The following is a 72089-nucleotide window of genomic DNA, read 5'->3' as shown; positions in this document are numbered from 1 at the left end:
ACACACCTTTTGTGTGAAAAGTTATCCCTCGGATTCCTATTAAATCTTTCCCTCTTCGCCTTGAAACTATGCCCTCTGGTCCTCAATTCCCCTACTCTGGGCAAAAGACTCTGTGCATCTACCCAATCTATTCCTCTCATGATTTTGTACACCTCTATAAGATCTCCCCCCATCTTCCTGCGCTTCATGGAACAGAGACCCAGCCTATTCAACCTCTCCCTATAGCTCACACCCTCTTATAGAAACATATAAAATTCTTTGGACAGGATTGGACTAGGTAGATGCAGGAAAAATGTTCCCGATGTTGGGGGAGTCCAAAACCAAGGCTCACAGTTTAAGAATAAGGGGCAGGCCATTTAGGACTGAGATGAGAAAACACTTTTTCACCCAGAGAGTATTGAATCTGTGGCACAGAGGGCAGTGGAGGCCAATTCACTGGATGTTTTCAAGAGAGTTGGATTTAGCTCTTAGGAATCAAGGGATATGGGAAAATGGGAAGCCAGAACAGGGACTGATTTTGGATGATCAACCATGATCATCATATTGAATGGCATTGCTGGCTCGAAGGGCCGAATGGCCTACTCCTGCACCTATTTTCTATGTTTCTCCGGGTGCTCCAGATTTCTCCCACATTCCTAAGACTTGCAGGTTTATAGGTTAATTGGCTTCTGTAAATTTTTCTCTAGTGTGTAGGTTAGTGCAAGTGTAAGGGGTGATCACTGCTGGACACGGGCGCTGTGGGCCGAACGGCTTGTTTCCACGCTGTCCTCTAAAGTCTAAAGACTAATATCAATCCAACAGTGATTCGTTCATGAAGATATCAAAATTAGAATATCTTCACAAATTCTTCAACATCACTGAATGATCATGAAAAGACTTGTTTGACCCGTGATTTCTGGTCATATAATTGTAACTTTCTATTATCCCTAGGCTTGCTAGATTAAAGTGATTCACATTTGCTTGACCACCTCATTAAGATCTTCGAGCAACTGATCTGCTGTAGTCCCATCCATACCTGAGCTCATCTCGAGTAATAAGATTGTGTTCTCACATTCTTTTAAAGTGAGGACCATTTCATCCTTGCCTCAATATCAATGACATGATTCACCTTGAAGAGTAGCTCCATTAATTCTACATAAGAAGTAAAGGGCATTATTATAAACTCTAAAGCCACTAACAAAGCTGACCTGGGCCTGTATTTGAACTCTAAAATCAGTATTACAGAGATTACTGATCTTTCACATTTTTATGAGAAAGGAAACTGGAATCAGAAATAACTAGAATGTTTCCCTTTAACTTCATTCTCCTAGACATCAAAGTGATTACTCTAGCATCAGGCGGAGAGATTCGCTGCCTCTCAGTGAAATAAAAGCGCCTTCACAGTGAGTAAAATTGATCTATTGGTCTCCTCAGAGTTAAAATTCCACTGATAATATTGCTAACATGTTCACATAAAACCCTTAAATGTTCAGGCCAAACAAAGTTCCATATTCTTTCATTTCCATCAGCATCCAGAAATCAAGTAGTATAGCCCTGAAGTATAGTTCATAACCAGCATGGAAGGTCGTGCCTCACATATCTGATTGAATTTTTTGAAGATGTGACCTAATAGGTTGATGAGGGCAGAGCTGTAGATGTATATATGGACTTCAACAATGCATTCGACAAAAGTTCCACATTGTAGGTTCCTCTGGAAGGTTAGATCACATGGGATCCAAGGAGAGATAGCTGAATGGATAGAAAATTGGCTTCATGGAAGGAAGCAGAGGGTGATGGTGGAAGTTTACTTCTCAGACTGGAGGCCAGTGACTACTGGTGTGCCTCAGTGTTGGGTGCTGGACTGTGACTGTTGGGCATCTATATCAATGATTTGGAGGAGAATGTACATGGCAAGATCAGCATGTTAGCAGATGATACAAAAGTGGGTGGTATCGCAGATTGTTAAGATGGTTGTGCAAAATTGCAGCAGAATATTGATCGTTTGGTCAGGTGGGCTGAGGAACAGCTGATGTAATTTATTAGAGGGAAATGTGAGGCATTTTGGAAAGTTTAACGTGGGCATGACCTACACAGTTATAGGATCAAAAAGGCCTTTGCTACATTATCCTTCATCAGTCAGAGTATTGAGTATAGAAGTTGGGAGGTCATGTTGCAGTTGTATAAGACATTGGTGTGGTTGCATTTAGAGTATAGGGTCTGAGCTGTAGGGAGAGGTTGAGCAGACTGGGACAATTTCTTGGAACACAGGAGGATGAGGGGTGATCTTGTAGAGATGCATAAAATCATGAGAGGAATAGATCAGTATCACACAATCTCTTGCCAGAATAGGGGAATCGAGAACCAGAGGACATAGGTTTAAGGCAAAGGAGAAAATATTTAATCTGAGGATCTGAAGGATATCTTTCGCACAAATAGGGTGGTAGGTGTATGAAACAAGCTGCTAGAGGAGCTGGTTGAGGAAGGGACTATCGTTTAAGAAACAATTAGACAGGCACATAGATAGGATTGGTTTAGATGGATATGGGCCAAATGTAGGCAGGTGGAATAAGTGCAAATGAGACATGTTAGTCGATGTGGGCAAATTGGGCCTGATTCCATGCTGTATGACTCAATGGCTCTAAGTAAATATACTCCACAACCTGAGCTTTGTGGCCATGAATTCTAAAGATTCAGTACTTCTGGCTGAAGACATTTCTTCTCATCTCTGTCGTGAATGGTGGACTATTTATTTTGTGACACTGACCATTGGTCTAAAACCTCAGCCAGTGGAAACAACAACTCCTCATTTACCCACAGTGGTTGGATCATGAAGATATCAAAATTACGATATCTGCACAAATTCTTCAACATCACTGAATGGTCATGAAAAGACTCGTTTGACCCGTGATTTCTGGTCCTGAAATTGTAACTTGGGTGTGATTGTCCTTAGCTGTGCCAGATTAAAGTGATTCACATTTGCTTGATCACCTCATTAAGTTCTTTGAGCAACTGATCTGCTGAAGTCCCATCCATATCTGAGCCCAGCTCGAGTAATAAGATTGTGTTCTCACATTCTTTTAAAGTGAGGACCATTTCGTCCTTGCCTCAATATTAATGATATGATTCACCTTGATACGTAGCTCCATTCATTCTACATAAAAAGTAAAGGGCATTATTATGACCACTAAAGCCACTAACATAGTAGCACTGGGCCTTCATTTGAATTCTAAAAGCAGAATTATAGAGATTACTGATCCATCACATTTTTATGTAAAAGGAAACTAAAATCTATAATAACTAGAATGTTTTCCTTTAACTTCATTCTCCCAGATTTCAAAGTGACTACAGGCGGAAAGATTTGCTGCCTCTCAGTGCCTCTAGTCCTTCACAGTGAGTAAATACAATCTATTAATCTCCCTGGTGTTTAAATTCCATTGATAATATTACTAATATGTTCATGTAAAACCCTCAAATGTTCTAGCCATATTTTTTAGTTCTATCAATCTGTACTGATGGTCTTTCCATAGAAGTGTTTTATCATTAACTGTGGTTTCCCCTCGATTATATTTGATGGAACTCTCAATTGTATATTCTGTGTACACTAATGCATGGCCCAACTGCATATCAGAATGATGTGGAGAATACTTCAGTGCAAGGAGGTAGGCGTAGGGAGGAAGGATAGGGGAAGAAGCTGGGGAGACAGAGCGAGGGGAAGGAGGCAGAGGTTCAATATGACAAAAGTAATGAGACGAAGTTGCAACTTTTGAAACAAGTTCAATTCAAGATACAAGCTAAGAAAAATCTAGAGACAATCAGTGATTAGGAAAGATAGAATCATATACTATGGGTGGACACAAAATGCTGGAGTAACTCAGCGGGACAGGCAGCATCTCTGGAGAGACGGAGTGGGTGATGTTTTGGGTCGAGACCCTTCTTCAGACTACTTCAGATATTGTGCATAGCTCAGAAAGTCAGCATATGTTCTTCATCAAGCCCAGAGGAGGGAAGAGAGGGCTAACTAGAGAATGCTTGAACATTATAGTGGCCAAAGGGGGTGGTACGGGTGGGGATAACTGCCGTATACAGTCATAGAAACATCGAAAATAGGTGCAGGGGTAGGCCATTCAGCCCTTCGAGCCACCACCGCCATTCAATATGATCATGGCTAATCATCCAAAATCAGTACCCCGTTCCTGCTGCCTCCCCGTATCCCTTGATTCCCTGAGCCCCAAGAGCTAAATCAACTCAAGATGGCGTCTGTCTGTGGCGACATATTGCCACCAGCACAGCAGAAAAGCATCAAATATAGTAGTTCTCAGTTTCCATGTATAAAAGAAACAGCAGGAACCAGCGCTGTAACTGACAAACTGCTAATGCATTTAAATGTTTAAGAAGGAACTGCAGATGCTGGAAAATCGAAGGTAGACAAAAATGCTGGAGAAACTAAACGGGTGAGGCAGCATATATGGAGCGAAGGAAATAGGCAACGTTTCGGATCGAAACCCTTCTTCAGACTCATGCATTTAAATGCATTAGCACTACCAGAGCTGCTGACTGTAAGGGAATTCCCGATCGCAGGGGAATCCCCAACCTGGCGGAGGATCGCAGGAACAGTAATTACTGTACCTGGAAACACCACCATGAGGCCTCCATGGTGTCGGGAAACGTGGCCGGTGGGCAGGACTACAAGTCAGACTGAAACGCAGGGGACTGCGACCCCCTCTCCCTACCATCCTACCAATGTACAGTCCCTTGAAAATAAAGTGGAGCACTTAAGGTCAAGGCTGTTTTATCAAAGGGAGCTGAGGGAATGCTCTAGAAACATAGAAAATAGGTGCAGGAGGAGGCCATTTGGCCCATTGAGCCAGCACCGCCATTCATTGTGATCATGGCTGATCATCCCCAATCGGTAACCCGTGACTGCCTTCTCCCCATATCCCTTGATTCCACTTGCCCCTAGAGCTCTATCTAACTCTCTCTTAAATCCATCCAGTGATTTGGCCTCCACTGCCCTCTGTGGCGGGGAATTCCACAAATTCCTCTGTTTCACAGAGTCATGGCTCACCCCCAGCTCCGCAGGCTCAGTCGTCCAGCCTGAAGGTTTCTCCATCCATCATATGGACCGTACACTGGCATCTGGGAAAGGGAGAGGAGGGGGCGTCTGCCTCATGGTCAACTCTGTGTGGTCCAACTCCTGCTCTCCACACCTGGAACACCTGCCGGTGAAGTGCCGCCCCTTCTATCTCCTGAGGGAATTCACCTCCATCATCCTGACCGCGGTCTACATCCCACCCCAGGCAGACGTCCGTCTAGCACTGGAGGAGCTGTATGCCATGGTCAACATGCACCAGACAGCGTATCTCGAAGCCTTTACCACCATAGCCGGGGTCTTCAACAAAGCCAACCTGAAAAAATCACTCCCAAAACTACCACCAACATGTCGCCTGCAGCACCAGAGGATTAAACACCCTTGACCACTGCTATACGACCATCAAGGATGCTTATCGCTCTATCCCTCGCCCTCACTTTGGGAAATCTGACCATTCAGTGGTGCTGCTTCTTCCTGCATAGAGGCAGCAACTGAAGAGCGCACTCCTAGAGCTGAGGTCTGTACAGAGCTGGTCTGGTTGGGGGGCGGGGGGGGGGGGGGGCAGAGGAACAACTAGGGGACTTAGACTGGGTAATGTCCAAGGTTCTGCAACGGACCTAAATGAATACGTCACAGTCGTTACAGACTTCATAAGGAAACGTGTAGAGGACTGTGTTCCAACAAAAACCTTCCAAGTGTTTCCTAACCAGAAGCCTTGGATGAACCGGGAGATCCGCATTCTTCTTGGGACCAGATCCCAGGCATTTAGGTCTGGCGAGGCAGAGGTCTAGAAGAAGTCCAGATACGACCTTGACAAGGCCATCAAAGAGTGAGTGCAATTATAAATAAAGCACATCAACGCCTCTACTTCCTGAGAAGATTACGGAGATTCGGTTTGTCAGAGAGGATTCTCTTGAACTTCTACAATTCAGTAGAGAGCATACTGACTGGTTGCATCATGGCCTGGAGCAAAAAAGACTGCAAAAAGTTGTGAGTCCATCACCGGCTCTGACCTCCCCACCATCAAAGGGATTTATCAGAGTCGTATACACACTGAACATTTTTTTTCTTGTTAATTATATTGTTTAATGTACTATGTTTACATATTCTGTTGTGCTGCAGCAAGTAAGAATTTCATTGTTCCATCTGGCACATACGACAATAAAATACTCTTGACTCTCTTGACTCTTAAAGGGCCTGTCCCACTGTACGAGGTAATTCAAGAGTTCTCCCGAGTTCTTCTCTGATTCAAACTTGTGTAATGTACGTAGCGGGTACGTAGGAGCTCGTGGATGTCTCATGGGGGCTCGTACGAGTAACGGTAGGTACTCGGGAAATCCGGTAAACTCGTGAAGTTTTTTCAACACTGTGAAAAATGTCCACGAATTTAAAAAATACTTGCGATGAAAAAATGTTTACTTTTTACTCGTACGAGCCGCTACGTACCCGTTACGTACATTACACGAGTTTGAATCAGGGGAGAACTCGGGAGAACTCTTGAATTACCTCGTACAGTGGGACAGGCCCATTGCTCTCTCTTGAAAACATCCAGTGAATTGGCCTCCACTGCCTTCTGTGGCAGAGAATTCCACAGATTCATAACTCTCTGGGTGAAAAAGTTTCTCCTCATCGCAGTCCTAAATGGCCGACCCCTTATACTTAAACTGTGACCCCTGGTTCTGGATTCCCCCAACATCAGGAACATTTTCCTGCATCTAGCCTGTCCATTCCTTTGAATTTGATATGTTTCTATTATATCCCCTCTCACCCTTCTAAATTCCAGTGAATACAAGCCCTGTTGATCCATTCTTTCATCATATGTCAGTCCCGCCATCCCGGGAATTAACCTGGTGAATCTAAGCTACACTCCCTCAATAGCAAGAATGTCCTTCCGCAAATTAGGAGACCAAAACTGCACACAATACTCCAGGTTGGCAGACAGGAAGCAAAGAATTAATGGGTCATTTTCAGAATGGCAGGCTGTGACTAATGGGGTGCTGCAAGGCTCAGTGCTGGATCCCAATTATTTACAATATATATTAACGATTTAGACATCTGCATTACTGCAGAAGGACCTCCTTGCTCGTATACTCAAACCTTCTTGCTTTGAAGGCCTTGCTCCTATACTCTTGTTATAAAGGCCAACATGCCATTTGCTTTCTTCACTGCCTGCTGTACCTGCATGCTTACTTTCAGTGACTGATGTACAAGGACACCCAGGTCTCGTTGTACTTCCCCTTTTCCGAATCTGACACCATTCAGATAATAATCTGCCTTCTTGTTCTTGCCACCAAAGTGGATAACCTCACATTTATCCACATTATGCTGCATCTGCCATGCATCTGCCCACTCACCTAACCTATCCAAGTCACCCTGCAGCCTCATAGATCTTCCTCACAGCTCACACTGCCACCCAGCTTTGTGTCATTCGCAAACTTGGAGATGTTACATTTAATTCCCTTGTCTAAATCGTTAATATATATTGTAAATAATTGGGATCCAGCACTGAGCCTTGCAGCACCCCATTAGTCACAGCCTGCCATTCTGAAAATGACCCATTAATTCTTTGCTTCCTGTCTGCCAACCAGTCCTGTATCCTTGTCAATACCCTACCCCTAATACCACGTGTGGGATCTTGTCAAAGGCTTTCTGAAAGTCCAGATACACCACATCCACTGGCTCTCCCTTATCCATTCTGCTTGTTACATCCTCAAAAAATTCCAGAAGATTAGCCAAGCATAATTTCCCCTTCAAAAATCCACACTGACTTTGACCGATCCCATCACTGCTTTCCAAATGCTATTACATCTTTAGTAATCGACTCAAGCATCTTCCCCACTTCTGAAGTAAGGCTAACTTGTCTATAATTCCCCTTTTTCTCTCTCCCTTTTTCTTAAAAAGTGGGGTTACATTAGCTACCCTTCAGTCCACAGGAACTAATCCAGAGTCTATAGAACATTGGAAAATGATCACCAATGCATTCACGATTTCTAGAGTCACCTTCTTGAGTACACTGGGATGCAGGCCCTGGGGATTTACCTGCCTTCAGTCCCAACAGTTTACTTAACACCATTTCCTGACTAATGAGGATTCCCTTCAGTTCCTCCCTCCCATTAGATCCTCGGTCCCCTAGTATTTCTGGGAGATTGTGTCTTCCTGCGTGAAGACAGAGCCAAAGTACTTGTTTAACTGGTCTGCCCTTTCCTTGTTTCCCATTATAAATTCATCTGTTTCTGACTGTAAGGGACCTATATTTTTCTTCACTAGTCATTTCCTCTTCACATACCAAAGAAGCTTTTACAGTCATTTTTTATATTCCCCGCTGGCTTTCTTTTATGCTCTATTTCCCCCCCTCTTAATTAACCCCTGGTCTTCCTCTGTTGAATTATAAATTTCATCCAATCCTCCAGTTTGCTGCTTCCTCTGGCCAATTTATATGCCTCTTCCTTGGATTTAACACTATCCCTAATTTCCCTTGTTAGCCACGTTTGAGCTGCCTTTCCCATTTTATTTTTATGCCTGTCAAATGTTACCAGGTGAATAATTGGACTGAAATAATATTTTCAGTAGTCTAACTAACAGTAAAAGTAGGCTACACATCTCTACCATGACTAGCCACCTACCTTGGTCTTCCATAACCCAAACTGCCTCAAATAAAAGATCAAACCCACTATTTTGCAAAATCAGGCAAATTTCTGATCAACAGCATAATTCATCTGCACGACCCATAAAATAAAATGTCCACACTAACTTATTAATCTTGCTTTGTTGTGTAGGTCTGGCAGAGAGAGGAAATCAAGCCTGAAAAGTGTACCAGAGATGAATACATCAAACATTTCTGAAATGTAAGTAGAAAGAAGCTGGCATCCCAACAACCATAGCAGATTTAGCAGTGAAAGAGTTGCCCACACAAAGCATCAAGCACAAATTGACTTTTGTTTTAGTAGTGCTCAACTCTCATTGAATGTTTGTGAATGTCAAATATTGACAAATGTTCAGCCTCAGTGCAGGCTCTGACAGCTGGGCAACATGCCAGTCCGTGGAAAAGCTAGCTCGTATCAGATGCATTGCTTGGTTAAATACACAGAGGTTCTACAAAAAATTGATTGTACACTCTAACATTGGGAAGAGTTAACCCTTAGATTTGACCATAACTTTGAGTGAAATTAAAACATATGTTCTATTTTGTTCAAAATAGAAAACATATTTGGGTGGTGTGCATCAGGGGTGACACCAGTTCAGTAACGACCACACTGGCACTCATCAGAGGGTGAAGTCATACAATAGGCCATATTTCCAATGACAAAATATCTAGAAGGTCCCAACTTGCACAGGGAACTGTCCCCTGTCATCAGTGGGGCGGCACAGACAAACTTGGATTCATCCCACCCGCTGCCTCACTTCTCCCCTCAGGCTGGGGCTCCTGAGTTTAGAAGGAGCAAGGCTAGCGTGGTTCAGGTGAATTGATCCAATAACCACTGATTGACTTGTTTACCTGTGGCTTCAGTTTCCTCCAGAGTGCCGATGTTTTCCAGCAGCTCGTCAATGTTTGTGGTGCTGATCATAGATTTCCTCTGGCCTGTCTGATGGCGATGGTGTTGGTGATGGTGTTGGTGATGGTGTTGGTGATGGTGATGGTGATGGTGTTGGTGATGGTGGAGGTGATGGTGTTGGTGGAGGTGATGGTGTTAGTGGAGGTGGAGGTGATGGTGTTGGTGATGGTGTTGGTGATGGTGTTGGTGATGGTGTTGGTGATGGTGATGGTCTTGGTGTTGGTGTTGGTGATGGTGATGGTGTTGGTGATGGTGTTGGTGTTGGTGATGGTGATGGTGATGGTGATGGTGTTGGTGATGGTGATGGTGTTGGTGATGGTGTTGGTGTTGGTGATGGTGATGGTGATGGTGTTGGTGATGGTGTTGGTGTTGGTGATGGTGATGGTGTTGGTGATGGTGTTGGTGATGGTGATGGTGGAGGTGATGGTGTTGGTGATGGTGTTGGTGGAGGTGATGGTGATGGTGATGGTGATGGTGATGGTGATGGTGTTGGTGGAGGTGGAGGTGTTGGTGGAGGTGATGGTGTTGGTTACGGTGATGGTGGAGGTGATGGTATGGTGATGATGATGGTGATGGTGATGGTAAAAATGAGCAAGCTATGAGGGCTGATTCCATGGCTAAGAAGCTGCTAAGTAACAATGCTACAGATTTTTGGAAGGAAGTGAGAGCTCTTAGCAGTTGCAAAACATCTCTACCATGTACTGTAGATGGAATCTCCGGAACAGCTAATATCGCGGAGTTATGGCGACAACATTATAGCACTTTATTCAACTGTGCCCAAGGTGACTTGTATAGAGTGGACAATATTGAGAGTAATGACTCGATGGTGATTATGTCACATGAGGTGTATCATGCCATGAACAAGCTGTCCAACAACAAAGCAAGTGGCTTGGATCATATCTCTGCTGAACATCTTAAGTATGCGAGTATGAGGATAGCTCCTCTCCTAGCTATTTGTTTTACTGGCTTTAAGATTCATGGCTTGTTACCAGACTCAATGTTGTCTGTCCTGTTAGTGCCGGTCATTAAGGACAAAGCTGGTAAAGTAGGCAGCCTAAATAATTACAGGCCCATAGCTTTAGCCAGCATATTGTCAAAAGTTTTAGAAAGAGTTCTGCTGGATAGAATAAATGAGTTTGTTAACTCCACAGATAACCAGTTTGGCTTTAAAGCTAAACATGGCACTGACTTATGCATATATGCCCTAAAGGAGATTGTAAACAAATATAGAGGCAAAAACTCTTCAATCCTGATGTGCTTTATTGATGCCTCCAAAGCCTTTGACCGTGTTAATCACAGAAAGCTGTTTGGTAAAATGAGTCAAAGAGGGGTGCCTGAATACATTGTTAGAATTCTGGCCTACTGGTATGCCCACCAGACTATGCAAATAAAATGGGGCAATAGGGTCTCAGCCCCATTTGGGGTTAGCAATGGTGTTAGACAAGGTGGAATTTTGTCCCCAGTCCTTTTTAATCTATATATTGATGATCTGTCTAAACAACTGAAAGCCTGTAACACTGGGTGCGTGATTGGTAATATTTTAGTGAACCATATTATGTATGCAGATGATCTTGTGGTCTTTAGTCCATCTAGCGCTGGTCTCCAGCAGCTCCTTACTATATGTTCTGTGTATGGTGTGGAACATGACATTAAATATAATGCTAGTAAGAGTGCTGTTATGATCTGTAGAACCAAAGAGGATAAATGCCTAAAATATCCTGATTTTAAATTGTCTGACAACAATCTTAGTGTCTGTAATAAGATAAAATATCTAGGGCATATTATTACAGAACAAATGACAGATGATGAGGATATTTATAGACAACGACGCATGCTGTATGTACAGGCGAATATCCTCTTGCGTAAATTTGGTGCGTGTGCAGATGTGGTGAAGATGTCGCTATTTAGAGCATACTGCACACCACTCTACACTGCGCACCTGTGGTCGAACTATTTAAAGACAAGTATGCAGAGACTAAAGGTGGCATATAAAGATGCCATGAGAACACTGCTGAGGCAACCTAGATGGTGTAGTGCCAGTAATATGTTTGTGGCTGCAGGACTTTAGAAGCTATCCTAAGACACCACATGTATAAATTCATTTGCAGGATGTGGCCTTGACAAACATAAGGGTTAGCACTACATGCTACGAATCCCAGCTGTGGAGACATTGGTATCGTTGTCTCGTTGTAGGACATTGATCATCTTTTAATCTGGATTTTTAACTTAAGTATTGTGTTTAAAAAATATATAAATTATGATGTTTTTATAAGTGATATACCAAGATTTTATATATATTTATGATATTTGATATGCAATGCTTTTTTAATGTAATGTTGCCCCTTGTCTGGACCTTGAGTCCGTAATAAAGTTTAAGTTAAGTTTAGGTATGGTGATGATGATGGTATGGTGATGGTGATGGTGGAGGTGATGGTATGGTGATGGTGATGATGATGGTGATGGTATGGTGATGGTATGGTGATGGTATGGTGATAGACAACAGACAATAGACAATAGGTGCAGGAGTAGGCCATTTGGCCCTTTGAGCCAGCACCGCCATTCAATGTGATAATGCCTGATCATCCCCAATCAGTACCCCGTTCCTGCCTTCTCCCCATATCCCCTGACTCCGCTATTTTTAAGAGCCCCATCTAGCTCTCTCTTGAAAGTATCGAGTGAACCTACCTCCACTGCCCTCTGAGGCAGAGAATTCCACAGCCTCGCCACTCTCTGTGAGAAAAAGTGTTTCCTCGTTTCCGTTCTAAATGGCTTACTCCTTATTCTTAAACTGTGGCCCCTGGTTCTGGACTCCCCCAACATCGGGAACATGTTTCCTGCCTCTAGTGTGTCCAAGCCCTTAACAATCTTATGTTTCAATGAGATACCCTCTCATCCTTCTAAACTCCAGAGTGTACAAGCCCAGCTGCTCCATTCTCTCAGCATATGAGTCCCGCCATCCCGGGAATTAACCTTATAAACCTACGCTGCACTCCCTCAATAGCAAGAATGTCCTTCCTCAAATTAGGGGACCAAAACTGCACACAATACTCCAGGTGTGATCTCACTAGGGCTCTGTACAACTGCAGAAGGACCTCTTTGCTCCTATATTCGATTCCTCTTGTTATAAAGGCCAACATGCCATTCGCTTTCTTCACTGCCTGCTGTACCTACATGCTTACTTTCATAGACTGATGTACAAGGACCCCCAAATCCAGTTTTACTTCCCCTTTTCCCAACTTGACGCCACTTAGATAGTAATCTGCCTTTCTGTTTTTGCTACCAAAGTGGATAACCACACATTTATCCGCATTAAACATCATCTGCCATGCATATGCCCACTCCCCCAACCTGTCCAAGTCACCCTGCATTCTCATAGCATCCTCCTCACCGTTCACACTGCCACCCAGCTTTGTGTCATCTACAAATTTGCTAATGTTACTTTGAATCCCTTCATCCAAATCATTGATGTATATTGTAAATAGCTGCGATCACAGCACCGAGCCTTGCGGTACCCCACCAGTCACAGCCTGCCATTCTGAAAGGGACCCGTTAATCCCTACTCTTTGTTTCCTAACTGCCAACCACTTCTCTATCCATGTCAGCACTCTACCCCCAATACCATGTGCCCTAATTTTGCCCACTAATCTCCTATGTGGGACCTTATCAAATGCTTTCTGAAAGTCCAGGTACACTACATCCACTGGCTCTCCCTTGTCCATTTTCCTAGTTACATCTTCGAAAAATTCCAGAAGATTAGTCAAGCATGATTTCCCCTTCGTAAATCCATGCTGACTCGGACCGATCCTGTTACTGCTATCCAAATGTGCGGCTATCTCATCTTTTATAATTGACTCCAGCATCTTCCCCACCACCGATGTCAGGCTAACTGGTCAATAATTCCCCGTTTTCTCTCTCCCGCCTTTCTTAAGATGATGATGGTGATGGTATGGTGATGATGATGGTAATGGTGATGGTGGAGGTGATGGTGATGGTATGATGATGATGTGATGGTGATGGTAATGGTGATGGTGGAGGTGATGGTGATGGTGATGGTGATGGTGGAGTGGTGATGGTGATGGCGGAGGTGATGGTAATGGTGGAGGTGATGGTGATGGTAATGGTGATGGTATGGTGATGGTGGGGGTGATGGTGATGGTAATGGTAATGGTGATGGTATAGTGGGGGTGATGGTGGGGGTGGGGGTGATGGTGATGGTGATTAGAGTGGCCCTAAGGGAGGACGTGTAGTCGCAGTAGTTAACAAGCTTATACAAACTGTGAAATTATGCAATATTTCATTTGTTCTTCATTTAAATATAGGGTTACGGCCCCAGAAGATTTTGAAGAAACTTATGTTGAAGAAAGTGTTGATGAATTCTTTACTGCAACATCGTGAGTCCAAACCATCAATTTGTTGTTCTCAACTGAAAATGCTGTGGGTTCATCCAATTAAATTTTAATTTATAAACAAAATAATACAGGAAAGATCAAAATTTCAAAGATATGGGAAATCAAATAGCAGTGACAAGACACAGGAGAAAGGTATTAATTTAGGAAATTAAAACAAGACGAATGTTACTGAGTAAACAGGACTGTGGAAGTGGGGTTACAATCCGATCAGCATTTATTTTATTAAATGGTACAACAAGCTGGAGTTACAGAATGGTCATTTTCTGCTCCTCATTCATGTATTTATATGATGGCTAGAGTAACTCAGCGGGTCAGGTAGCATCCCAGGAGAAAAGGAATGGGAGATGTTTCAGATCATATTATATATATTCATGTATTAGAAAATACATACAAAATGCTGGAGTAACTTAGCGGGACAGGCAGCATCTCTGAAGAGAAGGAATGGGTGACGTTTCAAGTCGAGGCCCTTCTTCAGACTTCAGATTCATATATCAGCTTCAGGATTTGACATGCACAGTATATTGGAGCTACTGCAGAGAGAATTAGTGGTGCCTAGGTGAAAGGCAGTTTAATTCAATGATGAGGAACTCTCCTATGTATCTGGAATGCACTGCCAGGGGTGGTGGTGGAAACAGGTACGATTACGAGGTTTGAATATACATGAATGTACATGGAATGGAGAGATATGTGGCACGTGCAAGCAGAACGGATTAATTTAAGTAGACATCATGTTCGGCACAGATATCATGGGTTCCTGTGCTGCACTGTTCTATGTAGCAACAAGGAACTGCAGATGCTGGTTTGTAAAATAAGACACAAAGTGCTGGAGTAAATCAGTGGGTCAACCAGCATCTCTTTTGTGTACCTTCGATTTTCCAGCATCTGCAGTTCCTTCTTAAACATCTCTTGAGAACATGGATAGGTTACGTTTTGGCTCAGGACCCTTCTTCATATTGGTGGGGTGGGGGGGGGGGGGGAGAGGACAAAGCCCCACAAGTAACAGACGGATACAGTTAAAGAAGTGGGAGGGGGGTGATAGGCAGGTAGTTGGACAAAGGCCAGAGAAAAAAATAGAGGGTGTGAAACAAAAGAGTTGTGAATTGTGAAGCCGGACAAAGGAATTTTGGTGGGAGGAACATTGGATGCAGTAGATGAGGTTTAGAGGAGGTGCATGTGAAATGAACCTCTGTCTCACTTGGAAGGACAGCTGGGATTCATGAATGGAGGTGAGAGAGGAGGTACATGGATAGGTGTTACATCTCCTGTGGTTGCAAGGAAAAGTACCTGGAGAGAGAGTAGTTTGGGTGGGATGAGTGAACCAAGGAGTTTGGAGGGAGCAGTCCCTGCAGAAGGCAGAAAGGGGTGGAGATGGAAAGGTGCGACTGGTGGTGGAATCATGTTGGAGAATGATGTGTTGGATGCGAAGGCTGGTAGGGTGAAAGGCGAGGACTAGGAAAACTTAGCAAGGAATGACATAGAATCAGAAGATTAATGCTTGTGGGTAGTGTTAAGAAACTGCAAGGTGGGAGTTATATATAGGTCTCCAAATAGTAACCAGGGTGCTGGGTTCAAATTACATCAGGAGGTGCAATCGACATGTAAGAAAGGCAATGTTATGGTGGTCATGGATGATTTCAATATGCAGGTAGACTAGAAAAAACAGATTGGTACTGGATCCCAAGAGAAGGAATTTTTAGAGTGCCTACGAGATGGTTTCTTGGAGCAGCTTGTAGTCGAGCCTACTTGGGAAGAGGCAGTTCTGGATTTGGTATTGTGTAATGAACGGTTTTGATTAGAGGGCTCAAGGTAAAGGAACCCGTAGGCAAAGGTAGTGACAATAATATGCAAACCCCGCAGTCTGGGAGGGAGAAGATGAAATCAGATATATTGAGTAAAGGGAACTACAGAGGCATACGGGGGGTGCTGGCTAAAGTTGATTGAAAAATTACCCAAGCAGGAATAACAGTGATGCAGCCATGGCAGGTGTTTCAAGAAACCTTTATAAGATCACCCCTCATCCTCCTGCGCTCCAGGGAATAACGTCCTAGCATGCTCAACCTCTCCTTCATCTCCATCATGGGGAGAAGGCAGGAGGGAAAGATAGATCAGTCATGATTAAATGGTGGAGAAGACGATGGGCCGAATGGCTTAATTCTGCTCCTATACCGTATAAAATTATAAACCTATGAATTTGATCCTTGTTCTGTTTGGGGAAGGGGAAGCAAGAGCAGAATTACTGGACTCTAGGGTCTATGATTGCAGCATTTACTAAAGAAAGAGGAATGTGCTGTCCTACATTCTATCTTCATTTGAGGAGTTTCCATAATATTCATCAGTTTCATGACTTTCTGTCAGCCCAAAACTCATTTGCATAGTTTTCTGAAACCCAATGTAAGCTTGTTCCAGTAAAAATTGTAATTAAGTTTAAAATCCTTATGTTTTTTCTTGTTCCAGGTTCAATGATTTATCTTTAAATTAGAATTTTGCAAAAACGAAGAAGTGAACCTGTTATGTGGTAGACTACAACTGGCAGTGGCAATCTGAGGTTTCAAGCAAAGAATAAATAGTTACATTTCACCTCTGACAACTTGCCTGCGTTTCTATTCTGGTGAAGGCTCATGTCGTTTTTCTTAGATGGGGTTCTTCGCAGATTTTGGAGCTAATTTATAATAATTCCATTTCATTTGTATTTATTTCCAGTCGTCCTCCTATTTCAGTATCTGTATTGTCCCGCACAAATAGATTATCACTTCTGTCATTGGAACTCGAAAGATGCTTGCTTGTGGTTTAACAATGGTGACAAAGATAACAGTGGTTTTAAACTCAGGCTGAGGAATTTCCAGACATTACACTGAGCTCTGGTTGGTGTATCCAAGAGCCTTTTGTGGAAATCGGCATAATTGAATATAGAATGAAAAACATCAGAAAACAACAAAGCATGTGTGGTTACACAAGACTGTAAATAGCGTCTACTATCTGGAACAAAAACAAACTGCAGGAAGTCAGAAATGAGGCAGGTAGTAACAATGGAGGCAGAGGTTGATGTTTCGGATGGAGACGGTGGCTGGTGAGTGATTGGTATAGACAGATAATGAGGGCGCAAAAGAGGAGTCAGATGGGAGGGAATGGTTAGGGGAGATAGAGAGAGAGGCTGGAAGGTGATAGAGAGATAGATGCTGTTAGATAGAGATAGATGGCTGCAGATGCTGCAATCTGATAAGTAACTAGGTGAACCAGATAAGGGAGGGAGGGTGGACAGATGGAACTAGGAGGGGGAGAGGATAGGAGACCCAGTAGGTTAAGCATGTTGGATAATCTGGGTGCTGCCACAGATGGAAATGGTAAAAAGGTGGGGATGGGAAAACCTGCACAGATCAAAGGAATAGTAACAAAAGCAGGAACTGAAGGTTACAGTACGTGAGAAGGGAAAGTTCATTGTTCAGCCATTGATTTGTAGACAACCAATAGCAGAGTGTGAGGTGCTGTTCTTCTAGTTAGCAGTCGGCCTCACACTGGCAGTGGAGGAGGGTGAGGATAGTATGGGAATGAGGAATGGTATATAACCAGGCACTAAAGATGCCCATTGCTGACAGCGCGTAAGTGTTCCACAAAACAGTCGCCTGTTCTATGTTTGGTCTTGCCGAAATAAAGGAGGCTTCATCGAGAGCAACATGAAGAGCAGTAGACAAGGCTGGAGGAAACCTGTGTATCTCTGACTGACCCAGAAGGGCTGTTTTAAAAGTCTGTGTAAATGTTCTCTGGTTTGTTTTATGTGGGGGGAAGGGGAGGGGTCGGGGAAAACTTTTTTTCAGTTTCTTAACTTGCTGGAGATGTGATTTTTTTCTGGATCGTATCTCCAGTCGCTCTGCGGCCTACCATTGATGGAGCTGGAGGCCTCCTCGGACTGACTTTGAGCCCCACCGTGGGGCGTGGACTTAACATCGGAGTGGATCCCTCCAACCGCGGCCTGCGGGCTTTACCAGTGCGAGCTTGCAGTCTCGGGAGATGCCCAGTCGGGAGCACAAACTACGCAGAGGTTCGACCAGCCCCGACCCGGGGAGCCGATCGCCAGCGCAGGGGAGCTGACATCCCCCCTATGCAGGAGCTGATCGCCCCGACGCGAAGGGCCCAAACTCCGCCGGCTACGGGAGTCAAGATCGTCCCGCCACCCCAGCCCTACCCACACTTGCCAGTGCTGTCATACAGATAACATGAAAGGCCGTGCTGTTACAAACTTTGGACTTTCTACAGTTACAATGATTAAGACACTTAACATACAAAGTCTTGAATCCACATCCCAGCTTGTTCCAGCTGGCAGTTTAGTTACATTTTTGGAATGACATTAACCATTAGTTGTCACATAAATGTTGAACAATAGTGCAGTAATAATTCCAGAACAACAGGATAAGGCCCAGTATGAGAAACAACAGAACAGAGAGAATAACCACCATGTTGCAGTGGCCCATGCCCTGTAGAGCCTTGCAACATCCAGAGGCACACTTTGTCACTGGTTTAATTCCTGCAGATGAGATCTGGCCAAAGAACTGTGTAATCCTAGATGGAGAGGGCATACTCCAGGACTGGTTAAACTGACCCAAGCCACTTGTTTCTGCTTCAAAATCAGACCCAGTGCATGTGAAATTCTGTGGAGGTTCCATACAGACAGCTAGGTGTGATGTTCCACAGCAGTTGCAGGGATAAATACAAAGCTCTTGTTTCAGGTGGGCAGACTGCCTTCAGTGGGCTGGCACTGGTCCAACTGGGAGAGTCTATCCAGGATAGAAACAAAAGGAACAGAGGTAAAGAAATAAACCCGAACCAAACCAGAACAGTTTCTCTACATTTCAAACGTTCAGTTTGACAATGTTCCTTATGAAAATGTATTGTCCATATTGGCACCCTTTTGACTGCTCACTTGGCCTATCCATACCAATTCACTCATTGTCTCCATCTCCGCACCTATCTTTGGTCAGCCGTAAAGTTGGATAAATTACAACTTTTCAATGATCAATAACTGAGGCCCTGTCTTGAACCCTGAGGCATCCCGCTAACATTTCATACGTTTTTATTCTGCGTATCCATCGTCTACATTTTCATCTGAACTGTGGAAGGTGGTCAGACAACTCTGAGTTAACAGAGGATCCTAGTCCCAAGACTCACAACCAAAGATAGGGTAGAGTAATTGTGGAGAGGGCAGGAAGGAGAACCATTCTCTTTGGCAAGTATATTAAAACAAACAGAATTCATTTTGTATAATAAACTTTTGTGGGGCATCTCAATTTAAAAACCAGAAACATTGCAACCACTGTTGTAACATCATAGTAACATCAAAAATCTCTTGAAGAGATTACTGGCCAGTGTGTGGCCAACGAGCCAGGCCAGTCCAGTTTCTGTCGCTAACTAAAGTTCTCCATTCCATTCAATCTTTTATGTGGGAAGGAACTGCAGATGCTGGTTTACACCGAAGGTAGACACGAAACGTTGGAGTAACTCAGCGGGTCAGGCAGAATCTCTGGAGAGAAGGAATGGGTGACGTTTCCAGTCGAAACCTTCGTCAGAGATGCTGCTTGACCTGCTGAACTCCTCCAGCATTTTGTGTCTATCCATTCAATATCTTGATGGACTTCCTCTGCACTCTCTCCAACACAACTATTCACATAGTGCAGTCTAACCAGTATTATGTAATGCAACCTAACATCTCAAATTTTATATTTCATACCTACATTCTATACCTTTTATATGAAGGCAAGCATTTACTATGCCGTCTTCATCACATATCTACTTGAGTTGCTGCTTTCAGGGAACCATGGACATGAATCCCAAGTCAATCTGATCAACATTCCATAGTGCCCTACCATATACTGTAGTGCCCTTCCATATACCTACCATAGTGCATAGTGTCCTACTGCTATTTGACTTCCAAAATACATCCCAGACACTTGTTGGTTTTAAGTTCCTTGTGCCATCACTCTGCCCACGTTTGCATTTGATCTATATCCTGCTGCAAGAATCAACAAACTTCCTTGCTGTTCATAATGCCAGCAATTTCCATGTCAACTGCAAACTTCTGAAACATTTCTCCAACATTGGTATTCACGTCGTTAATGTGTAACACAAACAGCAAAGGTCCCAGCATCAATCCCTGATGACACCACCCTCTGCCTCCAATATGTAAGCCAACTATTCAGTAAATTTCATTTATGTTCCCCCTCATCCTTCTAAGCTCCAGCGAGTACAGGCCCAGTGCCATCAAATGCTCATCATATGTTAATCCACTCATTCCTGGGATCATTCTTGTAAACCTCCTCTGGACCCTCTCCAACGCCAGCACATTCTTCCTTGGATATGGAGCTCAAAACTGTTCACAACACGTGAGCAATCACACTCGGAAATTAATTATTCCAGTTGCTCTTGTTAAACCCTCTCCCATTCGCTGTCACATTGACAAACGCCCTTCGGCCCAATTTGCCCACACCGCCCAACATGCCCCGTCAACACTAGGTCCACCTGCCTGCCCATATCCCTCTAAACCTGCCCTATCCATGTTGAGTACAAATGTCTTTTCAATGTTTTTACAGTTCCTGCCTCAACTACCTCTATGCATGATCTATACATCCCCCACCCTCTGTGTGGAAAAAGTTGCCCTTCGGGTTTATTCCCTCCCTCACTTTATGTCCCTCTAAACCCTCTAGTAGATTAAACCCTCTACTGTCACACTCGGATTATTTCGGGCTGAAACACTCGTGTCACATCTTTTTATGAAAGCGGGGCTTTACCTGGTTTTACACGTATTCCGCAGCCCTGTGGTGTGAATGTTTCCGCCGTGTCCAGATCCTTGTTGCTGCTTGTTGCAGCTGCTGCCGTCCCTGGACTCAGAGGCAGGCTCTGACCAAAGGCTCTGACTAGTTTTGCTCCTCGGCAGCTGGCACAGAGCTCTCAATGCCACTGCCGTTCCCTGTCTTGGCTTCACTCCCACCGACCCACCACAGCCTCGTGTCCTCGTTGAAGTGTCAGTTTGATCCGCTTGATAAATGGAGATTGTGACATTACATCTCACACCATCCACCCCACCCCGCCACATATGGAAGGATTATTTTTAAAAAACTAAGCGCTGGAGGAAGACAGCGTCTGGGGAGGGAATGGACAGGTGACGGTTCCAATCGAGATTCTCCAAAGGATTTTAAAAGTTAGGTTGCTGTTTTGTGAAAGGGTAAGGATTTAATAGGAAACTGAATGGTAACTTTTCCATACAGAGGGTGGTGAGTACAGGGAACCAGGGGAAGTAGTTGAGGCAAGTACTGCAACATGTAAAATACATTTTGACAGGTACATGGATAGGACAGATTGAGAGCTATAGGGCAAACGCAGGCAGATGGGACTAGTGTAGATGGGGCATGTTGGTCGGTGTGGATAAGTTTATGACTAAGCCAGTCAATGTTTTCATCACATAACTGCTCGAGACTGAGAGTCACACGACTCTGTGAGGTTTGTTCCTGCCACATGCACCTGATGTCCCAGTATTTTTTGTGAAGCCTATCTCCTTCGCTCCATAGATGTTGCTGCACCCGCTGGGTTTCTCCAGCATTTTTGTGTCCCAGTAATATTGTTTGTTTCATTTTACAGTGTAGTGCTGGGTAGCACGGTGTTGAGTTACATAAGGAAATAGTTTGACTAGTGCTAGAGTGGAGGTGGAAGGGTGTTTTTCTGACTGGTATATGTGACCCCTGGTGGATCTCAGGATTCTTTGTAACACTGTTTAGAGAGGTTGGCTTTCCAGGCTGAGCCAGCCTTTAATCACCCATAGCTGCCTCCTTGAGGTGCGTGTTTATAAACTCGCCATGCGGTCAGGGAAGTAGTTCCTGGATTTGGACCCAGTGATGGTGAAGGAACAGCGACATATTTCTGAGGATCGTCTTCCTTGGAGCACAGGAGGATGAGGGGTGATATAAGTGAACAAAATTGTGAGGAATAGATTGGGTAAACGCAGTGTCTATTGCCCAAAGTAGGGGAATTGAGAACCAGAGAATATGTTTAAATTGAGGGGGGAAAGATTTAATAGGAACCCGAGGGGTAACTTTCTCACAAAAAGGGTGGTGAGTGTTTGGAATGAGCTGCCGGAGGTAGTTGAGGCAGGTACCATCACAACATTTAAGAAACATTTGGACAGGTACATGGACAGAATGGGTTTAGAGGGAAATGGGCCAAACATGGGCAGGTGGGACTAGCGTAGATGAGGCAAGTTGGTCCAAAGGGCCTGTTTTCCATGCTGTGTGACTATGAATCAATATGGTGTGGAGGCAACCTGTAGATGGTGGTGCCCCCGAACTTCTATTGCCCTTGCTCTTCTATCTAGTGGAGGTGCTGTCTGAGGTGTCTTAGTGAGTTGCAGCAGTGAATCCTGTAGATGGTACAAACTGCTGCTGTTGTGTGTCGATGGTGGAGTTAGTGAATGGGTGTGGATGGGGTCTGTATCAAGCATGCTGCTGTGCCCTGTCGAGCCTCTTGAGTGTTGTTGAAGCTGCACCCATCCAGGCAAGTGGAGAATTGGAGACGCATTGGAGACTCGCAGACTATCTTTGATCGGACTTTATCTTACACTAAATGTTATTCACGTTATTCCCTTTATCATGTATCTTTACAATGTGAATGGTTCAATTGTAATCATGTTTCGTCTATCCGCTCACTGGTTAGCATGCAACAAAAGCTTTTCATTGTACCGTGGTACACGTGATTATAAACTAATCTCAAACTTCTGACATGAGCTTGGTAGATGGTGGAGTTACGAGACGATTTATCCACCACTCTCTAGCCTCTGACACCTCTTGTTGCAGTGTTGTGTATATGGTTAGTCCACTTCAGTTTCATTGGTACAACAACCTTGGTTGTTTGTGATATATTAAATTGGTTCAGTGGTTATGTGGGGAATCTGCTGTGGTGGATGTTTATGATAACTATTTTGTAGTTGTGTGTCTTGTTGCTTTTTTCCATGTGGTTGTATGGTAAATCACATATCACTGTAGCTTTGGAGCAAAGGAAATAGGCAACGTTTCGGGTTGAGACCCTTCTTCAGACTTGACCCAAAACGTTACCTATTTCCTTCACTCCATAGATGTTGCCTCACCCGCTGAGTTTCTCCAGCATTTTTGTCTACCTTCAATATTCCAGCATCTGCAGTTCCTTCTTAAACATATCACGGTACCTTAATTGGTACACGTGACAATAAAAGACCTTTGAGATCTTTGAAGCTGAATTCAAAGTCAATCTTTGTCAGGCCCAGGTAAAGTAGTTTGGTCTGTCGGGATCAGGGGTTTTCTATAGGATATTTGTAACCACCTGTATGCCCCTATCTATTTCTATGTTTGTGTACAGCTTTCAATGCTATGATAAATACTATGGTCATAAGTAAAATTAAGTCCTATTCTGCGAGTCATTGTATTCTGTGAAACTGTCAGATTCACGACTGCAGTGAGATACAATGGGCTTCCTGGAGCTATTTCCCCAAAACTATTGAACGTTGAATTCTCCAATTTTCAGTATTTACAACCATCTTTGAGGTAACAAATGTAACACTTAAAGAACTTTTAAAGAATATGCAAAGCCAACTTTTATAGACATGTTTTGATCACTCCAGTCTGCTTCTCTCAGAATACAAGTATCTTGTGTATGAATCTCATTCTCATTCACCAAAGACATCTTTGGGCAGACTTCTATCAGGTTGTGGTTACAACAGAACAGAGGTGAATCCAGGATTCTGGTCTTGATTCTGCAGGCAGATACAGGATTCTACTTCCAAACAAAGCTTCTCACCAGCATCGGTCACAAAGACATTGAATCAGAAGTTGATGAACTGATTCTGTCTGTCTGTTCTGGAAATACCCAAAACGTCGCCAATTCCTTCTCTCCATAGATGCTGCCTCACCCGCTGAGTTTCTCCAGCATTTTGTATCTACCTTAGAGTTCAGAGATTTCTCTTTCAAATAAGAAATCGAGCAGAGCATGCATTTTTCTTTGAAGAGTTGTTTGTGGTTGTGGATTGTGTGCTGAAATAGAAGCAGGCCACGCGTCGATCTCTCTCAACAGTCGACCACAGAAGACCCGAGAATAAAAGAACCTGAGCAGATTGTCTGCCAGCAGTAATGTGTTTAAATATTCCTCCATCATCACTGCTGCCATGAAGGACACAAAACATTCAACACATTGTGAATTTCAACCCAAATATTGATTTTGAAGTCTAAAGATTCTATTTTACACTTTGTTAAGAGATATATCATCTCTAGTTCACATAAGCAGATTTTGAACAGAAATTCGAATAATTGGGCAGCACAGTAAAGCTGCTGCCTCGCAGCACCAGAGACCTGGGCTCAATCCTGACCTTGGCTGCTATCTGTGTGGAGTTTGCACGTTCTCCCATGACATCTGGGTCTTCCAGAATGCTTCCTTATTCCAAACATATGCAAGTTTGTATGTTAATTGGCCTCTGTAAATTGCCCCTAGTGTGTAGGGAGTGGATGAGAGCTAGTGTGAACGGGTGACAATGGTCGGCATGGACTCAGTGGGCCGAAGGGCCTGTTTCCATGATGTATCACTCTGAGTATTTGCCAGTAACTTGTACTTGGACTCAATCTGTTCATTGTCAATCTGCTCAAGCGCTCCAGAGGGCCATTGACAACGCCCAGAGGATTGTCGGCTGCCCTCTCCTTACCTTGGAGGACTTACACAGTTCCCGCTGCATCAAAAAATCCCAGAGTATTATAAAGGACATTTCCCACCCCGGACACTCCCTGTTTGAACTGTTACCGTCAGGCAGACGGTACAGATCTACAAGGACAAGGACAAACAGACTTAAAAACAGTTTTTACCCCACTGCTATAAAGGCACTAAATGTAGCCGCCAAGGAACGCAGGGGCGATACATACAAGAGACTGTGAAATCGACAGAAGGATGTAGGGCTGGGTGTTTATGCGTGCTATTTTTATGATATTTATTTTAGTTGTTTATCTTTTTTAAATATTTACCTTGTATGTATCGTTAGCTTTTAGAAATGTTTGAATGGTGCACTGACTGGCTGACATTTTACAATTTCGTTGTACATGGTTCATGTTACAATGACAATAAAGAAACTATTCTATTCTATTCTATTCTATTCATGTTATTGATCTTTTACAAACATTTTAGTTACCAATGTCAGAATCGACAGCTTTTTACACTTCATGTTCTTCTTGATCTTCCTCTATATCTTTGTCATCGTTCACTAGTTCAGCGTTGGCTAAATTGTTTTGTCTTATGGGAACAATCCTACACCCTGCCTACACCACCTTTAAAGGGCAACCATTGATCAATTACAGCTCTTGGGCAGAAACCAACCCTAACTTGCAGAAACTGATCATCCCTTTTTTACACAACCGATCCAAATGTCGTTATTTTCACCAGACCCCAAGACTTCTCAACTTGACCCAAGCTTTTGTTTAACAGAAATGCTGGAAAAACTCTCGGGTCAGGGCAATGAACTGAAATATGAAATAGACTTCACCAGAGCTACTGAATGTTCCCAGCATTTCCGGTTTGTCTTTCAGTGGATTTCTGCTTCCCTGGAGGTGAAGGACGACAACATCCTCCCCCACCCCTTGTGCTTCAGTGGAGTGAACCGCTCCAAATCACACTCTCTCCTGCCAATGCTCAGTCTGCACCCAGACACAAGTCAATGGTTTGGTTAAGAGATACAGCGTGGAAATGGGCTCTTCACCCCGACTGATGATCACCGTACACCGGCTCTGTGTTATCCCAGTTTCATACCCTACGCAGCAGGGACAATTTACAGAAGACAATTAACCCGCACGTCTCTGGGATGTGGGAGGAAACCAGAGCACCTGAGAGAACTTGCAAACTCCACAGAGACAGCACCCTAGGTCGGGATCAAACCTGATGCTGTGAGCAGCAATTCTACCGCAGCACCACCTTGCCACCCTGTCTTAGACTCTTGACCCCAAATGTCATTCCATGTTCTCCAGAGATGCTGCCTGACCCACTGAGTTACTCCAGCACTTTGACTTTTTTTTGTTGCAGGGTCAACATAGTTAATGATCACTTTAAAACTGGAACAAAAACCTTGCATAATCTTCCCCACAGGGAGGGAAAGAACAAAGTTACCTTTTTGTGTGCACGGCTCGCTCTGTCTCAGCAGTTGGATTTGGGGAGCCGGTAAACGCCAGCAGAATAGACCAGCTGGTGGTCCATCACCTTCTTCTGCAGGAAGGCTTGGAGCTCCTGCATGTCGATCTCCGTCAATACCGGCCCTGTCATCACAAACATCTTCAGCATGGTGTGAATGCGCTCCAGGGGCAAGCTCTCAAGGTTGGTCAGCATACCCTGTATGTATGTCCAGAAAAGCTGAAAAACACACATCACGCCACTGCTTAGACATGGAGACACCACACGATGGTCTCTGCTCTAACTCCTCCAGCCACCAATTCATGCTGGAACCCAGGACCACAACACTCTCATTATCTGTACATTCACGCCTTTCATTCTGTGGGTGTCTAGAGAGGGGCGACCGGTGGTCTCGGGTACAGGCACCGCGCGTTTTGCACGCGTATGATTTATGTATGTTTGAAATAACGCCCTTGTGAGATTTACGTGGTTTATATTTTAGGAATAACGCGCTCACATTCACTTTGTGGTTTTGAATTAGCCGCTGCTTTTCAAGCATGTAAAGCCCGTGTAACACAATGCCCGTCTCAGCTCCATCTTCAAACAGTGGCTCCTCCCGGAGACCACGTCACAGTTTGTCTTTCAGCCTAGTTGGACATTGATGATTTGTGATGCCCAATTTAAAACTCAGGTGGAGAGGCTAACTCTACTGAACGTTTTTCCTTCCATTATTTATTATGTAAAAGAATATGTGTGTTATGATTGTGTTTATAGTTTGTTTGGTTGGTTGTTTGTCTTTTTGCACAAAGTCCGCGAGCATTGCCACTTTCATTTCACTGCACATCTCGTATGTGTATGTGACAAATAAACTTGACTTGACTTGATGGTGACCTGTTCCATATAAATGCAAATCTTTACCACGTAACAAAATACAGTATCAGAAACATTGTCATTGGATAATCAGATGCCAATGCAAATGTAGACAACAAGTCCAAAGGCTTCACTGTGGGTAAGATACTGCGGGCAATATTCTGAGTAACTGAATATCATTGCACTGTAAAGGGAATTATAGTACAGATCAATGTTTATGGGAACAAGCTCCAGATTATTAATGTACGAGGCAAGTAACCGATCTACCTGCAGCTCCTCCTCCTTCTGGTCAGCTTGGGAGGCCATGGCAGAGTCACCCTCCTCATCACTATCGATCAAAACCATTTTCTCCTGTTGGTCCTTCTGTTCTTCCTCAATTACTGTGAACGTGTCAGCAGGATCTTCCTTCAGGACTCCATGTTGTTGCCAAAGAGCTATCTTCCTCCTCAGGGCAATGACTGGCACTTTCAGCACATCACTCAGTTCCTCCAGAGTCCACGTACCTGTGGGAACACACACACCTGACCAACACTGCACATGTACCTGCAGGTACACACACACCTGACCAACACTGCACATGTACACACACGCACCTGACCAACACTGCACATGTACCTGCAGGTACACACACACCTGACCAACACTGCACATGTACACACACACACACACACCTGACCAACACTGCACATGTACCTGCAGGTACACACACACACCTGACCAACACTGCACATGTACCTGCAGGTACACACACACCTGACCAACACTGCACATGTACACACACACACCTGACCAACACTGCACATGTACCTGCAGGTACACACACACCTGACCAACACTGCACACAAGGACACTCAGTGCAGGACCCATCTCAGGTACACAATCTCTTTGCATATGTTTCACTCATAAACTTCGGTATGTCCTCATTCAAAATTTAAAAATGCCCTGAAACTGCTCAAAAGAATACCCAGTGGCACAGAGTTGCTGGCTCACAGCACCACAGGCCCAGGTTCAATCCTGACTACAGGTGCTGTCTGTGCGGAGTTTGCATGTTCTCCCTGTGACTGTGTTGGTTTCATAGAAACATAGACAATAGGTGCAGGAGTAGGCCATTCGGCCCTTCGAGCCTGCACCACCATTCAATATGATCATGGCTGATCATCCAACTCAGTATCCTGTACCTGCCTTCTCTCCACACCCCCTGATTCCCTTAGCCACATCCAACTCCCTCTTAAATATAGCCATTTCCTCCCACATCACAAAGACACGTGGGGATATATCTTCACTGGCCTCTGTAAATTGCCCCATAGAGTATACTGGGATAACGTGTGTGTACGGGTGATCGATGGTCAGCGTGGGCTGGATGGGCCAAAGGGCCTGTTTCCATGCTGTATCTATAAACTAACCAGCAAGGTAGCTGACCATAGGTTTGCACCGGCTGATGCTGCCTAACCCGCTGAGTTCCTCCAGCAGTGTTTGTCTCTTCAGATTCCAGTAGCTGCTGTCTCGTGTCAACCTTCCTATCCAGCCTCTAAAGACCAATGATTACAATTCCTTGCTTTAATCGGGATGTAATACTGAAGTGTTATTTTTGGTTTGTACTTCACTACTGGTACAGGTACTTACTTTGTTCAAGAAGAAACTGCAGATGCTGGAGAATCGAAGGTAGACAAAAGTGCTGGAGGAACTCAGCGGGTGCGGCAGCATCTATGGAGCGAAGGAAATAGGCAAAGTTTCGGATCTAAACCCTTTCGACCCGAAACGTTGCCCATTTCCTTCGCTCCATAGATGCTACCCCACCCGCTGAGTTCCTCCAGAATTTTTGTCTACCTTCAGGTACTTACTTTTCTGTTGGAAGTGCATAATAATGGCAGCGTGCACAGGAGTCACGGATACGGACAGAGTCCGGTCAGCCAGCTCAATCTCCAGGTCTGCGTTCCCCAAGTGAGGCTTCCAGTTCAAAGACCTCATGGCCTAAACATGATGAGACCATTAAAGTGGCATTAATGACACCTCGACTGGTACCTCTAGGCAACTCCACCTCGCAACCCAAAAGGACATTCTTCAATGGTGAATCAAAGTCAAGACACACTGTACTCCCCCCCCCCCCCCCCCCAGAGTATTGCACTGACCATATGCAATGAAACAATTGGGCAGCATCCCCGGTTAAACACGACACAATCTAATAGACAATAGATGCAGGGGTAGGCCATTCGGCCCTTCGAGCCTGCGCCGTCATTCAATGTGATCATGGCTTGCAGCTTAAATCAAATTATTCTCCTGCCGCCAACTTTTCATCACAAGACGTGGGAAATAAGGAAACGTCTATAAAATAACCAGAACCGCTTACAGTTCTGCAAGTCTTAAAAATATCTCAAAAGGACATGTGCTGGAGTAACTCAGCAGGTCAAGCAGCATCTCTGGAGAAGTTCAGTCTGAAGAAGGGTCCCTAACCTTCATCTATCCATGTTCTCCAGACATGTTGCCTGAGCCGCTGAGTTACTCCAGCACTTTGTGTCCTTCAGTGTTACCCACCATCTGCAGATCTTTGTTTCCACCTAAAATGATCTCCCATTTAAAACCACAAACAATGGGGCGTGACATAGAGCACGTGAGCAGATGCAATTCATGAGGAAACATGAAGTGTGATCACAAAAACCTGGACTGAAAATGTAAATTGAGAAGTGTGTATGAAGGAACTGCAGATGCTGGTAAACCTGCTACCTTGTGCAGGTGCTAGTCAACAGGGTTTAGTTTCCAACATCACTTGGTCTCCGTCATGTGGTCTGAGAAAGAAGCATTACAGCAGCAAAGTGCTCCTCCTGCACCACCCTCTACAAGTATGACTGGACAAGCAGTATTACCCCAGCTGATCAACTCTGGCTGGGGGAAGTTGTTACTTCAAAGACTGTTACAATCTTTGTAAACAAGGGAAGCTGAAGATAAGCTGCCGAGGCCATGCCTATAATCAGTGGACCTTAAACCATCCTCGCCAAGCTTGCCCAGTCATTAAAGACAGAAAGACATATGGTAATGAGGAAACACTTTTACACCAGAGAGAGGTGAATCTGTGGAATTCTCTGCCTCAGAAGGCAGTGGAGGCCAATTCTCTGGATGCTTTCAAGAGAGAGTTAGATAGAGCTCTTAAAAATAGCGTAGTCGGGGGATATGGGGAGAAGGCAGGAACGGGGTACTCTTTGAATTGTGTATTGTTGATGTCCCAACTACTTTTTTGTTTCATTTTGTTTATATGTTTGTAATTTGCTTGTTTTAATCTGTAAGGTGTCCTTGAGAGTCCTAAAAGTCGCCCATAAATAAAATGTATTATTATTATTGCTGATTGTGGATGATCAGCCATGATCACATGGTAGTACTGGCTGGAAGAGCCGAATGGCCTCCACCTGCATCTATTGTCCATGATACTTACTTTCAACTTCTCATACTTCTTGGTGTAAGCATCCATTGCTTCTTTCACTTCAGGAGGGAGCTCCAGCTTTTCCTCTTTTAGTGGAGGCCAAAATTCCCCGGAGAGTATCATTGCATTCAGGTGTAGGGGCCCCTCATGTTCCTCTTCATGGATATGGCTGTTTATGCGTCGAGAGTCGGCCACATCCTGGAGAACAAAACACAAAGTCTGTAAAGTCAATTACCGATCAGCCAGATATACGCTGAACCCTCGTTATAACAGACCATGGCGGGAGGGGACTGTCTTGTTGCTGATTGTTCACTGCAACCCAGTAATAGATTCGCTACAAACACCTCGTGTCACTCCGTGAAACTACAAGTTGTTTTCAAATATAAAGTTCTATTTAACAGCTAAAATATATATTTTTGCTATAAAACAAAGACCGTTTATTAAACTAATAGTGGTCAATTGAAGTGGCGATTGAAGCAATTGCTTGTCAATGTTAATGGCCTCTCACAGTGTAATTAGCAGCCTGTGTGCCAAGAGACAGTGGTGCCTGATTCCCTCTGTCCACTATAACCAAATGTTGTAATAACCAGTGTAGACTGGACTACTCCTTGCCTTTTAAACCAGGAGAAGGCATTAATTTGGAGAATTTAGATTTAAATTACATAATGGTTGTTTAAAACAAACAGTTTAAAATGAAAACTAGAAATGGTGGCTGCGCCGGGAGAACCTGACCTTGCTGACGCCACACACAGGTTGCCGGCAAACCGGCTCAGGGCTCGGCACTGTGGCAGCATTGAAATGGTTAAAGTGGTCTCACTGCGTGACTGGGTGTGGAGTGGGCCACTGACACACTGAGCAATGGCTGCCTCGGAGGGCATTGGCTAAGCTGGGAGGGTGGTCAGAGTGAGCAGCCACCCTGGGCTGGGATGGGGCTCAGCATGGTGGGAGGATGGGCTGGGGCTGGGGACTGGAAGCCCTTGCTCCATTCGGCCCACATCCCAGTGTGTCTCTCATTACCTGCTACTGAGCATGAGGGGGCAATGGCTCTCATTCCCCCCTGTGGTTGGGCTGCATAGTTATGCACAATACAGAGTGTCTCTCTGGTAACAAGCCCAATCCTGCTCCGTGGAGCAACTATAGACAGGTTAGGAATACACCAGGATAGATGACCACCTACAACACTACCCAGTCAAGTACCTCTTGTACTCCAGCCTTCAGCTCCTGTTGGCATCTGCAACTGCATCACAACCCACAGAAATCAAGCAGCAATCAGTCATCCTCAATGCCGAGGAACAGAGGAGGAGGTTTCAAGCACCCACCTTTAACATGACTTCACAAAAGTGCATCTGTGCCTCTCCAAAGCGCAGCTTCAGTAACTCCAGGTTCCGTATCTCCCTGCAACAAAGCAGTCTCACATCAACAATCAGCATTCCTGCTGCAATAAATGCTTTGTTGCCTCTAGTGTGCAGGGAGCGGAAAGTGGGATAACATAGAAGCAGAGTGCACTGTGGATTGATGGTCAGCATGTGCTGGATGGGCCGAAGAGCCTGTTTCCCTGCTGCATCTCTGAGTCAGTCAGTAATCCCAGCAAGGGAAAGCAGATTACGTTGGATCAAGAAGACCCATGAAGGCAGAGCTGTAGATGTTGTGTACCTGGACTTTAGTAAGGTGTTCGACAAGGTGCCGCATGGTAGGCTGCTCTGGAAGGTTAGATCGCATGGGATCCAAGGAGAGATAGCTGAATGGATAGCAAATTGGCTCTATGGAAGATTCAAGATTCTAGATTCAAGAGAGTTTATTGTCATGTGTCCCAGCTAGGACAATGAAATTCTTGCTTTGCTTCAGCACAACAGAATAATATAGTAGGCATAAATAAATACAGAACAGATCAGTGTGACCATGTACCATTGAATATATATAAGGAAGCAGAGGGTGATGGTGGAAGGTTGCTTCTCAGAATGGATGCCTGTGACTAGTGGTGCACCTCAGGGTTCGCTGCTGGGCCCGTTACTGTTTGTCATCTACATCAATGATTTGGATGAGAACATACAGGGCAAGATTAGCAAGTTTGCTGATGATACAAAAGTTCGTGGTTTTGCAGATAGTGAAGATGGTTGTAAAAGATTGCAGCAGGATCTGGATCGATTGGCCAGGTGGGTGGAGGAATGGTTGATGGAATTTAATATAGAGAAGTGTGAGATATTGCATTTTGGGACGTCGAACAAGGGCAGGACACAGTGAATGGTAGGCCTCTGGGTAGTGTTGTAGAGCAGAGGGATCTAGGAGTACAGGTGCATGGTTCCATGAAGGTCGAGTCGCAGGTAGATAAGGTGGTCAAAAAGGATTATGGCACTTTGGGCTTCATCAGTCAGAGTATTGAGTATAGAAGTTGGGAGGCCATGTTGCAATTGTATAAGACGTTGGTGAGACCGCATTTAGAATATTGTGTTCAGTTCTGGGCACCATGTTATAGGAAAGATATTGTCAAGCTTGAAAGGGTTCAGAAAAGATTTACGAGGATGTTGCCAGGACAAGAGGGTGCGAGCTATAGGGAGAGGTTGAGTAGACTGGGTCTCTATTCCATGGACTGTAGGAGGATGAGGGGAGCTCTTATAGAGGTATACAAAACATGAGAGGAATAGATCGGGTAGATGCACAGAGTCTTTTGCCCAGAGTAGGGAAATCGAGGACCAGAGGACATAGGTTCAAGGTGAAGGGGAAAATATTTAATTGGAATCCGAGAGGTAACTTTTTCATACAAAGGGTGGTGGGTTAATTGAACGAGCTGCCAGAGGAGGTAGTTGAGGCTGGGACTATCCCATTGTTTAAGAAACAGTTGGACAGGTACATGGATAGGACAGGTTTGGAGGGATATGGACCAAGCGCAAGCAAGTTGGGACTAAGGTGGGACATTGTTGGCCGGTGTGGGCGAGTTGGGCCGAAGGGCCTGTTTCCACACTGTATCACTCTGTGACTCTGTGAGGCTCACACTGCTCATCGTGGCATTCGCATTGTCAAAGCAAACATGATTTGAAGAAACTAAGCATACTGTTGATAAATGTGCTTGACAACACAGAGAGAAGAGGGATAGCAAGCTGTGAGAATGGCACAAGAAGCCTGCCAAGGGATATGGAAAGATCAAGTGAGGAGAAGTTGGCAGATGGTGCACAATGTGAGGAAAGGATGAATTTAAAAAAACAAATTATGATTTAATGGAATGAGATTATGGAATGTTGTTATGAATCAACCTAATCGGGGATAAAACCCACTGTCTATTCTATATCAGTAAGAGGTACAATCATTGAATCCGTAGTGACATAGACCCAAGAACACAAACATCTTGGTACCTGCAGGTGATGTAGCTGAAGTGATGGAGTATGCGGTCAGCCAGCAGTGTACGATATTCATTGATAAAAAGCTCTTTACTGCCATAAATGCTGACCAGCAAGGTGATGATGTCAGAAGACCTTCGCTTTGAACCAGATTTACCTGAAATCAAGTGAAGACGTACTATCATCATTTTTGGTAGTTGCAAGAAAATGGAACTAAGTAAAAATGCAAAAGCCTCCGCATGATGTTTGGTTTAAATTTAAAAGACTGCTTTAAGAAGTTGCATGACATGTCAGAATGATTGAGGCAAGGAAGGATTACTGAGAAATCTTTGTGAGATTCAGGTCCATTAGAACAACTCCCAATCTGAGATAATATACATTTTGATGTAGAGATTGGAAAACTGTGAGGTAGTTACCTTGAAAGTAACGCCTTATACTATTTTGTACATCTTGGCGTCTGTGTTAATATGCTCCATATAGCTGCTTAGTGTGATGGGACATTTGAAGTTACTACAAAGATCTCTGAAGATTGAATTTTTATATTCCCACAAATATCCATCAAACATTCACCTGCTATTTCTCTTGTGCCTCCTTATTCCAGATGCAACCCTTCACTGACATTTTTTGCAGTAAGAACATCTTATGAATGTTAACTTGATGAGTAACTGGTTTAAACTTCACTTTAATGTAAATAGATCTGGCAATTAGGTTTTAGTTATCGATCTGATATTGCTTACATCTTGCACACATTTCCCACTTGGAGGGATTACCTGGATCTGCATCGACAGGATCGGGAAGCCAGTCCTCTGGATCAGACATATCATCATCACTGTCCTGCCCGTGCTCCAGAGTGATGGGGTCTGCCTTGGATAACTCATGGGCCAGATCACTGGAGCCCTCGGAGTCATCAGTCAGACCGGCCACTATCTGCCGCACTGTGTCCTCACGTGTCCTGCACGACAAACAAACAAACTCGTTATAGAGACCAGAGATGCTGCCTGACCCGCTGAGTTACTCCAGCAGTCTGTGAAACATCACCTATCCATGTTCTCCATAGATGCTGCCTGACCCGCTGAGTTACTCCAGCACTCTGTGAAATGTCACCTATCCATGTTCTCTACAGATGCTGCCTGACCCGTTGAGTTACTCCAGCACTCTGTGAAACATCACCTATCCATGTTCTCCACAGATGCTGCCTGACCAGCTGAGTTACTCCAGCACTCTGTGTCTATCCTAGTATCTCACATCTACAGGCCAGCTAGGCTATGGGTCTGAATTCTACGTCATAAAAAGCTCATATGGAGAATGGTGACCAGGAAACCTGATGTCCACGTCCCAGAGTTCTGAAAGGCCTGGATATTAATATAGTTGTTATTAACTTTCAAAATTACAGATTCTAACAAAGAGCCTTCAACCTAAAACAATAGCTCAGATTTTCTTTCCACAGATGTTTATACAACCTGCTGATTGTTTACAGTATTGTCTGTATTTATGATGCTGTTTGTGGAGTGGTTCCTGCTGACAGGAGTGTAGCAGATCTGATTCTTCAAGAAGGGAGGGAAAGAGAAAACATGAACTTTCCACCTGTTGGCCTGACATCAGGGAAAATGCTGGAATCTATTTTTAAGAAAGTCGCAACAGAGCACTTTGAAATTAGTAGTAGTATTGGGAAGATGCAATATGGATTTATGAAAATGTCATAGTGATTGAATCATTTATTGCCGTTCTTTGAGAATGTATCTGAATGTAAAGACTGGATAGACTTGGTTTATACTCTCTAGAATTTAGGAGATTGAGAGGGGATCTTATAGAAACTTACAAAATTCTTAAGGGGTTGGACAGGCTAGATGCAGGAAGATTGCTCCCGATGTTGGGGAAGTCCAGGACAAGGGGTCACAGCTTAAGGATAAGGGGGAAATCCTTTAAAACCGAGATGAGAAGAACATTTTTCACAGAGAGTGGTTAATCTCTGGAACTCTCTGCCACAGAGGGTAGTCGAGGCCAGTTCATTGGCTATATTTAAGAGGGAGTTAGATGTGGCCCTTGTGGCTAAGGGGATCAGAGGGTATGGAGAGAAGGCAGGTACGGGATACTGAGTTGGATGATCAGCCATGATCATATTGAATGGCGGTGCAGGCTCGAAGGGCCGAATGGCCTACTCCTGCACCTAATTTCTATGTTTCTATTTCTATGTATCACATCAAATAGACGAGGGGGAGAAAAACAATCAGTGGATGCGGTGTGTTTGGGTTTCATAATATTTCACACAGGATGCTGGTCAACAAATAAAAGGCACCTGAAATTAGGGGATATTTTCTAGTGTGGATTAAGAGCCAGTTTAAAAACAAAAAACAAAGTAGGAATAAAATGGTCTTCCCAGGTTCACAGTTGATGACTTGTGTGGTAACATAGGAATTGGAGTTGGGATTTAGGTATTCACTATCTGTATCAATTATTTGGCCAAGGAAAACAAATGTCATAATTCAAAAATGTGTAGGAAGGAACTGCAGATGCTAGTTTACACCGAATATAGACCATTCCCTCGACCTGAAACGTCACCTGTTCCTTTTCTCCAATGATGCTGCCTGACCTGCTGAGTTACTCCAGATTTTTGTGTCATATTTCCGTTTGCTGATGAGACTAAACTAAGCAAGAATATAAGGAGTGATGAGGACGCAAAGATGCTTGAATGGTGAAGATGGCAACACAGGTGCAACCTACCTCAGGTACTTGCGGACTGGCTCACACACCACTTGCAGAATCACCATGGATGGGTCCAACTCACGCAGGGCTTTGATTGCAGAAATGTACAGCGTGATCACATCAGCAGTGTTCACTCCTAAATAAAGATAATTCATTATTCATTAATGGCTGAAAATCAAACTGCATGGATTTCTTTTATCAAAGAGCAATATGAAAATGGAAAATTCAGCTGGCAATTACATTTGGAAATTACATCACATGACTGTTTCTCATGATTTTCTCACATCTGAAACATGTTTATTTTCATTATTTTAAGGCTCTTGCCAATTAGACAGATTAGAAACCAAACCACCAGCTCTCTTCCTTGAGTAATGGTACCAATGCTGGCTTCTTCCACTAATACACACATGTAATCTGTTCAACAATCACAAGGGTCAGGAAACAAAATCAAAACTTTCACCTTGAAGGTTGTTTGTTGAAAGTCTCTCATCAGCTCCTCCTTCCACTTTCCATCTACATATATTACTTTCAAAAGGATGTTGCTGGGAAAAGGGCGTGAGTTATAAGGAGCGAGTGGATAGGCTGGGACTGGGCAAACCACAGGTTCCCAGGGTAGGGGAGACTTAAACTAAAGGACATGGGTTTAATTCGAAGGTAGACACAAAATGCTGGAGTAACTCAGCAAGTCAGGCAGCATCTGTGGAGGGAAGGAATGGGTGACGTTTCGGGTCGAGACCCTTCTTCAGACACAGACATAGGTTTAAGATGAGAAGGAAAGATTTAAAAGGGATGCGAGTGGCAACATTTTTCACACCGAGGGCGGTGCATACATGATACGAGCTGCCAGAGGGTGATACCAGTGGCCAGAGGGCGTGGTAGAGAAAGTTATAATAGGCTCTTGGACAGGTACATGGATGGAAAGATTCAGAGTATGGGCCAGGTTCTGGGAAAATTACCTATACTGCTGTATAACATCTAAAATAAAGTGAAATGAATGTGCATTTAGGATATTAATGGGAGTAATGTCCAATAGTTCAGAAGATAAACTTGTCCACCAACACCAAAGTTCAAATGGTGGCAGATTAGAGTTGAGTTTAGTTTAGAGTACTAGACCCGGAGAACAAGCCATGCTTGGTTTCAATATTTACTACAACACACATTTATTTCCAGACGCTGCTCATGTTATTTTGTACACAACAAACAGAGACCTGGGTGCAGAAGCCTGGTCTCTAGTGCCATCTTCAGCGATGACAGCAGCTGCTGTCTCTGGTTTGTCCTCTCAAGACATACTTTCAGGTCCTGCAATGCAGCCTTGGATTCAGGGAAGTCTGCGGTTCAAAGAAAAACAGAGATTAGCAACTTCTAAACAAAACTGTTATTCTCCAAGTCTAATGAATTCTTATACTTTTGAAACAAAGACACCTCACACAACATGGGTAGAATGAAGCAAACAATGTTGTCAGGCCCACACAAGAGTGTCGACCAGAGACACTGATTTAATTTTTATGAACAGGACGTACTTTGAGGAAACGCATAATATTAAAATATGATGGCTGAATCCTGACTATGGTCTGGAGGAGAGGATAAAGCAAATACGATGTGATCTAGTAATCACCACATACACGCTAGTGGCAATGGGTACTTCCACATTGTTGCATTTCATGCCCGTAACAGCCCAGGCTTAAATCCTGTCCCAAACCACAAACATTGCAATTACTGGTAGTTTTTCACATGGGTTAAAATAGCAGTCCCTCTTAAACTAGGAACGACATTGTCTGCTCTTGCCTCGTATGATGCTGAACAGCTCCTCAATCCTCATATTTGCATAAACTTGATAGAGGAAAAACTGCAGGTGTATTCTCCAGCGCTGCAGGGTGCTGCTTGTTTGAGGGGATGCTGATTTAATGCTGGACTTCTGCAGGAACACCATGCTCAGCCAACAGATGACCTTCGATTCCAACCACTGAACAGAAAGAATGAACACCCAATGTCAGTTAAAGATCTTTACTACATAAGACCATAATACAGAGAAGAATTAGGCCATTCAGCCCATTGAGTCTACTCCATCATTCAACCCTGGTTGATCTAATTTTCTCTCTCAACCCGTCTCCTGCCTAGTTCCCATAACTTTTGACGTCCTTCGTAATCAAGAACTTATTAATTTCTGCCATAAATATATCCAATGTCTTGGCCTCCATAGCCATCTGTGGCAATGAATTCCACAGATTCACTCCTCTCTGACCAAAGAAAATCCTCATTCTCATTTTGAAGGTACGTCCTTTTATTCTTAGACTATGCAGTAAACTCTCCCATTACTGGAAAATCCTTTTCATGTCATTTTGGTCAAAACAAAACATCTACATGTAGATAAATATGCTGACAACATTATTGATCTTGATATATTAACTTTCTCCATTACATTTTCCAACTGCAAAACAACATCTGAAATTCGGTTATAACACTATCATCAAAAGTATTCACGACAATTGGCCTCAATTACCTCCTCAAGCTGAGCCAGAAAGGAATTTTCATACTCGCCCCGACACAGTCTAGCCACGTGCTCCTCAATCATCTTGTGCAAGATGGTGGTGATCGCATCCGCACTGATGCGTTCCAAAAGGTTCAGCAAATGCCTAACAAACGCAAATAGACCACATCAAGTTGAGCAAACTTGGTGCTAATGAGAATATTTAGACAGTGTGACAGTACCATATAGAAGTTAGGTCATGTTGCAGTTATATAAGATGTTGGTGAGACCGCATTTAAAGTATTGTCTTCAGTTCTGGGCACCGTGTTATAGGAAAGATTGTCAAACTGGAACAGGTGCAGAGATGATTTACAAGGATGTTGCCAGGATTTAAGCGCATGAGCTATAGGGAGTGGATGCACAAGCTAGGTCTCTATTCCTCAGAGCGCAGGAGGATCAGAGGTGGTCTTATAGAGGTGTACAAAATCATGAGAGGAATAGATTGGGTAGACGCTCAGTCTCTTACCCAGAGTGGAGGAATCAAGAACAAGAAAACATAGGTGTAAGGTGAGGGGGGGAAAGATTTAATAGGAACCTGAAGGGTAACTTTTTCACACAAAGTGTGGTGAGTGTATGGAACGAGTATGGAGGTAGTTGAGACAGGGACTATCGCAATATTTAACAAACATTTAGACAGGCACCTGGGTAGGACAGGTTTAGAGAGATATGGGCCTAGCATAGTGTAGATGGGACATGTTGGTCGGTGTGGGCACGTTGGGCTGAAGGGCCTGTTTCCAAGCTGTGTCACTCTATGACTGCACTGCAGCTTCACCAGACACCCAGGCTCGATCCTGACACAGATGCCGACTCTTTCCACATCTTTCTGGTGACTATGTGAGTTTTCTCAAGGTGATCAGGTTTCTTTCCGTGTTCCAACATAGTGATTGATGGAGTTATGTACCAGATACAGGCCCTTCCACCCAACATGTCGATGCTGATGAGGAAGCCTGTCTGAGCTAATCTCGTTTGTCTACTTACCTACCTACCTACCTACGTAACAGTCTAAATGTTTTCTTAGAAACATTCCAAGTGTACCTCTGGCAACTTATTCTATATAACCTCCTTGTTGAAAACCTGTCCAGTAGACCACGTTTAAACTTTCCCATTGCACCCTCTAGTTTTGGATTCTCATTTCCTTGGGGGGAAAATGAATATTTACCCGATCTGTGGCCCTCCTAATGTTGTAAATCTCTATGTCAGCCTTCAGCCTCTGCCACAGGGAAAGCAGTCCCAGTCTATCCAGTCTCTTCTTAACAAGCCCAACCTCAACTACCTCCTCTGGCAGCTCTTTCACACATATAACTTGTTCAGATTACCCACATCTTCTACATTAGAACAACAATGATTAACATCCACCTATTGTGTAGGTTTGTGTTTACCAAAGGGAACAGCAGACAAACTGTGTTAAAGTGTTGATGGAAGCTACGTTACTGACAGTGTGCGGTTGACTTGTGTAAACTGGTCCATGGCGGTGCCACACCAACACTTCTCCTTCTCTGAACAGCAGCCGGCGCAGGTCATCATGTCCATATCATCCACACCTCCTTCATCTTCTTCACTCAAACTGTCTCTAGTCCGCAGGCTCTTGTCACGATGCACATAGATACTGAATGCACGAGTGTAAAACTCGTGAATAATCTCCTGGAAAGGTTGAACACTTGAGAAGAATAACACAGCTTTAACCATGTTGTAGACTTTGTCCCTCAGCGTCCCAGGTCCCACAGTGTTAATCAGTCCTTCTTCCAGCCATGTCTCCAAATACTTGAGGCTGTGCATATAGGGAGCCAGCCTCTGGTTTAACATGCAAAAGGCATCGTGCAGGAGCTTTGACCGCTGCTGTTCTGTCACCATGTTCTCCCTTTGTGTAATAAAGTCCCAGAACTCTGCTGCAATCTTCCCTTGAAGGTCGACCTGAAACACTTCCATGAACCATTCCACAATCATCGAGTGCAAACTATAGCGCCGCAAAACCTCCAGTGCAGCTCGTAGCTCATCCTCCAGAAACTCGTCACTTTCCAATCCAGGAACCTCCTGAAAAACAAGTTGAAAAAGAATGATTTCACAGAGGAACACAATGATTTCACAGAGGGACATAATGATTTCACGGTTTCAAGGTCAGTTTATTGTCACGCGCACCATTTAACGTACAGTGAAATTCAGATTACCATACAGCCATACTAAAAAAAGCAACAAGACACATAACTACATAACATTAACATAAACATTTCAGTTATAGAATCATAAAATAATGTGTTGCACAGTAGGGAAACAGGTCCTTCAGCTCAACAATCATGCTGACCAAGATGTCCACCTAAACTAGTCCCATTTGCCTGCATGTGGTCCATACCCCTCAAAAACCTTTCCTACACTACAGGGGAAATAAAAGTCCCAGTCTATCTAGTCTCATTTTATAACTCAGGCCCTCCAATTCCAGTAACATCGTCATTCCAGTTTAACAACATTCTTCCTGTAGCTAGGCTATCAGAACTGTACACAATACTCCAGTGTGGTCTCACAAACTACTAGTTGCAACATGACTTCCCAACTCCTGTACTCAATGCCCTAACCGATGAAAGCAACCGTGCCAAATAGGTACTTCACCTTCCGTCTACTGTGTCACTACTTTCAGGCAATGATGTACCTCTACCCCTCTGCCACCTTTTCAAAATAATTCAATCTAATTTGTGAAACTTGATTTCCCATGATCGGTTCCCCAAATCCCACAATCATAACCACAGCAGATGACAGATCATCTTGTTTCTCTAGACATTGGACATGGTGATCAAAATGGAGACACAACCGACAGCAAATGTAGGAATCGGGAGCTATAAAGCAAATTGTTTTGGTTACAAGGACAGAGATGTCCTCATTCTTTAGTGAACGCGTTTTCCCCCTTCAGTCATTATTGGGCGCTTCACACATGTCACTCAGTGTCCTGTAGTTCTGCTCTCTCACTCTCCCCAGATACAACAAGGACAGAGTTCCCCTACTCCTCACCTTTCGCCTCCACATCCAACACATCATCCTCCAACAATTCCATCACCTCCAGTGATCCCACCACTAATCATAGAAACATAGAAAATAGGTGCAGGAGTAGGCCATTCGGCCCTTCGAGCCTGCACCGCCATTCGATATGATCATGGCTGATCATCCAACTCAGTATCCCATCCCTGCCTTCTCTCCATACCCCCTGATCCCTTTAGCCACAAGGGCCACATCTAACTCCCTCTTAAATATAGCCAATGAACTGGCCTCAACTACCTTCTTTGGCAGAGAATTCCACAGATTCACATCTTCCCATCTCCACCTTCCAGAGACCACTGCAACTCTTTGGATCACATCCCTCCCCACTAAACCACCCCCTCCCCAGACACCTTCTGTTGTAACCGCAATATGTTGCCAGGGCTAGTGGGTCTCAACTACAGGGAGATGTTGAGTAGGCTGAGACTGTATTCCTTGGAGGATGGGGAGGTGGTCTTATAGAGGTATATACAATCATGAGAGGAATAGATCGGGTAGATGCACAGAGTCTCTTGCCCAGAGTAGGGGAATTGAGGACCAGAGGACTTATGTTTTCGGCATCTGAGGGGTAACCTTTTCCACACAAAGAGTGGTGGGGGGGATGGAACAAGCTGCCAGAGGAGTAGTTGAGGCTGGGGCTATCCCAATGTTTAAGAACTAGTTAGGTACATGGATAGGACAGGTTTGGAGGGATATGGGCCAAACTCTGTCAGGTGGGACTGATGTTGCTGGGACTTGTTGGCTGGTGTGGGCAAGTTGGGCCGAAGGGGCTGTTTCCACCCTTTATGACTCCACATTTTGTGTCTATCTTTGGTACAAACCAGCATGTGCAGTTCATTTTTAAATACAAACTTCTGGAGGAACTCAGGTCAAGAACAACTACTGTGAAGGGAGAGAATTGTCAACATTTTGGGTCAGGACCCTGCATTAAGACTGGTCCTGATAATTGTAAGAAGGAACTGCAGACATCCCAGTCTGAAGGGTCTCCTTCTCTCCACACTTGCTGCCTGACTCACACTTGCTGAGTTACTCCAGCTTTTTGTGTCTATCTTCTGGTACTGATATTCTTCGCCTTCCCCCGTTTCTCCCTCCTCCACCCCGTATCGCATCCTTCTTTCCCCAATCATCCTTTCCTCCATCATCTCTTTCCCGTCCCTCCCGCCCCCCGGGCAGCGGAGCTCCTCTGTCTGTCAGTCAGTCAGTCAGTCGGCATCTCACCGGTCCCGGTGGGGCGAGGCCGAGGCCCAGGCCGGCGCTCAGGCGGCTCCAGGCGGCCGCCAGCCCGGGCTCCTCCGCAGCCATCGCCGCTCAAACGTTGGAGATCACTCGTCCTCCCGCAGCAAAGGAGCGAAGATTCTAGAACAAGGCCGGTCCCGGCGCCATCCTCAATCAGTCCTCGCACCGTGACGCGGTCGGGGGCGACATTTTGTCGCAGGCTGATGACGCAAGGGATTGGCTGTTGCCGATGGTCGCAGACTGATGATGACAGGGAGGACGGGCTGGTGATTGGTTGTTACTGAGAGACGGCGGGCGCGTACGGATGACGAGTATACGGGCGTACTGGCGGTTGCCGGGTGACGGCGGGCGCGGAATGATGACGGTAGGCCGGGCGGACGCGGGATGATGACGATGGGCCGGCCGGGCAGGCGGTTGCTAGGTGACGGCGGGCGGGAGGAAGGAGGAGGCCGCCATGACACAACAGGGCGCCGCGCTCCAGAGCTACAACAACGAGCTGGTGAAATGTGAGTGTGGAGATGGGGAATAGGAAGCGAGGCCGGTTGTTCGGCCCTTCTACCTACTGCGCGGTTTTACATCTGTGCTGCTTTCCTCCACAGATTCCTCCATGGTTCCCGTCACTAGTTTAGACCAAAGCCTGATATAGGATCTTTGGTTTAGACACCGCGACCTTAGTTATGGAGATACAAGGAATTGCAGATGCTGGAATGTTGAGCAAAACACAAAGTGCAGGAGTAACTCAGCGTTCGGGCAGCGTCTGTGGGGAATGGACAAGGTCGGGTCGGGTGGAGAGTGGGGAGAAAGTTCGAATAAGATGTGCCCTCGTGGACGTTTTCAAGAGAGAATTAGATTTAGCTCTTGGCTAATGGAATCAAGGAATATGAGGGGGAATCAGGAACGGGGTATTGATTGTGGCTGATCTGCCATGATCATATTGAATGGCGGTGCTGGCTCGAAGGGCCGAATGGCCTACTCCTGCACCTATGTTTCTAACGTGGTGCCTCGGTTTAAGAAGGACAGCAAGGAAATGCCTCGTAACTATAGACCAGTGAGCCCAATGTCTGTGGTAGGCAAGTCACTGAAGAGTATTCAGAGGGATAAGATACATATGCATCTGGATAGGGCACAGATTTGTATGTGGGAGATTGGGTCTCACGGACCTGATTGAGTTTTTTTGAGGAAGTAACTAAAAAGGTTAATGAGGGCAAAGTCAGACTATCCATACGGACTTCAGCAAGGCATTTGATAAGGGTCCGCATGGTAGGCTGCTCTGGAGAGTTAGATCGCACGGGGTCCAGGTAGAGGTAGCAGACTGGATAGACAATTGGTTTCATGGAAGGAAGCAGAGGGTGATGGTGGAAGAGTGTTTTTCATGCTGAAGGCCTGTGACTAGTGGTGTGTCTCAGCAATCGGTGCAGTGTCCTTTGCTGTTTGTGGTTTATATCAATGATTTGGATGAGAATGCAAGGCACGATTAGAGAATTTACAGAGGACACAAAAGTGGGTGGCATCGTTGATAGCAAAGATGATTACTATACATTGCAGCAGAATCTTGATCAGTTGGGCAGGTCGGCTGAGGAATGGTTAATGGAGTTTAATACAGATAAGTGGGAAGTCAAACCAGGGCTGGACATTGACAGTGAATGGTCGGGCTCTGGGGAGTGGGATCTTGGGGTGCAGGTACATAGTTCCTTGAAAGTGGAGTCACGGGCAGATAGTGTGGTCAAGAATACTTTTGGCAAATTGGCCTCCATCAGAGTATAGAAGTTGGGAGGTCATGTTATATCTGTACAAGACATTGGTGGGGCCACATTTGGAGTATTGGTCACCCTGTTATAGGAAAGATGTTAAGTTGAAAAGGGCACAGAGAAGATTTTACGAGGATGTTGCCAGGATTTGAGGGCCTGAGCTATAGGGAATGGTTGGGCAGACCAGGACTATATTCCTTGGAGCACAGGATGATGATGGGAGATCCTATAGAGGTGTATAAAATCATGAGAGGAATAGATCGGGTAAATGCACAGTCTTTTACCCAGAGTAGGGTGTAGATGGTTTATGCATGCAACCTATAATGTAGCTACCTCATCACCACTAACCACGCCCCATCATATTAGTATAACTGTGATATCCTCCCTTTGTTTCCTCCCACTTGGTCTCGGTACGTCTGAAGGCTGGATGCAGTCAGTGCTGGGACGTGTGTGCCATGTGCTTTAATAAACACTTAGTAAAGGTTACAGTGTGTCAGGTATCACTCCTTTACATGGTGTCAGCTAGTTAAACGCGCGCCTCCCGTTTACCGGTTTTCTTTTTATTTGTCCCCTGAGTGCCCAGTGTTGGGTTTCCCCTGATATGGCATCCTCATGCCGTAAGCCATCTCCCCTTGTCTTTGACGCTTACATTGCGGAGCGATGGGCTACTTTTGTGATGGACTACACTCACTTAGTTAACATTGTGCACCGGAACGACCCAGCTGCGGTCAAAGCCTCACTCCTGCTTAACCTGGCCGGTCCCGACGCCATGAAGAGAGCTCAGGCTTTCGTCTACGATCCAGCGGTCCTGGATGACAACAAACAGCTCGTCGAGCCAGCTGAATCTGCCGATGACCCGGTATGTCTTTTGCGCAAGTTTGCAGAGATTTGCGACCTGCCCTCCAACCGCATATTGGAGCGGGCTAGGTTTTTCTCACGGAAGCAGCAGCCGGATGAACCTGTCGAGTGTTTCATCGCTGACCTGCGCCACCTTGCTCAGCGGTGCCGTTTTGAGACCATGCGAGACCAGCTCACCAGGGACATTCTCGTCACTGGCATGCTCGACCAGAAACTACGTGCCGATTTGCTGCAACGGCCTGACCTAACCCTGACTCAAGCAATGCATGCGTGCCGCATCGCCGAAGTGGTTAACCCTCCGCATGGGCAGAGGGGATCCAACAGCCGAGCCATAAATCTGACTGGCGTTGCAGGACAACGCCGTATGCAGGACAACTTTCACCCTCCACCGCGGCCCGTTCGTACATCTCGGGTCCCGCGCTCTCAGAAGTGTCCCAACTGTAATTATGTCCACCCCACGCAGTCACAGTGCCCAGCTCTTGGAAAATCTTGCAATTTCTGTAAGAAAATGAACCACTTTGCAGCTGCCTGCAGGTCCCGTGGGAATGTGCTCTCAGCTCCCAGACAATTCCTAAACAACCTTCAGCAAGTTGATAGTGAGATGGATTCTCAGTCCTCTGTCGACACTGCCCCCGACTCTGAGCTCAGCTATTCCATGGGAGATGCAAGTGTTTACACTCTCCTCCACAGCCGATCTCGCCTCCCCGATCCATCTGTGCTCATTACCGTGAACAATAAGTCCTTCTCTGCGAAGCTGGATACTGGAGCAAAAGTGAACGTAATGTCAATATCACTGTTTCACAAGATAAGAAATAATGAGCTGTTGACTGCAGATCGCTCTGTTTTGCGTGCCTATGGGGAAGAGGAGCTAACACCTGTGGGGAGGGCGACCTTCCATTGTGTGCTACAGAAATCATCCCGTGACCTGTCGTTCTTTATTCTGGATTGCGACTGTGTAACTCTACTGAGCAACCAGGCCTGCCAGGATCTTGGTCTGGTGTCCTTCGACCATACGATCCACGAGGTGCAAGCAGTGATGGATCCACTATCCGAGTACCCGGACCTGTTCGACGACAAGTTGGGAAAGCTGCCGCTTGTGTATAAAATCGCAACAGACCCCTCCGTGGTGCCTGTGATCCGCCCACCTCACAGAGTGTCGTTCGCCATGAAGGGTAAGGTGGAGGCTATGCTGAAGGATATGGTTAACATGGGAGTGCTGGAGGCTGTCAGCGATCCCACCGAATGGGTCTCCACCATGGTCGCCACAATGAAGAAAGGGAAGAATGAAATACGGGTATGCATCAACCCTAAGGACTTGAATCTGGCGATTAAACGGCCCCACTACCCTATGAGGACTGTTGAAGATGTTGCCGCCCAGGTCGGACAAGCCACGGTGTTTTCCGTCCTCAATGCCAGGAGTTCATTTTGGCAAATACCCCTGGACAAACGCTCCTCGGACTTGACCACATTCGGTACACCCTTCGGCAGGTTTAAATTTTTGCGGATGCCGTTCGGCATCAACTCCGCCAGTGAGGTATTCCAGCGTTCTATGGAACAATTGTTTGCAGGTCTGCCCTGTGCGATTATTGTGGACGACATTCTGGTCTATGGAAGGGATGTGGCTGAACATGACCGCCACCTCCGACAGATTCTAGACCGCGCACGGCAGATCAATCTAAAGCTGAACCAGTCAAAATGCAGGTTCCGGGTGCCTGAGGTCCCATATGTTGGCCACATTTTCACGGCCCACAGGTTAAAGTCCGACCCGCAAAAGACCAGCGCCATCTCCGAGCTGCCTGCCCCGACTGATGTTACCAGTCTACAGCGCTTCCTGGGTATGGTCAACTATCTGGGCAAGTTTATCCCTGACCTCAGCGAGCTGAGCGCACCCCTGAGCCAACTTACTAAAAAGGACATTGCTTGGTTCCACACCACCAGCAGGCTTTCGACCTACTAAAGAAGAAGCTGATCAGCACACCTACTCTGAAGTTCTTTGATTTACTACGTCCGGTTGTGGTAACGTGCGACGCTTCTCGTTTTGGACTGGGTGCTGCTTGTCTGCAGCCCCATGATGATGGTTCGTTGCAGCCTATCTCCTATGCCTCTAGGACCATGACGGACACAGAGCAGCGCTATGCGCAGATAGAGAAGGAGCTGCTGGCGGTTGTGTTTGCCTGTTCTAAGTTTAAGGACTTCCTCTTTGGCACCAGGTTCACTGTAGAGACGGATCACCAACCCCTGGTGACGATCCTTAACAAGCCTATACACAGCGCTCCAGCCAGGCTACAGCGGATGATGCTGCAGCTACAGCGGTTTGACTTTAAAATCGTCTACAAGAGGGGCACCGAGATGCATGTGGCTGACGCGCTGTCCCGGGCCCCCCGGACCTCCTGCGACCAGCACCCCTTCGAGCAGGCAGACCTACAGGTACTGAACGTGAACTTCGTCCCTTCCAAGCAGCTCCAGTGCCTGGTTGAGCATACCGCTAACGACCCCGACCTGCAACAGCTTGCTGCTGTCATCAAGCGCGGGTGGCCTATCAAACGGACTTCATTGCCTGCTGGCGTTCACCCTTTTTTTCTGGTTCGCGATGAGCTGGTGCTCCGGGACGGCATTATCATCAAGGGACACAAGGTGGTCGTCCCTGCCTCGCTGTACGGTTTGTACTTCAACGCTGCCCATATGGGGCATCCCGAGGCAGATGCCACCATCTCGCATGCCCAGGAACAATATTATTGGCCGGGCATGGCAAAGTACATCAAGGCCAGGGTGGCCTCCTGTCCGGATTGCAACTCTCTTGCCCCGCATCAGCAGCGACAGCCGCTTCTACAACAGCCTGCCCCTGACATGCCCTGGTCTTCGCTGGCTGCTGATATTTTCGAGTGGCGTGGAAAGCAGTACCTTGTGTTGGTCGACTCTTACTCAAATTGGTTCGAGGTGGACCTTCTCCCTGCCATCACCTCGGAGATGGTGATCAGTAAGCTCCGAAGTCATTTCGCCACGTTTGGTTCCCCGGTTCGGTTGCAGACCGACAACGGCCGCCAGTTCACTAGTGCCGAATTTCAAGCTTTCGCTGCAAAGTGGAACTTCAATCATTTCACCAGCAGCCCGGAGTACCCGCAGAGCAATGGACTGGCTGAACGTGCGGTCCGCAGTGCAAAGCACCTGCTTGAACAATCCCGTCTCTCCAACGGTGATTTCTATCAGGGTCTGTTGAACCTTCGAAATATCTCCAAGGACAGTACAATGCGATCCCCTGCCCAACGCCTCATGTCCCGCGTTATTCGCCCTCCGATGCCGATCGCCCAGCAGTCCCTGATGCCCAAAGTCCTGCAGCCTGCTGCTGTCCAGCAACGGATTGCTCAGAAGCACGAAATCCAGCGCTGCTCGCACGACAAGTCCTGCCGCCCCCTATCCCCACTGCTGCCTGGCCAGGTCGTCCGTTTGCAGACGTCTACCAGCTTCTCCCGACTCGCTACCGTAGTCAGGGTCGACAGTTCGCCACGGTCCTACCTGGTGGATTTTGAGGGGACTATCTACCGGCGCAGCCGCCAGCACCTGTTGGCGGTCAACGAGCCCAAACCACCTCCTGCGGTTCCGTATGCCCCTCCATCGCGTGTCGAGCCTTCCTCCACTAACTTACCCTCTGCTCCCTGCATGCCCCGGTCGGTCCGCTTGCCTCGGTCTCCTCCCCCTGCTCTTCCAGGGTTGGCCTCTCCGGCCCTGTCGTCCCTTGTCAGGTCTTCACTCTCCGACTTCTGCTCATTCTACCCCTTCTGCTTCACCTGGTTCACCTGTGCCTCTCGGTTCCCCTTTCAAGCTTGGGTCTCCACCTACCTTCTCTCTCCCTCCTGTTCCTGTTCCTGTCCCTCCTCCTATTCTTTCGGGTGGGGAGGGTGAGGGTGCTGTGCGCACTCGCTCGGGTCGGATTGTCAAACCTCCGGCTCAATACGGAGACTTCGTATAGCTTTGCAGGTACTGTATAACCAACCTGCTATGCCGTAACTTGTTTAATTTGTAAGGGGAAGGATGTAGATGGTTTATGCATGCAACCTATAATGTAGCTACCTCATCACCACTAACCACGCCCCATCATATTAGTATAACTGTGATATCCTCCCTTTGTTTCCTCCCACTTGGTCCCGGGACGCCTGAAGGCTGGATGCAGTCAGTGCTGGGACGTGTGTGCCATGTGCTTTAATAAACACTTAGTAAAGGTTACAGTGTGTCAGGTATCACTCCTTTACATAGGGTGACTAATAACAAGAGAACATAGGTTTACATTTTTTGCACAAAGATAGTGGGTGAATGGAACGAGCTGCCAGATGGAGGTAGTTGAGGCAGGTACAATCAAAATGTTTAAAAGTCATTTGGGCAGGTACATAGATAGGACATGTTTAGAGGGATATGGGCCAAATGCAGGCAGGGACTAGTGTAGATGGTGGCATGTTGGTCAGCATGGGCAAGTTGGGCTGAAGGGCCTGATTCCACACTGTATGACTATGACACTATAAATGGAAGAGGGGAAATGGAGAACAATATAGCTTGTTTCCAGGAAACTCCACACAGTCCAATTATTCACCCAATTATTTCATGAATGAGTTACTCTATATTGATTCCAAATCTCTCAATCTCCTGCACCGATTGTCTAACACTCCTATTGGATGTTTAAATTCCTGTGCTAACTAGAGATTGTTCTACCAGGTATTGAGGAATTGTGTACGAAGAGAGAAGAGCTGAACCAGCAAATTCTCCAGGAAGAGGAGGAGAAGAACAGGCTGCAGAACGACATCCGGCTTTTGACAGAGAAACTTGCAAAGGTGAACGAGAGCCTGGCACGCAAGATGGCCACCCGAAACGAATTTGACAGAACGATCGCAGAGACAGAAGCTGCCTATATGAAGGTGAGTACAATCCCCTTCAGATTCTGTTAATTACAATCATATAAAACACTGTAAATCGTCACAGTCTAAGCATTGAACCCGTACAGGAAAACCAAGTCTTTTGTTAAATGTAGAAACAAAGAACTGCAGATGCTGGTTTATACCAAAGGTAGAGACAAAGTGCTGGAGAAACTCAGCAGATTAGGCAGCATCTCTGGAGAAACGAGATAGGTGACACTTCAGGTTGGGATCCTTCATCAGATGAGAAAAGACCTGGACATATCAGGGCCAGCAACAAATGACCTCAGACAGGGTGGTGCCCTGGTAGGCCAATTGTTGGTTGGAGAAGGAGTGATCTCAAGAGGGATACAATCTTGCAGCTGTGTTGTTCTATCTTTGTGGGGTTGCCTAAACATTTGTGCTTAGGGCAGAATGCTGAAATGGTTATTGGCATTTCCAAGGATATCTCTGGGTATTTCTGATGGTGTCCACTGTTCTTTTAATGTCACCCGTGCAAAATTCCTGTTGTCTGTTCAGGTGCGAAGACACATGTGTGAATCAAAAATCTGTGCTTTGTCCTTGGTTAAAATGCCCAACTTTGCCTGGGATTTGATCAGATAACCTGAGGATAAACTGTTTCCTACATGTTGTTGTAATCTTCAGACCGTTAAAACTTAATTCCTTCTTTTATGCCTTGATTATATTAAAATCCTTCGGTGGAATGTTCTCCGTCTTATGCCTGAACCCACTCTATAACTACAGTAAACTTGCTGTAATGGACCCCTTATAACGGATATTAGTTATAGTGGACGTACCTGCCAATGCCATCCTCTACTGGTACCGTCTCCTCAGCCACCTACTGTCCTGGCTTCCGACACCATCCCTGTCAAGTCTTCTAATGTTTTTGCAGATTCCCCGCTCGCAAGATGTACCAGTGATCCCTTCTTCACCCATCAGCTCACGTTATAGCCTGTTAGGACAGCACTCTGTTCAGGCTGATACCACCAACCGATGTATACAGCAATTCGTTCTTCCCCCGCACAATTAAAGCATGGAATAATCTCCACCCAACTATAGTTACCCAACCAGATGCAACTACATTTTAAGTAGCTCTTTCTTCCCAATAACCCTTTCTGGCTTACCACCTCCAGTTTAAATTCCATTTGGAATATTTTGGAGGACCAAGAAACCAAGAACCAAGAACAGGACGCGCTTGGTCACTGTGGGACTCTCTCCCCCTCACCAGCTGTCGCTTTGTCTGCTCCACTGTCTCCTTCTCCACTGGAGTCGCTGACAGACTCCACCTTGGAAGATGTCGGTGATGGTGAGGGTGGAGGAGGTGGTGGCAGCGGGGAGTGAACAAATGTGATTGCCAGCGGAAGAAGCGGCGGCTGGTGAGGGAAGGGAACCCACAGTGACTGAGTGCGTCCTGTCGATGGCACGGCCTGTAGAAAACGCTGTCCCCAGGGGCTACAACGTGAGCCACAACAACACGCTGTGTCAACCGGATCGTGCAGCGGGTGTTGGTCTCGCTGGTGCAGGCCGGGGGGATACGGTGAAATGACAAAGTACTGGAGTAACTCAATCAGTCTGAAGAAAGGTCTCGATGTCACCTATCCATGTTCTCCAGAGATGCTGCCTGACCCACTGAGTTACTCCAGCATTTTGTGTATTAACCATCATCAGTTCCCATTTCAAGGCAGAAGAATCAATGTCTAACTCTCCCCTCCATGATCCTACATTTTCTTCCTCGGCACCCGTTAACTGCATTGTTGGTGCGCTGTTCCCTTCTGTTTGCACAGATCCTGGAGAGCTCACAGACTTTGCTGACCGTCCTGAAGCGGGAAGCTGGAACCCTGAATCAGGTCAACGACAACAGCTGAGTAGCAGTCCTGGTCTTCTGCAGTCGGCTTCAATCACAACAGTGAGAAATGTGTCATTGGATGCCTCATAAAAGATAACTCTTGTATAGTTTCAAATTACGCCTTTATCAGGGATTCAGGATTACTTAAACACTTGAATTTGTAGTTCTGCTTTATAATAAAGTATACAGATATGAGAAGTTTGGATTATTTAAATATAGTGATTATAATGGATGACTTGAAATCCAATGTTTCCTGTCGTTAATGATAGGAGTGGAGGGATAGTGATTCCTAACCTATAATAATTGTATCATTTGAACTCCTCCGAACAACTCAATGTTGCAAGAAAATGCTACATTTTGAAGAAAATTCATTGCTGGAGAGGTAAAGCTGATGTTCTGGTCGGCACTTGCTAGAAAACTCTTATGCATTGTACTTTGTAACAAACCCCTTGCTGTTCATACGGAAGATGTTGTCAGTGTTCTGGTAGATGCGAAGACCTGGTAACTCCCAGCACCGTGGGTTTATGACTTCTGCAGTCATGTTATTTTGAACAGCAGACAGAACAACTGAGTCCATCCACTTAGTTTTAATAAAAGATTCACACCCTAAGGTTGTTGGAAGTATATGAAAAAGGAACAGACAAAAAGAGGACAAAACATGCAAATTAATGGTTTAAAAACATTAACAAGTTGAACTTGTGTCTGTTCATTTCTGTGGGACGGACAAATGGGTCATGGGGTCCGTTCCTGTGCCATTCTATGTTTAATGCTGTAAACACAAACATCAAGCTGCAAACACTCCAATATCGCAGACTCCCAAACCCTGCATTAAACGCTCCAATCTTGCAGTATCCTCAAGCCCGGCATAAAAAACTCCCCTCTCCCGTGTAGAGCCCTCTACATATTGCCAGAGGAAACTCTCCTCAACACATTGACATCAGTGATTAACAACGGGTAAACGTTGGCAGTGTTGCTACGTATAGTGCAGCTGTTCCACAGCTTCAAACGCCTGTATTCATTTCTAACCTCCATTGCAGTCTGTGTGTAGTAAATTTGCCCTTTTGTGAATTACTTCTGGTGTTAGTGAGGTGACAGGAGAATTAGTAGAGGTATTAATTAATAAATATGACAGAATGGGTTACTGAGAAATACTGGGAAGGAGATAGCTCTGAGCTGCTATAAATTGGATGGCTTGGCTGGCCTCCTTTGGTGTTATATGGAAATATGAACTTAAATGATGTATTCAGTCATATTGATATCGTCACTGAGGATGCGGGCAATTAGATTTATCTCCAAATAAAAATGTTGGACAAATGGCCAGGCAGCAATCTGTGGAAAGAGTTGGTGTCAGCATTTTGGGATAATTTCCATAATTGGAAAAGTTAATAAAGTGCTAGAGTGGGAAAGGGGGGCACAAACTAGAAAGGATTGTGCTGGTTTGAAAAGCTTTAAGGACAATGGTCCGATATAAATGAAGGTTAACAGGAGCAAGTCCTTCACAACCTTGTAGAATGTTTCTACTACCTTGTGGAACCTCGGTAGTAAAGAAAGCAAACGCACTGCTAGCATTTATTTTGAGAGGGCTTATATACATAAACAGGGATGCAACGCTGAGGCTCTATAAGGTGCTGGTCAGGCTGCATTTGGAATATTGTGAGCAATTTTGGGCACCATATCTGAGAAAGGATGTGCTGACTCTGGAGAGAGTCCAGAAGAGGTTTACAAGAATGATCCCAGGAATGAATAGGTTAACATATGATGAGTGTTTGACGGCACTGGACCTGTACTCGCTGAAGTTTAGAAGAATGAGGGGGGGACCTCATTGAAACGTACAGAATAACGAAAGGCTTGGATAGAGTGGATGTGGAGAGGATGTTTCCACTAGTGGGAGAGTCTAGGACTAGAGAATCATAGAATCAGAATTAAAGGACGTTCTTTTAGGAAGGAGATGAGGAGAATTTCTTTAGTCAGAGGGTGGTGAATCTGGAATTCTTTGCCACAGAAGGCTGTGGAGGCTACAAGTCAGTGGATATATTGAAGGCAGAGATAGATAGATTCTTGATTAGTACGGGTGTCAGAAGTTATGGGGAGAAGGTAGGAGAATAGAGTTAAGAGGGAAAGATAGATCACCCATGATTGAACAGCGGGATAGACTTGATGGGCCGAATGGGGACGGCTGTAATGGAAGCGATGGCTGCAATGGGCCTTTGTAGCCAGCTGCAACTGGGACTGTAAAATGGCACCTCTTGCATACAGACTCTTGGCTGTTCTGCACCTTCTGTACAATCTGAGGGATTGTGCCCATGTACGGTGATAGTCTTGCTGAGCCGTATGCAAAAACATATTTCACTGTACCTTGGTATACGTGATAATAAAGAAACCATTGAAGTCCGAGGCAGGAAATTAACAGTACTAAGTACAGGAATAAAACAAGTTAAATGACAGATCAGCCAGAGTTCAATTCAACACAGTACAGGCAGTAAGTCATGTCCTGTTTGTTTCTTCAGTACTTGAAGGTAAATCTATTTTAGACACTTTTCCACACAAAAACTATTGACAGTGTATTTTTTATTTTAAATCAATCACATCTCTGAAAATCATAAATCATAATGAATATTATTACATCTACAACCAAAAAGTACAAATTTTCTATCAAAATAAGCCCTGCGAATCACTGTAAAGAAAGAAACCTGCAGAGGACGTGTCCTTAATTGAGTTTTTTCTTTAAATAATGTGTTTTCTAAGCATTATCATTCCAGGTGAATGTTGGTACAAACAATGCATTTGGCCTTATGACTGGACGGTGGCAACTTTCAGTTCTTCCTATCAGTTCAATCTCTAAGTGCAAAATTCTACAGTGCATATGGAATTTCATGGAATAAAATGTCTTTCACCTGGCTCTCAGACCTATGATGACGGGCCAGCCAATTTCAGAATCTTTTTGTGTTCATCCCTCTTCTGTTAACGGTTTTTATCAAACGTGGTCATTTATGTCAATGGTCACAGAAGACTGTTTTCAAATGTTCTAGCTACTAATAATATGCTTACGACATTACGATTATAAAATCCTCCTATAATAATGCTGTTAGTTGGTTTGAATGTTTTTGGAGTGTGTCATATGTGGTGTTGAGAGAGATGGTGAAGATTCTTGGGAGTGGTCAGATGGTGTGAGCTCCTTGTGCCTATGGAACTGCACCCAGTTCTCACATAAACCTTACTATAGCTAAACCCCAAACACCTCCATTCATAAATAATTAGAATATATTCAAAATAAGTGGTCAGCATCAAAAACATTAAAATAGACACTAGTTTACGTAGAAATCTTTTGCGAAACAAATCTATGATTACAACATAGTCTAACTTAGTTACCTCTCCAGATTTGTTCTAATTTTCCAGTGTGTTTCGTATCACATTACAAAAACATGGGACTAGAGTAAAGCTCAGAGGGAAGGGTGTCGAGAGCAGAGGTGGATGAGGTGCTGGGCGACAATTGCCTGACCTCGTCCATGTCTGGCTCGTGAACGCTGACTCAGTAACTTGCAGTTAGCTCACACACTCGTTCATCCCCAGGCAGACGTAACACATCCAGTGACTGCGACCTCAGTTTACGTGGATGGTTTGGTAGTAAAGTGTAAGTCGGTAGAGAATAATTCCACACATCTCTCAGTGGTTTTCATACAACTATGACACTGGTTCAACACTGGAACAATTTCCATCCCTGACCACTGCAGATTATCTCTGTGTTCAACAACTACCTTTATCACCCTGACGGAGATGAATCCATCATTATGAATAATAATGCAAGTGCTTTTGGACTCCAAGAACCAAGGCAAAAACTACATGACAATAGCTTCAAATGATCGCTAATAACAGGTTTCTTCGTACACCTCAGCCCAAGCATGACTTAAACCCAGAAAATAAGTTGCATTCTGTCCCAGTGCTTTACATTTCAGCGTGAATAAAGAGATAGATATTTCATGGGCCATTAAATTCCCATACAACATCAGGGCCAACTATACTCCAAAGACCACTCCGTGTTCTATTGCCAAGTCCTGATCTAACATTTTAATCTAGTTTTAATCAGAAAATTATAAAAATCTAGTCTCTCGACTAAACATTTCACTTCCACTTGTAACAGCAGATAATTTCCCTTGAGTCACAAGGAATTTCCTGCAGTTTCCCACTCACAGTTCATCGCCCTGAATTGCATTGAATTAACAATGTTTTCTAACTAATCAAAGTGGAAAGTGAGACAGAAGTAATGCAGCCTACAAACCTAATTTTGCACCTTTCCCACTCCACTCAGAGACAATGCCAAATCCAAACTAAATGTCTTTCTACACACATTTAAGCTGCCATCTGGTTCCTTGGGCTGAGATTAAACCGAATCCTTAGTTTTTCTTTCTAATTTTCTTTTAGGAAATCCAGTAGGCACTGCTGCATCAGAATTATTGGCATTGGGTGCTCTCAGCGCTGCAACATTTCAGAAGACAGTGTAGTTGCCAAGACAATAACGATAGCAGCATGTCCCCTGCCCTCTCCCCATCACACAAGTATAATCCTCTCCACCGTCAGGAAACACAATTTCAGATCCATATTTTGCTTGATTGAAGATTTTCTTTGTAGGATCTGAGAGTGCAATGTCATTCCTAGACTACCCAAGAGGAACTAAATCAACAACAGGAAATATGCAGGTGATGGCATTGAGCTACAGAAAGTCTTTCAATTATTTCTGCCTCAAATAAAACACTCCCGCTGTTATTTATTGCATTTTACATCGGTCCATTTGCACGGACCATTCTACACCTTTTTCAGGTGTATTAGGGCTAAATGGATCCAAAAAGAGAAGAGCTTTGTCCCCGAAGACTGATCATTTGAAACCACACAAATATTTGATGCTTCAGTTCGAGGCATCAACAAATGTTCATTCTGGTAGAACAGCAGCAGCACGCATCCATTCTTGCCCTTGTACATGGAGCAACTCTCTCGCACTATCCTAACTACCCAGTGGATACATGGCACTAAAGACTTTCCATAGAAATCCCATCTTCAATGCAAGGAGTGGTTTGGTGTTCTCAGCCTCCACGCCTCACCAGGAGGTGGTCAGATGCCAAGGTGCCGGGATGGTTCATTACATCATTTAAGACACAGGAAATGAGCATTGAAAATGGAAAGAGTTATACCCATCAGTGGCACAATGCAAATTACAAACTAGAGAAATACATTATATACATAATGTTGCAATGTGAAATGCAACTGCAATCGTCAATGCTAGAAACAGGAACCAGGGTCCCAATACTCAAAGACAAATGTGGTCAAAGCCACAAAACACAGGGTGAAAGTAAAGTCTCCGCTGTAAAGTAGTCAGCATCTTCCAGAAAGAGCTTCACCTTGGTGGTCCCGCCTATCCAGGAATGATTTAGAATCAGGTCAGAGCCCTTAGAGAGCAAGTGCAAAAGTAGCAAATTGGGTGCAGGGGGTAAGAGGTCTCTGTGCTTCAAGGCTGCCACATAAATGCAGCAGTGTGCCACCTGTAATCTGGAGACGACTCCTGGAGGCGCAGCAGAAACTCAAAGGAATGTCAGGAAACAAACTGAAGTTCTTTCAAGATTACCCTTGGTCCTGGGACATGCAGTGTGACCTGCATAGCTACAAGGAGACAGGTGAGTTTCTGGAAGGAGTCCTGGCCACACCTCAGATGGCACGTAGCCTGCATGTACCATCCGAACAACTCTTGGCACATTAGTCCCTAAAGAAGCACTGTTACCATCCCGAGATCCACCTGCTTCAGATCAGAAGTACAGCGCTGGTTCACTGCTGTAGTCTGAATGGCGGCTGTTGTCTGTTGGTGTGAGCTGTGGACAAAAGGGAACAAGAGTGAGTGCTGGGGACTAATCAACAACAAGGGTACAGAGAGGAGTTAGTCAAAAGCCATGACATTACTCTGGTTTGATTTCCTTTTACCCTTTTAATCCAGTCCAGATGAAGGGTCCTGACCCAAAACGTCTGTCCGTTTACTTCCACAGATGCTGCCTGACCCACTAGTTCCTTCACTTGTGTGTCGACCCTAACCCTGGTCCTGCATTCATGACATTAAACCCTATTGCCACGTGCTCACCTAGTCCTGTCATTGGTCCATTATACTTTATTGCAGTGGCTGTGCCTCTGCAATAAAGTAATTCATACAAACAGTCTGAAGATGGGTCCCGCCCAAAAACGTCACCCATCCTTTTTCTCCAGAGATGCTGCCGGATCCACTGAGTTACTCCAACACTTCCAGTCTTGTTCTTTAATTCTCTGGACTATTCATCCTTTAAAGCAATTAGACTGTGCAGTGCGGAACGATCTTGAATTATCTCTCCAAATTTAGACAAGCTGATAATGCTCCCTTGGAGGGAGGAGGTCCTTGTGTGTCACCCACCTGATTATAGTTTACAACAGTGCTTTATGTGACACAATAAACACATGCTTCTGGTTTCCTGCTCTCACCCAGGCCGCTCATGTGATCAACCCATGGCTTACACACCTCTGATAACGTAACCATCTTACACCAGTCAGCAGCCGTACTTTGCCACAGAATAAACTCACCATGTTGTCCTCTGTCGTGGATTCTCCACCCTGCATCGAGCTGTCTCGACTGGAAAAGGGTTCATTCAGCTTCTGTTCCTGCCACGTGTCGAAGGGCATCGTGTGTTTAGGCGTGTAACTCGACAGGGCTGCCGAAGGAAACATTATATCAGTAATGGCCACCCAGTGCTAGATTGCTAAGTTTGTCGTAAATGATCCCGTGGAGTGCGAGAGATCAGACCACACCTCCACCGACTGGAAATACGTGAATATTTACAGAGCTCAAATGTGGAATAGCACAGAACTGAATCTGTATAAAAGATTTCTGAAGTCATCAAGAGGGATGGCAGAGAACAGCTAGCCCAAGCAGAATATGAGCAGCTCACACCTCAGCGGTATGAACATTGACTTCTCTAACTGCAAGTAACCCTTGCCTTCCCTCTCTCTCCATCCCTCCCCTTCCCGGTTCTCTGACTTGATCTCCATCCCCTGTGTCTCATTTTCACACCTTACATTTCCTTATCTCTGTATCTCCCTCTCCCCTGATTCAGTCCAAAGAAGGGTCTCGACCTGAAACGACACCCATTCCTTCTCTCCAGAGATGCTGCCTGTCCCGCTGAGTTACTCCAGCATTTTGTGTCCATCTTCGGTTCACCTGCAGTTCCTTCCTACACCAAGATCGCCTAGCTAAGGTCTCGACTTCAACCCTTTGATTCATCTTCACTTCTTGCTTCACTGTTTACTTTTGCTATTGTTTCACTTTCAGGATAATTCCATCTGTGTGTCTACAAACTATCTTGCAGTACCTTGTTACAGCCACGAGGTAGAGCTGTAGCACCAGTTCTGCCCAAAACTAATGGAACACATAGGGCCGAAGGCTCGAAGGGCCGAATGGCCTCCTCCTGCACCTATTTTCTATGTTTCTAACACCAACCCTGGCCTTAAGGACATTCCCCATGAAAATAAATACTCAAAGCTCGCAATTCACAAGAAAAATACATTTGTACCGATACACTTAACAAATAATGAACTGTAGTTTTCTAGTAATCCTTCCATGGGATGTAGATTCTGCTGACAAGGCCCGGACATAGTAGTTTGTGAGAGTCAAGGCACATTGTTGGGCACCCAGAACAGACATGGATGGTATCCAATCATCTTTCCTGGAGGACATCACTGAACCAGCTGGAATTTTACAACAGTCTGATAATATCACAATCACTACTCTTCCTACCAGCTTTATATCACAGATTGATTAACAGAATGTCTTTAGCTGCTGCGACTGGAAGTGAGCCCATCCCTCTGGCTCATATATGCAGCTCTCTGGATTAACACCCAATACAATCACTGCGTTACCATTGCCCAGAATGTTTCAAAGTCCTAAGCAAAATGAAGAGCAACAGTAATCAATGTAACTTGGTGAAATGGTTTCTGTTGCAATTGAACAGTAAATTTCCTCCTACACACCCACTTTCATTCGCAAAACCCCAATTACTTCTCCTCTTCCACGTCTACTTCTAATGAAATAGTATTGCATAAAGCAGTCTAATGTTGTAAGCTATTGACAAAGACCTGCATCATCAGATTACATTCCTTGATGAGGTTACTGTGAGTTCCTGATTTATTCTGTTTGCCCGCTTCATCATTCAGCCTCCCTCCCATGGTTGTGACAGCAGCTTCATCACAGACTCCCAGCTTCCTAATCTAGAATGTTGCTTTTGTAAATGTGTACAGCAGTTGTGTTTGATTCACCCTACCAAGGCCAGAAGGATTGCTGTGTAGCTGTGTAAATGTCCCTCAAATGAAAGGCAGGATTAGCGGCAGGATTGTCAAATCAGTCCGCTCGACTCTTCCTTAATAACTGTGATCCAGGAGCGGCATGGTGGCGCAGCAGTAGAGTTGCTGCCTAACAGCGCCATATACCCAGGTTCCATCCTGACTACAGGTGCTGTCTGTACAGGATTTGTACGTTCTCCCCACTGTGTGGGTTTTCTCCGGGATCTCCGATTTCCTCACACACTCCAAAGACGTGCAGGTTTGTAGATTAATTGGCTTGGTAAAAATTGTAAATTGTCCGTAGTGTGTACAGGGTAGAGTTTTGGTAACGCTGGTCGGCGCGGACATGAAGGGCCAAAGAGCCTGTTTCCGCGCAATGTCTCTGAACTGAACTGAACCGAAGATGAGATGGTGTGAAAAGATATAGAAAAGGAAAAAGCACCCATAGTTAGGATGGAACCTGGGACTGGCGCTGTGAGGCTGTAACTACACCCATAGTCAAGATGGAACCTGGGAACTCTGGCGCTGTGAGGCTGCAACTCTACGCTGTGCCGCCATTGAAGTGCCTGTAATGAGAGAGAGCCTTCCACAGTAATTTGGGTAGAGAGATTTCACCAGTGATGAGTGGCCCCACGCCTCATGTGGTGCTGTTTGGACAAGTACCTGAGGTGACGGTGTTGGAGTGCATGGGGCTGCTGGTGGACGTAGGGGAGCTGGTGTAGCTGGGACGCGGGAAGAAGGTGGTCAAGGGTCGCTCCTCCTCATCGTCCTCACTCCCGTCAGAATCATCCTCTTGAATTAGCGAGCTCTCAGATGGGTACTCGAATGTCGTGTGCAGACTAGAATCATTGAACGAAATCTTCATCTGGCAAAACATTGCAAAAAAGAACATGAATAAACCAGGCACAAACTTCAAACAATGTTCTTCCAAGACAGTTTTAATCAGTTTAAAAACAGTTTTGACCATCACGGCAGCCTCTGAGAGGAAGTGGGAGGCATGGCTGGTGAAAGATGAGGGGGAGAAGAGTTGTAGCTAGAACCAAGAGAAGTAGCAGGGTGGAAAACAGCTGAGGTGGCAGAGCGGAGAGTTAGTGGTGGGGATACAAGGTCACCCCAGAGCAGGCATTCAGCAAATAGGAACAGCTGATGGAACAGCGAGAGCTGAACGTGAGGGGCAAGAGTGAGCCAGGAGCATGAAGAGCAGGGAGCCAGCACAGTGGCCAAATGGCCCAGAGTCGACTAACACAACAAGGTGGATGGCTGGCTACTGAAAGTAGTTTTCTAAACTTAAGTTAGGATAATGGATTAAACAAACAGGAAGGGAGATAGAACTTGATTTATCAAGCAGTTTAAACTGGGCACAATAGCCGTCATGTGATACGGGTGTGAAAGCATCACACAAGAGGAACAAAACAGCTACATGATGTGAGCTGAAGGAAGTCGCCATTGGTGAGTAGATTACAATTGCGTTTCTTCCTTCTTGTTCAGATGAACAACATGTCTTAACATAATTTATGGCAAGATTATTTTAGTCATAGAGTCCCTAGCATACAGTGTGGAAACAGGCCATTCAGCCCAACATGCCCACATCGACCAGCATGCCCCATCTACGCTAGTCCCAGAGTCACGGAAACAGGCCATTCAGGCCATTCAGACCAATTTTCCCACAGCGACCAACATACCCCAGGTGGAAATGTACATGAACTTGAAAGACTCCGACACAAAGCTGATGCTGCAAAGTCCTGTGATAATTCAGAGTGGCCAAAGAGGAAATGAGGCGTTTCCTCACTCAAGGGCAACCATTTCCAGTTCTCGTGAGAGGAAGCTGTGATAACTTTAATGCAAATTTTTTTTTAAAAGAGAGAAAGAGAGAGAGAGAGAGAGAGAGAGAGAGAGAGAGAGAGAGAGAGAGAGAGGAGAGAGAGAGGAGAGAGAGAGAGTGTGTGAGTGTGTGTGAGCATGTGAGTGAGAGAAAGAGACGGACAATAGTTTGGTAGTAACCAAATGGGATTCTTCTGCGCGTGTTATTTTTTAGTGACTACCTGAGATGTGGTGTCAGATATTACGTTTCTCATTTGCTGAGTTATCAGTGATTCTTTCAAGAAAATACAGATAACTATTAGGTTATAGGAAACATATACAGTACATGGTAGGGATTGCAGCTCAGTGGTTATGATCTAAAACTCAAAACAGAGGTTATGAATTGAATGTTTATGAACTGGATTCAATAATATGCTATTTTTGTTAGTTCATACATTATTGCGAAGGCCATCATTTGGTTCACTTACATTACTTCCCCGCCCATCCAGTAAAGCTGGCTTGTGACTCATGTAATGTGGTTGACCTTTAGTGACTTCTGAAGTGACCCAGCAAGTCACTCAATTGTCATTGGAACTGGGGAGGGATGGGCACCAAACCAAAGGCCTGCCACATTATTCACACAGAACAAAACAACAGGCGTGCAATGAGTTACTGTACTTTTCCATGAAAATCCACAATAAATCTTGCAGAACAGTTCAGTTTTCCATGCACACTGACCTTCCTCAACCTGCTTAGAATGGCTCTGTAACAATGGCTCCAGCACAAAATCAAGTATTTGGTTAGGTTAAATGAAGCTTCCTCACAGTGTTCCTGCTCTATGTCACTGAATAAGGAACCATAGAATCACAAAATCTATGACAGAGGTGGCAAACACCCTTAATGTACACGGCAGCCACGAATGCAACCTCCAATGTACTTCCACTCTGTGCACTCCATCAGTGGCTGTCCTGGTACCACTGCACTGTTAGGAAACAATACTCTCTGAGGAATTCACATTCACAGAAACTCAGCCTCATAAAATAAATAAAACCTGCATCTTCAATCATTTGCACGATGTATTGTCACATGCACTGCTCTGCCAGAGAGTTAATCTGTGGTAACACTACCATCTGGCTCAATGCTGCACACACACAGAGCATTTATGCAGTTAAATCTGTTGTCATTTGTTTCTCAAGAATCATATTTTCAGAGCAAAATCATGCTCTAAATTCACCAGAGAGCAATTATGATTCAACTCCATTTGCAGAAGAGTGTAATACTGTGTGTATTAGACATGCATACTCTGCATAAATCACATTACATAATGGGTGAAGACTGTGGAGATTTATCCTCTCTGCATTAACAAGCTCTCTCCAGTATACCCAACACACACGGGGCTGAGCAGATTAACAGAGCACAGTTCCTGCAACAAGCAGACAGACAATATCAAACTACAACTGCCATTGCTCCTTTCTCTCCAAGCACAGCATCAGTTCCAGCTCGATTGTCACATTACCGACATCAGCGTGGTAAAAATAATTGCCGTTCTCATGTCAAAGTAAGTCTAGTTTTATAAAAATGTTATACTTTTCCCTGGATGTTTAACCCATCCCCTTCCCCTGGACTGATTGCAGTCCTGTAGATGGCAGAATGAAATGTGAAGCACTCAGTGTACATCAGTTCCCCACTATCAACCCCTCCCTTAGAGAGCTGGAGTCAATGCTGCAAAATCAAGTCAATCTGGTAGTGCCAGGCCATGCTACTGGGGTGATCTGTAAATGTAATCCAGGCAGCAAAGTTAAGTCACGTTGGCTTCAGCTTTATTGAACAGTTGCAGAGAAACTCCCTGCTTCATACTCAATGCCTCAAGTGGCTCATGGTCTTTGCAGAGATTGAGCAGACTTAAACACATGTACAAAACAGGCCGACTACAATGGTGTTAATCTACCTACGACAAACCCAAACAAATTAAAGATCTGCTTCAACTACCTAAACAATCTGAGTCACACAGCAAGGAAACAGGCATTTTGGCCCAACTTGCCCATGCTGACCAAGATGCCTCATCTACACTTGTCCCATCTGGTCCCATCTGCCTGCGTTTGGCCCCATATCCCTCTAAACATTCCTTATCCATGTAATTGTCCAAATGTATTTTACATTTTGATATAGTCCTTGCCTCAACTACCTCCTCTGACAGCTCGTCCATACATCCACCACCCTTTGTGCGAAAAAGTTGCTCATCAGGTTCCTATTAAATCTTCCCCCCTTTCACCTTAAACCTGTGTTCTCTGTGTTATTGGATCCCCTACTCTGGGTAAAAGGCTCTGTGCATATACCTATCTATTCCCCTTGTGATTTTATACATCTCTATACACTTAATGCAATTAAAATGTAAACACAAAACTGGAGATAGATCAAAATGCTGGAGTAACTCAGCGTGATTCTATCCAGAGATGCTGCATGTCCCCCTGAGTTACTCCAGCATTTTGTGTCTATCGTCGGTGTAAAACAGCATCTGCAGTTCCTTCCTAAACACAAACTAGAATGGTTCCTATTTCACTCACATCAGGAAACTTGCAAAACAGTGTTCAGCACTAAAGTGTTCAATGTTAGTGTACATCCCAGAGTTTTATTTGTTCACACAAACAAAATACTGAAGATGATCACGTTCACGTAAGTTTTAGTAACATATGACTAAAAATTTTCCCAACTACAATTTTCATCTGCGAAGACCAAATGCAATGCAATCATTTGCACCACACAGGTGTGATTATCAACCACTATTATACTATTAGCTGACTTATAGAAGTGTGTATATTATTTTGAACAACACTTATATAGAATGAGAGAGACCACAAACTATTCCCAATTCAATCTGTTACCTTCTTCCACAGCCCCAACGACAACAAAAAACCTCCTACAAGCGCAAATATCTGTCTTGCAATGAGATGTCGACATCAAGGAAAATTATCTTTGTGCAAAGTGCTGGATTGTGTGCAATCAAGACTAATACAAATTTTTGGTGGTGCTAAATGAGCCGGGAAAACCAATGTGTGTCAACATTTGCAGATCAAAATCAAGGTTGTTGTCATTTGCACCAGTGTGGTGCGGGACAGGTACAATAAAAAGCCTCGCTTGCAGAAGCATCGCAGGTACATAGACTCAGACAAACACACAACAAATAAATTAAACATAAACTACACATATAATTCTCAAAGAAAATAGACGATGCAAACAAAATAACATTTGTTGTAGTGCCTCATGTGGGGGGAGAGCTGTTCCCGTGATGGACTAGGCCGAGTCCACCACCCTCTCTCTGCAGCCTCTCTCTCATGCTCCTACGTGTTGGAATTGTTGCACCAAGCACGATGCAACCAGTCGGGATACCTACACTAGATCTGTGCAATCACAGTATTCGTAGACATTCTGAATCTCTTTAAACTTCTAAGAAAGTCACTGGCAAACCACCTTTGTGATTGTATCTCAGTGCTGGGCCCAGGACTAGTCATCCAAGATTTTAACTCCCTCCAATAAACACTGGCACGTGGTTTCCCCACTTCCCCTTTCTGAAGTCCTGAACCAGTTCCTTGGTCTTGTTGACATTAAATGAGGCACCACTTAGCCAGGGGTTCGATCTCTCTCCTGTACGCTGACAAAGTACATGGTATTATTTGTGCCACTCATACTGTTCACAACCATCTACAGTCAGCAGCAGTCTGTATTCTACTTGACAATGTGCTTCATTGTGAAACCTTCATATTGATACCGTTCATGGAGCAGAAATTAAGATTTCTGGTGATTTGAGAGTAATCTAAATGTATGGAACATAACAAGACCAACCCTGGGTAGAATTTTAGTTTTGAGGCACGGAAGGCATATTTTCCAATGCTCGATAATGTTGAGAAATATCTCCCCAACTACCTTTCAGGATGCAGTCAAAGTGACCGAGAAATATGAATCGTTGGTGATTCATGTTGCACTGCCTTAAGGAACGGTCCTTCAGCCCGACACTGATGTCCTACATTGCAGTGGAGCTCCAGCAATCCAGTGTCATTGGTGACCTGCGTACTGTGTGGAGTTTGCACGTTCCTGGTTCCTTCCACGTGCTAAATATGTGCTGATTGGTAAGGTAATTGACCAGAGCAAGTTGCCTCTTATGTGGGTGGCTGGTGGGAGAATTAGAGGATAGAGGAGGTGAGAGGGAGAGTTCATGGATGTTTGAGAGAAAGGTTACAGGAAAAAATAGAAAATATTACATTCAAGGGATAAACAATGGGCCAATAGCCTTTAACCTTGAACCCTTAATAAGCAGGACTCATCAATAACCTGTTCAATGATGCCCAGTTGGGTTTTGTCACTACTACTAAGAGAACTATATTGCAGTGGCAGGGTAAGAATGGCCGGCTTAGACATCACAGCAACACTTGACCAAGAGTAGCATTGAGAATGTCTGACGACCTGGAAATATATCTGTTGCTTCCTCATTACTGCAATGCTGGAACTCCCTCCCCACCGGCATTGTTCCACAAGTTGAAGGGAATGGTTCACCACCAACTTCTCAAATGCAATTAAGGCTGACTTTGCTGGCAACACCCACAGCCTATAAATAAGGATATTAACAAAACGGTAATCAGTTTGCCAATAACAGGCAGCTCACACCCGGATTAAGTCCAGCAAGGAGCTCTGAGATCACATGCAAACAGCCCGATGAGTAACACAGATCACGTAGCTGCTAAACAACCCATTGCAGCATGGAAAATCTAAATGTGTGTAGAAAGGCCATAGGTCCACACTGGCTCTAAATACAAATCAAAATCAAAGGAAATCTGCTCATTGAGCTCTAACTCACCAACTGTGCTATTAAACAATGCGGGGAATAAACCCACTGCTCTGGGCCAGATTCTCCACTCAATGATCACCCTGTAACTTGCTTCCCATTTACAAAAGACTGACAACAGAAAGATCACCTTCCCACTTCCCTGCATTACTACCAACATGCACTTTATCTTCAACATGCAGGTCTAATCATCGACACCAACTCCAATGCTCCGTTCATGCCAATGTTTACAAACTAACTCCGATTGTCAATCAAATCTTGATTTGATGGCATCATTTAAATAATCACGTTATCTAATTATATAATAACAGAATTAGAACTTATCTTAGGCTCAAAGATTTTTTTGCCAATTCAAATAATAAAATTTAAATGCTTTGCCTTTACATAAACTTATTACCATAATTGAACATTTTCACATTCAAATCCCCTTTTGGTTTGCTTTCATCTCATAACCTCAGTCCCACATTACTCAATCCATCCCAATTCAACCCCCTACTTTCCTACTTTCTTTTACCCCAGCATTAGCGGTGATGTGCTGTCACGACATAGCTAGCTCACATTCACCAGTGTGAAACTCACACCTCCACATTCAGGGACAGTTTCTTCCCTGCTGTTATCAGGCAAATTAATCATCCTACCACAACCAGAGAGCAGTACTTATCTACTATCTACCTCATTAGCGACCCTCAGGTGTGTTGTTGATACTGGCTCATATCCTTGATCTTTACTGGCTTTCCCTGGCACTAACGTAATTCCCTTATCATGTTCCCTTAACGTTTTCACTCATAGAGAGTTGTGAATCTGTGGAATTATCTGCCAAAGATCACTGGATGTATTCAACGAGAGTTAGATATTGTTCTTGGGGTTAACGGAATCAAGGGATGTGGAAGAGAAAGCAGGAACGGGGTACTGATTTTGGATGATCAGTCATGATCATATTGAATGGCGGTGCTGGCTCGAAGGGCCGAATGGCCTACTCCTGCACCTATTTTCTATGTTTCTATGTTTCTAATGGCTCGATTGTAATCATGTATTGTCTTTCTGCTGACTGGTTAGCATGCAACAAAAGCGTTTCACTGCACCTTGGTACACCTGACAATAATCTAAACTGAATCTTGTACATGAAGGATTGTTTGATTTTTGAAGAACATTGCAAGGACAGAGCAGCCCAGACGGTTGGATCCAGGACCAGGTGGACACCACAGAATAGTGTTGGAGGAGGAGGAGGAGGAGGAGGGGGTGGGATCTGGGGACAGAATGGTGAGACCACACCTGGAGTATTGCGTACCAGTTTTGGTCTCCAAATCTGAGGAAATACATTCTTGCCTTAGAGGGAGTACAAAGAAGGTTCACCAGACTGATTCCTGGGATGTCAGGACTTTCATATGAAGAAAGACTGGATAGACTCGGCTTGTACTCGCTAGAATTTAGAAGATTGAGGGGGGATCTTATAGAAACTTACAATTCTTAGGGGGGTTGGACAGGCTAGATGCAGGAAGATTGTTCCCGATGTTGGGGAAGTCCAGGACAAGGGGTCACAGTTTAAGGATAAAGGGGAAATCCTTTAGGACCGAGATGAGAAAAACATTTTTCACACAGAGAGTGGTGAGTCTCTGTAACTCTCTGCCACAGAAGGTAGACATATACAGGAAGAGATGTATCAACAGAGCCATCTCCATCATCAAAGACCCCTACCACCCATCGCATCACATATTCTCCATCCTGCCATCTGGGAAGAGGTACAGGAGCATTAGCTGCAAAACCAGCAGGATGCTCCTCAGCTTCTTCCCGCAGGCTATAAGACTGTTAAACGGACTTTGCCCCCTGCCAAAGTATCGCGCACCAACCACCAACCTGGACAGAGCCACTGTCGTGCCGCTGCCGATCGGAACGCCTGTTGATGTTTAGTTGAGAGTAGTGTTAAACTTGTTCATGATATATGTATTTTTATTTCTATTTATTTTTTACTGCACACTGAATGGACACTGGTTTGAGTAACGTTTTTTTGTTCCCTCTGGGTATGTGAGTACTCAGGAAAATAACACTAAAGATATACAATACAATAGTTGAGGCCAGTTCATTGGCTATATTTAAGAGGGAGTTAGATGTGGCCCTTGTGGCTAAAGGGATCAGAGGGTATGGAGAGAAGGCAGGTACAGGATACTGAGTTGGATGATCAGCCATGATCATATTGAATGGCGGTGCAGGCTCGAAGGGCGAATGGCCTACTCCTGCACCTATTTTCTATGTTCTAAACATTGCTGTTGGTCTGAGATATTGTGGCAGGCTGGACCAAACGTGACCTGCATCAGCTATTAATTTTCTCCACTAAATCCATAGAATTAACTCAGATTAGCAATCTCATTATCACAATCAATTACCAACTGTATTGTTAGCTAAAAGAAAATTATTCATACACAATAATTTGCTGCAAAGATTAGTAAAACTGTAGAGAAAGCAGCTGTGTTCACAGGCTCTTGAGGCAAATCGTATTTTTAAGACTTGGCTGTTTTCCATGTCTTTAACTTCTGTTCCCATGAGCTAGTTCTTGTATGCCATGAATCAGTTGTAGAATGTTTTTACCAAATATATCTGAAATACAACATGCCTGGCTGAATATTGTACTGCTGATAAAAATCACTGGAAGAAATACAAGTGACCTCATTTTCTGTGTCCAAATGACAGACAAAATAACACGGACAGATTATAACTCTATAAATTATGAATCGGATTTATTATAGAGGATTAAATAAATGGACATAAATATCAGAATTTTTGAGTACCCCATTCCAAAATACACGTAGGAAATCATGAACTCCGACTGAATTCTTACGTTGCAGATGTATTGGGAAATTCATCACATTTTGCATCTTACACACACAGCCCGACAAGAACTGCATGCAATGTTAACATAGATGTGCTGCAATTAGATTTTGAGCTAATTGCTGTTGCTTTTAAACGGTTGCTGGATTTGAACTAAAACGCTTGCAATAAACTAACCTGAGGTGGAAATTAAACTGTGATATCACTGTAGGAAAGCAGGAAGTGCTCTGTTGGGATATAACAACTATTATTTTGTTAGCATTAACGTCAGAATAATCTTTCCTAATTCCCTTGTTTTCTCAGTTCTGTGCAAATAATCAGCTCTGCCGACACACCAAATCCCCCTCCTTGCTGCTGCAAATGCCTCTTCAATTATTCCTGGACAAGGCCTATACTAAATATCGGGGGGGGAAACTACCAACAGCAATCCGACAATTTATTTGTACCACATAAACATTTAATTTCCACACTTTAACCACAAATTATTTCTAATATTCTGATTTACCTTTCAGTTTATTCAGTTTACATCTTAAGAGTGCAAGTTGACTGAAAATGTCATATTTTCCCATCCATCCCTCAACATTTAGGACTAAAAGAATTTCATTAATATTTTTGACAGATAAAATGAGTTTTAGGCTTTCATTTGCTTTTTATCAATAATCATTTTCAGGACTGTACAAAACTAAGGGTGTGCACAATTAAAGGTTTGATGTCATTATGCATTAAAATATAATAGGTAAGCAAATGATTCATATCTGCTTGAATGCAGTATGTTTACTGGATGTAGCTTCACATGGGAAATACAAGTTAAAATACAAAAAAAACCCTCTCTTTCATTAGCTACTGAGTGCATACATGACTTCCAAACCCAATGTTTGTCAATCTTTGAAGGGTGTTTATGGACCTTGCCAGGTTCTACTCATAACTCAGTCCTCTGACCAGTGGCTAATCCCATGACCGTGCTCCTCTCATGTCTTGCCAACTTGAATTGGACCCAGTGCTCATGCTAGGACTAATGAGAATGGATCCCAAATCCCAGGTGCAGTGTGACAAGAACAAGCTCTCGCTGAGTCAGTCTCTCAGAGTCTGACCACTGATCTGCAAACTCAAGTTGTAGCCTGACCAGAAGCTCATTCGGTACTTAAGGTGTGTCTAACCTGTAATATGTAATATCTGTAATATGTGACTATGGCTGTCTCCGCTCTGCATTCTGTTGTGATGGTTCAGTTATCCTTTGTCTTTGTTGAAATGTATTTGGACTTCAGTTGGTGCTGAACGTTCAGTCAACTAAACACGTGCTTGCAAATGTTCTGGACTTCCACGCATCTTCAGCAAAATGCTTCAGCCTGAAACAAACTGGAGCTTGGATGAAACAAACTGGAGCTTGGATGAAGGTGTATTTGACCTCCCACTGGTTTCATCTTTATGTGCATCCCTTAATGTCAGGGTTAGCTGCACCCATGTCATTTAAATGATGTCCCCAGCTTTGTAAAACATGGATGGTAAAGTTGACATTATTTTACACTATTTTAATGTTATTAATTCATTCAACTATTTAAAAAATTACTAAATTATATATGAATCTATCTGAATAGTCTTAATTAGTCTCTGACTATTGGAGATGTTTTTAAATGGTTCAAAAGCAGCCAAAGTATTCC

General features: G+C 44.6%; 2 protein-coding genes and 1 long non-coding RNA gene across 7 annotated transcripts; 1 reads left to right on the top strand and 2 right to left on the bottom strand.

The window, feature by feature from the left end:
• Positions 1 to 23609: 23609 nt before the first annotated feature.
• On the bottom strand, positions 23610 to 43520 carry anapc2 (anaphase promoting complex subunit 2). 5 transcript variants are annotated; one of them, XM_033049035.1, is made up of 14 exons: positions 43261 to 43520; positions 40457 to 41052; positions 38995 to 39127; positions 38280 to 38457; positions 37703 to 37822; positions 36513 to 36630; positions 34562 to 34743; positions 33807 to 33948; positions 31779 to 31854; positions 30472 to 30657; positions 28889 to 29018; positions 27315 to 27550; positions 26178 to 26417; positions 23610 to 24193 (listed from the first exon to the last, which is right to left on the bottom strand). In XM_033049035.1, the coding sequence occupies exons 1-13, from the start codon at positions 43342 to 43344 to the stop codon at positions 26205 to 26207; spliced, it is 2394 nt and encodes a 797-aa protein (XP_032904926.1). In that variant the 5' UTR covers positions 43345 to 43520; the 3' UTR covers positions 23610 to 24193; positions 26178 to 26204. The 5 variants fall into 5 exon arrangements, with proteins under 5 accessions (XP_032904926.1, XP_032904922.1, XP_032904923.1 ...); XM_033049031.1 differs by having other exon boundaries at positions 23610 to 24196; positions 27315 to 27568; positions 43261 to 43468; XM_033049032.1 differs by having other exon boundaries at positions 27315 to 27568; positions 43261 to 43468.
• Positions 43521 to 43656: 136 nt separating this feature from the next.
• Positions 43657 to 52829, top strand: LOC116990902 (Sjoegren syndrome nuclear autoantigen 1 homolog). The gene is made up of 3 exons (XM_033049037.1): positions 43657 to 43784; positions 50589 to 50788; positions 52570 to 52829. Exons 1-3 carry the CDS (start codon positions 43733 to 43735, stop codon positions 52648 to 52650), a joined length of 333 nt encoding a protein of 110 aa, XP_032904928.1. The 5' UTR covers positions 43657 to 43732; the 3' UTR covers positions 52651 to 52829.
• Positions 52830 to 55182: 2353 nt separating this feature from the next.
• LOC116990903 lies at positions 55183 to 61832 on the bottom strand. Its single transcript, XR_004416653.1, has 3 exons — positions 61635 to 61832; positions 59220 to 59347; positions 55183 to 58486 (listed from the first exon to the last, which is right to left on the bottom strand). It is a non-coding gene; the product is annotated as an uncharacterized LOC116990903 (long non-coding RNA).
• Between the last annotated feature and the right edge of the window lie 10257 nt (positions 61833 to 72089).

The sequence above is a fragment of the Amblyraja radiata genome, chromosome 32, assembly GCF_010909765.2.
Source record: "Amblyraja radiata isolate CabotCenter1 chromosome 32, sAmbRad1.1.pri, whole genome shotgun sequence".
Taxonomy (NCBI): domain Eukaryota; kingdom Metazoa; phylum Chordata; class Chondrichthyes; order Rajiformes; family Rajidae; genus Amblyraja; species Amblyraja radiata.
The sequence above is the reverse complement of the archived record's forward strand: the minus strand, read 5'-3'. Positions and strand labels throughout refer to the sequence as shown.

Excerpts from the sequence above, each read along its gene's own strand:
- anapc2 (XM_033049031.1), bottom strand. The coding sequence starts at position 43,344 with ATGGCTGCGGAGGAGCCCGGGCTGGCGGCCGCCTGGAGCCGCCTGAGC. Across the intron at positions 41,053-43,260 it reads GCCTCGCCCCACCGGGACCG|GAGGTTCCTGGATTGGAAAG; the intron begins GTGAGATGCCGA and ends CTTGTTTTTCAG. Across the intron at positions 36,631-37,702 it reads GACCAGGCTTCTGCACCCAG|GAGTGAACACTGCTGATGTG; the intron begins GTCTCTGTTTGT and ends ATCTTTATTTAG.
- LOC116990902 (XM_033049037.1), top strand. The coding sequence starts at position 43,733 with ATGACACAACAGGGCGCCGCGCTCCAGAGCTACAACAACGAGCTGGTG. Across the intron at positions 43,785-50,588 it reads CAACAACGAGCTGGTGAAAT|GTATTGAGGAATTGTGTACG; the intron begins GTGAGTGTGGAG and ends TTGTTCTACCAG. Across the intron at positions 50,789-52,569 it reads CAGAAGCTGCCTATATGAAG|ATCCTGGAGAGCTCACAGAC; the intron begins GTGAGTACAATC and ends CTGTTTGCACAG.